The sequence below is a fragment of the Rhipicephalus microplus genome, chromosome 3, assembly GCF_043290135.1.
Source record: "Rhipicephalus microplus isolate Deutch F79 chromosome 3, USDA_Rmic, whole genome shotgun sequence".
NCBI lineage: Eukaryota > Metazoa > Arthropoda > Arachnida > Ixodida > Ixodidae > Rhipicephalus > Rhipicephalus microplus.
In genome coordinates this window covers 60,461,803-60,522,003 of record NC_134702.1, presented here as the reverse complement: position 1 = coordinate 60,522,003, position 60,201 = coordinate 60,461,803, and the positions used below count along the sequence as shown (strand labels likewise).

Genomic DNA, 60,201 nt, shown 5'->3' with positions numbered 1-60,201 from the left:
AAGTGTTACGTCGTTGAGAAATCCGCTTGCTGCAAGGAATCGTGCCTAAACGCTGTATTTTTGTTAGCTGCAGCACTACCCTAAAAAGAAAGGCGGCTGCTTATGCATGGTCAGAAGTTTGGTTGCGCCCCGAACGCTCCACAATGCCATACTGCTGCATACCACGCTTCAAATCATGGAGCGGCCGGAAAGAAACCGGAATATCTTTTCACGAAATTCGGAGCGACCAAGAACTTCGCGAAAAGTGGCTTAAGGTAATCTCGAGAGACAACTGGACCCCGAACAGCACATCTTGCTATTCTACCGTTTGCAGCCGACACTTCGTCCCATCCGACTTTAAAGAGGGGTGCACGACGCGAAGACTAAAAAAAGGCTCTGTGCCCAGCGTCTTCCACGAGTACCCGTCGTATTTGCAACCTTGAAAACAAACCTAGAGAAGCGATGCGACCCTCAGGAAGCGTGCTGCGGCTGTATTAACTGACGAGCCAGCAAGAAAAAAAAAAGCAGTCGGTGGTGGCGCACCACATGTGTTTACGGACTTACGAGATGATCAGTCGGGCACTTCGGACGCCCTACTTGTTGAAGAAGTGCCCAACTCCAGCAGCAGGACTGATCAATGTTTCGTCCCGAGAACGGCGCAGGTGGATAGAGCAGTGCAAGTAGCCTCACGCATTTCGTTGCCAACCATCGAAAGACGGAAGTGGAAGCGTAAGGAACGCGAACTGAGGGCGCATGTTGAAAGGCTCAAAGGAACTGCTGAAAAATATAAAAGGAAGCTTCAGAAACTTAAAGAAAACTGCTATGTCCCAGCGTTTTTGCAGGTTGTCGAGCAGGCAAGTGAAAATGAGTTGGCTGCCTCAATACTGCTGGAGCAGGTCAAAAATTTTCAGAAGGTGAAACTGACGTGGCCCGAAGTTACAGTCCGCCACGCAGTGGTCTTTCGTAACCTCTCAGCGATGGCATACGAACACATAAGGAGCTCAGGGCTACTCCGCCTACCCTGCCACGCTGGAGCGCTTTCTAGGTTCGTCACGCAATGAAGTAGGCGTCACAGACTTGATTAAGCAGAGGCTGTCAGCTGAGCTCGCTTCACACACGAGTGCTCAGTCACAGGCGTGCTCGCTCATTGTGGACGAAATGAGGGTCAAGCAGCGCTTACTCTATCTCAAGCAGAGAGATGCCTTCGTTGGCGAAGTAGACTACGGCGACTGCTTGCCGCAGAAGCAACCGGGCAAGCCAGATGAGCCAGTTCTTGCAAACTCGCTGCTTTGCTTCATTTTAAGTGGCTTGTCAACGAGATATAAGATTCCCGTAGCCTATTTTTTTACTAGAAACTGAACCGGTGAAAACCTTCACCAGATCATGATGAACGTACTCAAAGAAGTTGAGAGTATAGGCTTTAGAATCGTGCGGATCGTTACCGACAACCATCGGATTAACGTGAAGGCGTTCCAACTGCTATGGGGGGGGGGGGGGGGGTAACCTCAAGCACTGCATACCACATCCGACAAATCAAGATGGCAAACTTTTGCTCGCTTTCGATCAGTGTCATTTAATTAAAAACGTACGGTCACAGTTTCTCTCACGCGATATCGGAAAGGATGGCGAAATAACCGCCCAGTACCTGAAAGACCTCTACAAAATGCAACAGCGCAGTATTGTCAAGCCAGTGCGGTTCTTGACAAGAAAGCGCATATTGTAACGCACTCTTCAATGAACTCTTTTAATACGCTAACGTACGCTGGGCGAACTTGTGCCTGAGAATAATAGCACAACTAGATTGTCTCGAGGATTCCCTTCTGCCTGTTCTTCTACGTTCGTCTTTTTCCCCAACACGGTTCGCGCGCAGCTGGGTCCCACAGGCTTGTGCGTCGCAAATCATCTAGAAGGCACAAGTATTTGCTAGCGTGCGTAATTTAAAGTCACCTTGTGTCATTGCCCCCCTTTTCAGAGTGCATCGTCCCGATGCTTGTGTCAAACTGGTCGCATGGCAGTCATTCACAAACCCTAGTTGGGGATGTCGTTAACGTCAAAGAACGTTGTATCTTCAGCGTTTCATTGCCTGTCGTGATATGGTTTCATCCTGACGACATGCACAGTTTCCGTGCGATGCCGCCGTCGGGATTGAATATCCTGTCCCTCTGGCATAACTTCGTAGTTGAGCGAGCCGACGCGACGGAGCACTCTGTACGGACCGAAATAGCGGCGAAGCAGTTTTTCTGACAGTCCACGTACTCGTACAGGAATCCACACCCATACTCTGTCTCCTGGTGCGTACTGGACGTCTCTTCTTCGCAGATTGTATCGATGCGTGTCGGTTTTCTGCTGTTGGAGAATGCGATATCATGCCAGCTGTCTGGCTTCTTCTGCTCTTTGTATGTAGTCGTGAACGTCATAGTAATTCTCGGGCGTCTCGTCAATAGGTAACATTGCATCTAAAGGTGTCGTTACCGTCCGGCCAAAAACAAGTTGGAATGGCGTCATCCGTGTTGTCTCTTGCATCGCAGTGTTATAGGCGAATGTTGCATAGGGTAATATTTTATCCCAAGTACGGTGTTCTATATCAACGTACATTGACAACATATCAGCCAGCGTTCTGTTCAGTCGTTCCGTAAGACCATTTGCTTGAGGATGATATGCCGTCGTTTTTCTATGACTGGTGTGCGTCAATTTCATGATACATTTCATCAGGTCGGCCGTAAATGCAGTCCCTCGGTCCGTGATCAACGCTTTTGGAGCTCCGTGCCGCAGTACTATGTTGGAGACGAAGAATTCGGCTACTTCAACGGCTGATCCTTTAACAAGAGTAGCTGTTTCGGCATATCTGGTTAAATAGTCGGTGGCAACTATTATCCACCGTTTTCCCGATGACGACGTAGGAAATGGGCCCAGTAAGTCCATTCCCACTTGTGTGAATGGGGCTTCTGGTGGTTCTATCGGTTGAAGGAGACCTGCTGGTTTTAGCGGTGGCGTCTTACGTCTTTGGCAGTCCCGGCAGGTTCTGACATAGTGTCGTACAGAGCTAAGCAACTTCGGCCAGTAGTATTTAGTGCGGATGCGTGCTAACGTTCTGCTTACTCCTAAGTGTCCAGCTGATGGATCGTCGTGGCAAGCCTCCAAAATCTCTGGTCGCAGAGGTGAAGGGACGACAAGCAGGAATGTCGCTGTATTGTTGTCAAAGTTCCTTTTATACAGGATGTTGTTTCGTAGGACAAACGCTGACAAGCCGCGGACAAATGTCGTGGAACATCGACAGACTGTCCTTGTAGGTACTTGATCAAGAGGAGTATCTCAGGGTCGGATCGCTGCTGAAGTGCCATCTCTGATGGTGTCACAGCTCCCAATAAAATAAAATCTTCACCATCCTCGGTGGAAGCAGAAGCAGCAGGTTGAATCGGAGCACGTGACAAGCAGTCCGCATCACTGTGCTTGCGACCGGACTTGTACACAAGCGTGATATCATACTCCTGTAATCGCAAGCTCCATCGTGCAAGCCGTCCACATGGGTCCTTGAGATTAGCCAGCCAGGATAGCGAATGATGGTCGCTTATAGCCCGAAAAGGCCTGCCATATAAATATGGTCGAAACTTGCTGATAGCCCATACCACGGCAAGGCATTCTTTCTCGGTCGCTGAGTAGTTCACCTCAGCTTTCGAAAGAGTGCGACTGGCATACGCAATGACTCGTTCTTGTCCGTTTTGCCATTGGATGAGCACGGCCCCAAGACCTAAATTGCTTGCATCTGTGTGGATATCGGTTTCCGCTTCCTCGTCAAAATGCGCCAGAACAGGATGGCTTTGAAGGCACTTTCGTAGTTCATTGAAGGCATCCTCTTGTTCGGCAAGCCATACGAAAGGCATTTCCTCTTTTGTCAGCCGTGTCAGTGGTTCAGCAATTCGTGAAAAATTTTTAACGAACCGTCGATAATAGGCGCAGAGACCTAAAAATCGCCTAACAGCCTTTTTGTCTGTTGGCTTCGGAAATCTTGCTACGGCCTCAGTTTTCGCACGGTCAGGGCGGACGCCTTCTGCACTGATGACGTGGCCGAGAAAAAGGAGCTCACGGAAGCCGAAATGACATTTCTGCGGTTTTATCGTCAAGTCCGCTGATTTGATCGCAGTGAGCACGGCCCGGAGCCTTTCCAAATGTTGCTCAAAGGTAGCAGAGAAAACTACAACATCGTCGAGATACACCAGACATGACTGCCATTTAAGACCACAGAGCACTGAGTCCATCATCCGTTGGAATGTGGCGGGTGCTGAACAAAGGCCAAAAGGGAGTACCTTGAACTCGTATAAACCGTCAGGTGTCACAAACGCTGTCTTTTCGCGATCTCTTTCGTCAACTTCTATCTGCCAATACCCACTTTTAAGATCCAATGAGGAAAAATACTTGGCATTTCGCAGCCTATCCAGAGTGTCATCAATTCTTGGCAGAGGATAAACATCCCGTTTGGTGACGGCATTCAGCTTCCAATAATCAACACAGAAACGTAAGGTTTGGTCTTTTTTCTTCACAAGAACAACAGGTGACGCCCATGCACTTGATGAAGGCTGGACTACATCGTTTTTGAGCATTTCTTTAACCTGATTACCAATAGCTTCTCTTTCTCTTGGTGACACCCGGTAGGGATGCTGGTGTATTGGCCTCACTGACTCGTCGACAATGATGCGATGTTTGGCGACAGGAGTGCGTCGAACCTTAGATGACAACGAGAAACATTCGGCGAATTCCCTTAAAAGACCCTCTATTTGCTCTTTTTCGCTCGGTAGTAGGCCTGTCTCGATGTCGATGGCTGCAAGGACAGACCCCACGTCTTCGAAATCAGAATCATTGGTTTCAAAAGTTCGCAGCTCCATAACTTGTACGAAATCATTCAGACTGGCGATGACGGTTCCTTTTGCAACATGCTGCACCTCATTTCCAAAGTTTGTGAGTAGAACGTTTGCACATCCGTCACGTAACTTAATAAGGCCTCGTGCCATGCAGATCCCTTTTTGGAGTAGTAAAGCAGTGTTGTTGTCAGCAAATCCTTCGAATTCACTGAATGCTTTGTTGTTTACTGCGACAGATATGCTCGATCTAGGCGGCACCATGACGCCATCATCTGCAATACAAAGGTCATATACGTTTTCTTCCGTTTCAAAGGTAGCAATCGCGTGCCTAGTCGAGAATGAGACGGAAGATTCTCGCAAGTTAATTACAGCGCCATTAGCTCGTAAGAAATCCATGCCGATAATCAAGTCTCTTGAGCATTCCGGCAGCACAATAAAACTGGCAACGTACGTGAAACCCCGTATTCCGATTCTTGCTGTGCATATTTCAGTAGGGTCGATGAGGTGCCCTCCTGCTGTGCGAACTTGTGGTCCCTTCCAAGGAGTCAGCACTTTCTTTAGTATTTTAGAAAGTCCGCTACTCATCACTGAATAATCTGCGCCGGTATCTACCAGTCCGATGACTTCATAGCCGTCAACGAACACACGTAAATCGGAAGCAACGTCACTATCGAAGCACCGGTTTCTGAATCGGTCGTCGTTGATAGTCAGCACTGGAGGTTTTTCTGCATTAGCGTCGACAGTGGCCTTGCCTCCACAGGTCGCTGACTCTAGTTTTCCCTACGTGGGCTTGGGGAACGAGACCTTGGGGAGCTTGCTGAAGGTCGGGGGCTAGGCGATCTGTACCTCCCCGTTGTCGTTGCCCGAGGTCGGTGTCGTTGGAAGCCACTTGAGGTTTGACGACCTGACAGGTATTCTTCAATTTCGAAGGGACGTTCACCATTTCGTGGTCGAGGTGCATTAACAGGAAAACCACGTAGTCCTGCCTGGCGGTAGTGGCACGTTCGGTAGAGATGACCAGGCTCCCCACAGTGGTAACACAGCGGTATCCTGTCGGGGGTGCGCCAGACATCGCTCTTTCTTAGTCTCCTCTCTGGCGTTGGCTGCAGGGTGCTCGGCGGCATCGGGTACTGCATAGGTGTAGCCGCCGTGACGTCCGCACGTCCTGGAGGTCCTCGTAGTAGGACATCAGCATACGTCATTCTCGTCTGCTGTTGTAGTGGCGGCCCTGGCTGTGCGTTGCTCGAAGGTTCGCGTACCACCTGCCTGACCTCCTCACGGATCACATCGGCCAGAGACGAAATCATTGGAGTGTTCTGGTCAAGACGCTGCCTCTGCAGCTCTTCTCGCACAACAGACCGCACCAGCTCGCGTAGTGCTTCCATGCCGTTACCGAAGGCTGGTGGCAACATGTCCAAGGAAGTGACGATCGCATCCCGGTTGTATAACCTTGCTCGCTGTTGTAGCGTCCTTTCCATTGTAGTAGCCTCGGAACGAAACTCGGCGACGGTGCGCGGCGGGCTTCGAATTAGTCCGGCAAAGAGTTCTTGCTTCACGCCTCGCATCAGATGGCGCAGCTTCCTGTCTTCGCTCATATTTGAATCCGCTCGGTGGAATAAGCGAGACATGTCTTCCACATACATGGCGACAGTTTCGTTATTGCGCTGATTTCTTGTCTGGAGCGCAGCTTCAGCTCTCTCTTTGCGGTCTGTGTTCGGGAAAGCAGCGAGCAGCTCCCGTCGAAAATCATTCCATGACCGGAAGGTGGCTTCGTGGTTTTCATACCACGTTCGTGCGCTATCTTCCAGTGCGAAGTAGACACTTCCAAGTTTGCGATCTTCCCCATATCCGTTAGCCTTTGCGACACGTTCAAAGTGCTCAAGCCAGTCCTCTGCGTCCTCGTAGCTTTCGCCGTGGAAAGGCTTTGGTAGCATTGGCTGGTTTACTACAATGTTGGCTGGAGTGACCTGAGCTGTCATGTCAGTTGCGTACCCGTTCACAGCCGTTGATGTTCCAAGCGAAGTCGATAAAGGTGAAAATTCAGGACCCTCACAACGTAGACGTCGACTGCAGCGCTGATGAACAGGCGTCAGCTCGTTGGGTCGAAATCGCTGTGGTTCTGGACTGTGCTTCCGTCACTCGAGAGGGGCTTGGCATCATACCCAGCACCTCCACCAGATTTGTAACGCACTCTTCAATGAACTCTTTTAATACGCTAACGTACGCTGGGCGAACTTGTGTCTGAGAATAATAGCACAGCTAGATTGTCTCGAGGATTCCCTTCTGCCTCTTCTTCTACGTTCGTCTTTTTCCCCAACACGGTTCGCGCGCAGCTGGGTCCCACAGGCTTGTGCGTCGCAAATCATCTAGAAGGCACAAGTATTTGCTAGCGTGCGTAATTTAAAGTCACCTTGTGTCAATATATCCGACTAGCATGGAAAAAATGAACGTCAGGAGGGCAGTGCAAGTCGTTTCGCCACCTGTGACCGCGGCCCTGAAGCTCTTGAAAGAGTGGGCAGGTCATACATGTGACGCAAGCTTCGCCCACGTTGGTCCAACCGTTGTATTCATGGACACCATGTACTGGTGGTTCAACCTCATGGACGTAAGCAACTGCACCCAGCATGTCCACCAGAACAACCCGGACTGCAAGCAGTACCAATCCGAAGACGACGAACGGCTAGGTTGGCTTGAAACATCATTTCTTGACTACCTGGCCGAAATCAAGCGGCAGAGCCCGGCTAAGAATTTTCTGACCAAGGAAACGTACGAGGGCTTGCTGATAACAACCATCTCAAACGTGGAGTGCGTTCGGTACCTTCTCACGGCCACACGCTTCCGTTTCGTTCTGACTAGGAAGATGTCCTCTGACCCAATAGAGGCCTTCTTTGGGTGGTTGAGGAAATCTGCAGGCTCGAACGACCAGACAGACGTGAGGGTAGTTTCGTCTGGGATTGAGAAAGCACTGAAGACTGGCATAGCCTGCACGTCCAGCAGCAGCAACGTGATTACTGCAGACAGCAGCAGCTGCTCCTCATCAGCACTCATACTGCGATCGGCAAGAGCAGCGCAGAATGACGGTGAAGCATTTCCAGCAGAGGCAACCACGACCCTCGAGGAGAGTCTCGACAGGGGGAAGACGTTGCTTCCAACGCCAGATGTTGCTGCACTAGCAATGGTTGGTGGCTATATTGCAAGAAGAGTACACGAAACCATTTCCTGTGATGAATGCTTCACTCTGGTGACTAAATCAAACACCTCTGCGCCATCGGGTGCCTTAATTAGGCACCAGGACAGAGGTAGACTCCTCTATCTGTCAACTGAGATCGTAATGGTTCTCCATTCTCTAAAGAATTACGCGGAAGTTTTCCTCGCAAGAGCAAGAAATATGAACCAGCCACTGAAGGCTGCCGTTGACAAAGCCGCTGAAATACTATAAAAACGTGACAAACTCAAGTGCTCGACCCCGGGACACCATGAAAAACTTTTGGAGGTTGCGTTCGTGAAGTTTATCCGCCCACTTTTTCTGAACTTCGCGACGAGTGTGACCGACAAACACGTCTTGGCAAAAGATTTTCATGTCAAACAGTTGTCTCGAAAAGTGCTCAATCTTTGAGTGCGAAATCAAATAAAAAAGCTCGAATTGCATTCTGCATACAGCGCTTGTGTTAAAAATTTTATGTGTGCACACTTCTTAACGTATACGCATAATCCAATGCAATGTAGACGGTTTCTAGACCGTCATAAACGCAAGCGTGCATAGGCCGCGTCGTCTGCTGTTATTATGGGATTGGTGCGGCTTCTGGCGGCAAGCGCCAAAACTATGAGGGACGGATGGCGCGTATGTATTTAGCGCCAATGCGCGGGCACAAAAGTTATATAGGAGGCTATGGCTAGAGTGTACTAGAAGTGTAGTACGGCCACAGGGTCACGTGGTCTCAAGTGAACGACTGTGCACAGTTTTGCACGGCCGAAACTACATCTCATGCGCTTTTTACCAAAAGACATTTGGTTGTGTCTGACTATTGAAGCGTGATCTGTTCGGTCGCATTGCACCTGGTTACAGTGTACTAGAAGGGGGCAGTGGAGTGAACGAGGCGGCCGCACCGCATCTCGGCTGATTCTCCGGTGGGTGACAGTAGCGGCGGCGCTGTTGTCCCATGGTACTGAAGATCTCGGCAGCGTCTGCATTGAAAGCGTGCACACCGATGCTTACGAAAGCCTGTAATTGCCTATTTTTAGCGCGCTTAAAGCGTTTCTGAGCCTTTATCAGTGGACGCACCTGCTATGCGCCATGGTGCAGAGTGAATATGCAGGCACGCCGAAATTGCGCCGATCCATTCACTGTTTCGAGAGTCTGCCACCCCACACACAAGAAAAAAAGATGTCAATAGAAATTTGCACGGATCTGCCTAGCTTCTCACTCAAGCAGCGTTTTGAGCTGCGTTACATCATAAGTGACTACTGGTAAACTACAAAGAGAGGAGAAATATCAAAACCACGGTTAAATCATACGCTTATTTTGCCGGCAGGCTCTACGATATCTAGAGCACAGTGTTCCTCATATGAGCCTACATGCACTCCATTGTTTCATGGGAAACCCGAGTATAATTAACGTTGTTACAGCATTTATATTGGTGACGACTCAGTTTTATCGTGCCAGTTTTGCGGAAGATAATAATTATTGATTTTTGGAATGCTTATTACACATAGAACATATTAAAATATATTAAAAACAACAGATAGACATATTATAAAGTGCTAATTGTATATATAGCCCGTCTGTTAATCTGCGTAAATTCATGGTAACCAGTTCTGATTTTGTATTGTCAGCCTAAATTCTGCTGCTTTCCCAATATTCTATTGGCGTAACGCCTTTGGAAGCCAGCAAATTTATGACGATGTTTTGTAATATAAATGTAGTTCTATTAAGAGTCAAAAGTGTTGGCAGGCAACGATGCATCTTATTTTGAGAAATTTAACTTGTATATGTACACAGTAAACACACACACACACACACACACACACACACTCACACACACACACACACACACACACACACACACACACACACACACACTCTCACACACACACACACACACACACACACACACACACACACACACACACACACACACACACACACACACACACACACACACACACACACACATATATATATACACAAGTACACACATTTCAGTCATATGACCCCATTACCAATATCCATGCAATGCCTCTTAGCACAGCTTTTATTTTTAGGCGGTGCATTGCTCGTCCAACTACATTAAACTTACTAGTTTTAAGACGTCATACTGTCGAAATGGTGAAATTTACAGTGCGCATTTGTACAGAGACTCGTTATATGCAACTTCGCCGACTGTAAACGTTGGGCGCAATGCTAGCACCCCCAATTTTTATTTATTTTTTTTTAGAGTAGGGGTGCAGCCGAACGACAAACTTTGGCAATTGGTGGTCGCTGGGAATGCGTGTAAATAGTTTAATATACCCTAAACAGTTAAATTACCAAAAGATTTGGTAGTGTAGGGGGTTCAGGTTCCCTTCCCCTCCCTTCTCTACTTACGGCCTCCTGGTTCTGCGTGCGTTCGAAACGGTACTTTTTTTTTAAAATCTCACATCTTTCTGAGCACAGCTAACCTCCAATAAATCGGCTCAGTTATTCTGAATATTGTAGACGCCTAACCAAAGAAGAAAGAGTTAAGACAGAAAAAATCAGTATAAGACACGCCCTTTCTGAATTATTTTCGATCTCTCACGAGGGCTTTTCCGGAGCTCAAATTCAGTAGATTGGCGTGTTATACGTCAAGGACTATGGCATCATGTGCTAGGTGTGAATGATGGGCAGGTACAAAGAAATCTGCATCAAGAAAGCGCGACGGAGGAGCCGAAGCGCATAGCAGTTCCTGCACGCGGCGCGCGGCTCTTTCAGTACTATTCGACTGCAGCGCCGCCGCTACGAGCAACGCAGAAGGGATCAGGCGGCGAGGCGTGGTCACGCCACTCAGCACTTCTACACTGGTAGAAGTGTTGAGTGAGAGTGTTGAGTGCCAGGTTTAGAAGTGAGAACACTTCTAAACCTGGTAAAACTTAAGGCTGCCATGTAAGCTGATTTCAATGCCGTAGGAACGCTAATTTCAAATGAAAATAATGAACAGAATTTTGGGCAAGTTGGTAGTTAATGTGTTCAGTACGACTGCGCAACAAAAAAATGAATAAAAAGAGACTAACAACAACGAAGGGGCACCAACTTAAAGATAAAATGTTTATCGCACTCATGTATAACTTCACAGGTAGATAGCAACGGAGATTTGAAAATCCCCGCTTATTTACTGGCATGTAGGCTACAGCAATGAAAACCAGTCGGTTAACAAGTGTTAACAGTTCTACATGATCAGTGCAGAAAAAAATTTTATATAATTGTACCCCACGAACCATTTATGCACTATTGAATATGCAGGCCTTTCTGAACTGCAGCTAGTGCAACTGTTTTTGTCTCTTACAAGGTCACTGCTCATGCAAAGCAGGAAACTCTGTGAAACATTGCAATTTCACATTCTAATCAAAACTAGAATAAAGAAAATACAACGAGTGAACCAAGAAATAGGGTGATACATCGGCAACAGTGCCTTAAAACTATGCACTTTTCATATTTATTTAAAAGTGAAGGGATATTAACTAGTAATTGCATTTGGTGATTGGCATGCCTTTTCGGGACAAGCCATCTGTCTTGGTTACAGGTGCGTTGGTCACGAAACTGCCATTGTAGTCCTGACAGTAGTTTTAGAAAGAACTTTATAAAGAAAAAAAAATGACTAAGGAAAGGGGTAATGTTGTTTGGAGATATGGAACGTTGGCTATAATCGAAGTGCCTGTTTCTGAAGAATAAGAAGTTTATGTACGTTAGTTTTTATAGTAATGCCCCACAAAAGCATGCAGTAGTTAATGTGCGACAAAAATAGTGCTGATCTAATTTCATCTTTTCTGGAAAGAGATGGCAACATTGTGACAAGGCACCTGTTGCTGATCCAAGAATTTCGGCATGTTAACATGGGGTGGTTCAATTGAGTACAGTATTGAAACGACACCAAGTACCTTATGCTAGCTAAATATCTCAATTGGTACATTATCAAGTGCTAGTTCATCACATGAAGGTACCTGTCTGACACTGGTCCAAAATAAGATTGCTTTTGATTTTTTTTAGTTTTGAAGCAAGATAGAAAGGAGTTCATTCACCTTCCAAATGACCTCCCCAACCACTGAACCAGAGATGAACAGGCTGCTATTCACGTACAGAACCATTGTTGCCTTGTCCTGCGTGTATATCATGCAGTTAATGTAGATGTCGAGCAGAAGGGGGCCTAAGGTGCTACCTGTTAGGACACCTCACCCTATTTCCCTGTAAGATGGAATTCCTAATGAAATAATTGGAAGCGCAAACCAACGGGACACAAGAGAAAAGAACCAACTAGCCCGCCTGTCAATCCTTCTGCAGGAGGAAATTCCACTTCTTACGATCATGCACTGCCTATGATCAAGCAGAGAATGAGCTTACCCGCATACTCCTGCACAATCTGCCGTTATCTTTGAATGTTAAAATAAGACAGGTCAGTGGACTGCTTCTTGCGTGGAGGTGGAGGTTGTCGTAATTTCTGGAGCTCCCCCTACGGCGTCTCTGATAATCATATGGTGTTTTGGGATGTTAAACCCCACATATCAGTCAATCTAATAATGCTACTAGTGTGTACATCAATATCCTATTCTCACATAACTCTTGGCTCTTTCTTGCAAATATTTTGTTTACATGTAATGTATTATGTTCATTTCTGCAGAACTGGCATCCACAACATGTACCAGCTCACATCCACCGATGTGAAGCAGTCGTGGAGGAAACTAAAGGGGAAGAGCATATATAAAGCGAGAAAAGTAAAGGAGCTGTGCCGTGTACAGTCAACACGAAGAATCCAACTGGACCCTACAAAACTAGCTGCAATCCGACAGCGGCTGATTGCATCTGCTCCACAAAGTGCTTTGGCGGGGCATATGAAGGGACACTGTCTCCAAAGCTCGAACACAGAAGAAGGTGCCGAGAATATATTGAATGGCATCACATGCCGTGAACCTCAACATTTAATACAGCAAATTACTTCAAGCCAACATGTACAGCAATTTGAAGAGCTGCGATTTCATGAAGTCGCCTTTAGAGACTTCGACAAGTCAAACTATAGAGCCTCTAAGAAGCATATGAGCCCTGTGCTTCTAAAATTTCATGAAGAAATGGCAGCTGTAAGCTCAGAAGGAGCAGCGACTATCTGCACACAGACTGCAGATCATAACAGCACTCAGTGGCAAAGGGAGGGAACGCTCCGAATTACAAGCAGCAAATGCCACACATAAACAGGTTTCTGCCATCACCAGAACCCAACTGCCAAGAGAAGATAATCAAGCTCCTGACCCAGAACTTTGGAGGGAATGATGCCACAAGATATGGAAAGACTTGTGAGCAACCAGCCATTTAAGAATAAAAATTGAACACTGGTGAGAAAGTGTTCGATATGGGCCTTGTTATAAACCCAATACTTCCATGACTCGGATTCAGCCCAGATGGAATTGTTTTTCGTCATGGAAAGCCGTCTGTATTGCTTGAAATCAAAAGATCAGAAAAAAGTGTCATACATTTCGTGTGACGGCAAAAATTATTCGTTGAGACCCACTCATTCCTATTATTCACAAGTAGAATTAGGACTATTTCTTCTCGACTTGGAAGAAGCACACCTTATTGTGTACAGCCAGGTGCAATCACTGGTGATTGTTGTGAAAAGGCGGCTGTCATTTATTGACAGTTTGGTTCAGCGACTACAGTATGTTTATTTTGTGCACTATTTGCCAGAGTTCGTCAAGTTTACCGCATAGGAGGTCATCATTAACATTTGTACTTCTTGCTCGCGCACCTCCTTCATCAAGGAAAGGACGCTGCGGTGTCAGGAGGGAGACTTCGCACAACCGACTTTGAGGAACGCTATTGCTCCAGCGCTTTTGCCCACCTGAGGCAATAGGCATGCCTTGGTGGAATGCATCTCTTGTGTCTATGTGTACGCCACAAAAGTAATTCTTTGGCAGTTGACATTGAACCAGCGAAGAGCACGATCATCGGTGTCATGAACCTCGCATGGACTGTTCCACACAACAGATAATCTGCTGCAACACTAGACCCTCGTCATCTAAGCTGGCAAGACCATCAGCACCACTTTCGTCAACTCCCCTACAAGCATGATGAGCAAGCATGGTCCACCCAGAACTTCCAAATGTAACTATTTTGTTAACTTTTTTTTAATTGTAACTAGCTTCAAGTATCCTTGTAGTAATGCACATTGTGATGCACAAGAAACTCCAAAGCAAGAGCATGATCTTTCTCATAATTTTTGTTCGTCTATCTCGTGGAGTTTATTAGCATATCACAATGTCTGTGCAGTTTTTAAAAACTAATCTTCATTCAGTGTATATTGTCACGTGATTACAGAATGACCACAACGTCTGTTCACAGGAGCAGCACTGGACTTCGAGCCGAACTGAACGTTAGAGCACGAGCACACCAACCGTCCTGTTCTTCTTTCACACCATGGCACATACTCGCATTGGCATGGCTAAACCTCGTTCCATGCCTGTGGCATTACTCCCCCCCCCCCTTCGAAAAAAAAAGTACCACCCCGATGACCAATGCCGATTGAAAGTTAAAGTAATCGCGTACGTGCACAAAGACGCATGATGAAGCAGTGTCAGGTGGCTCGGGGGTAGTGTGGCTTCATCCGTGACACATGAACAATGTCGGCCTGCTGAGAACATCGAGATCGCTTAGCTGTGTCTTCAAGCAGAATTTCGTAGTTGACATCTGTGAGATTCCGTAGTACTCTATAAAGACCGAAGTAGCGGGGAAGTAGCTTTTCCTAGCGGCCCCTTTGGCGAACGGGGATCCATAGCCAGACCAGATCACCGGGTTGGTAAATAACATGGTGATGACGGGAGTTGTACCTCTGCGAGTCGATTCGTTGTTGTTTTCGGATCCGCTCGAGTGCAAGCTGGCGGGCCGCGTCGGCAAGCCGGATAAAGCCGTTCGCATCAGTAGGAATACCGGTCATGTCAGGCAAGAGCATGGCATCAAGCATCGTAATTGCTTCTTGGCCGTGAAGCAACCGGAAAGAAGTGAAACACGTAGTTTCTTGAACCGCAGTGTTGTAAGCGAATGTTACGTATGGCAAAATTGCATCCCAGTTTTTGTAGTCGCGATCGACGTACATAGATAGCATGTCAGCGAGCGTCTTGTTTAATCTCTCCGTCAGACCATTGGTTTGTGGATGGTATGCGGTCGTTTTGCGATGAGCTGTTCCACTAAGTCTCCTGACGTCTTGCATCAATTGGGCTGTAAAGGCTGTTCCACGGTCAGTGATAAGAACTGTTGGCGCTCCATGACGGAGGACGATGTTGTTGATGAAAAAATATGCGATCTCATTGGCGGTGCCTTGTTGTAGGGCTTTCATTTCGCAGTACCTGGTTAAATAGTCAGTAGCGACTACAATCCAGCGGTTGCCATCATGTGACTTCGGGAAGGGCCCAAGCAAGTCCATGCCGATTCGTTCAAACGGTGGTGATGGGGGTGCAACAGGCAGCAATAAACCAGCAGGGCGCACAGGTGGGGCTTTACGTTTTAACGTGATGCTTGACATCCTGGGTGAGCTTTGGCCAGTAGTTGCGAGTCCGTTTCCAGGCAAGGGTACGTGCGAATCCTAGGTGGCCGGACGAAGGCTCGTCGTAGCAGGCAGACGAAATGTCAGCACGTAGCCCTGGTGGAACGACGAGGAGGTATTCAGTTGCATAAGATTCGAAGTTCTTTTTGTAGACGATGTCGTTGCGGAGACAAAATGACCCTGAACGTGCGAATGCCGATGGTGGACTCGAGCTGTGAACTTGAAGGTACAGTCGCCGACCGATTTTCCGGACTCCAAAAATTCGGACTTGTTGGATATTCCGGACTTCATAAATGCACCGTCAGGGATCCCATAGAGCTAATGCATTGTTTCGACCGATTTTTCGGGCGCATTTGCCCCTGAAATTTCGATTTTTCGGACTAAATCGCTCGTTTTGTGCCACGCCCCAAGCCATTGTGAACGCCGCCATGTTGGATTTTCCGTCGGCTTGGCTAAGCTTGGTCTTCAGATGCCTTTCCTGCCTCCGAGATTGGAATGCTCACGCCATATTTTAAGTTTCGGAGGCCGTGTTTGCTTTTTAAAAGACGCGGTGATGGATGCAGTTTTTTCGTCTTCGGTCAGCACTATCGTCATCACATCGCACGGGGAGGAGGCGAAAGAAGGATTCTTTTATTGTCGTTGCTGCTTTTTTCAGTCGCCATTCTGCACGTGTTGTGTCGCGTAGCGTTGAGACGTGTGCTTCGCAGCGGCTATCTGCGGCATCGAATTTTGTGTTCTCGGTGCCATGGCTCCGCTATCTGTGCCATCGCGGGAGCCAGGTGGTGTGAAGAAGCGTGGGAAGTATACGACCCTGACGATGGAAAAGAAAGCTAATAGAGAGTGGACGTTCGCAGCTAGATGTCGCCGGATAACGGTCGACGCCGGATGGTGGTCGGCGGCGGAGATCGCCAACGCGGTGACAATTTTGTCGAGCGTTTACGGCGACGATGTCACCTTGGCGCAAATACGGGCAAACCAAATTGCCTTAAAGCGTAGTTTGAGGCAAGGCAGCATCAAGGACTTTTTTAAACCTGCCTGATGCAATAAACTTCAAATTTTTGGCGAAAACGAATTTTTCGGACTGTTCGATTTTTCGTACTTTTTTTCGGTCCCCGCCAGGTCCGAAAAATCGGTCGGCGACTGTATTTGATAAGTTGTCGGATCTCTGAATCATTCCACTGTTGTTGGGCCAAGTCAGATTCACTGACTGCACAAAGAAAATGGCCATCGGTATCATCGTCACTCGATGTCGTCGCGAGGGGTGCGCGCGAAAGGCAATCAGCATCAGTGTGCCTGCGGCCCGACTTGTAGACGACTGTATTCTCAAACTCTTCAAGGCGTAAGCTCCACCTCGCAAGGCGCCGTGAAGGGTCCTTGAGATTGGCCAGCCAACAGAGGGCATGATGGTCCGTAACTACTCTGAATGGACGGCCATACATATACGGTCCGAACTTTGTTATCGCCCAAATAACAGTAAGACATTCCTTCTCCGTGGTTAAGTAGTTAGTTTCTGCAGATGACAGAATGCAACTAGCATAAGCGATGGGATGTTCAGCGCCGTCTTGCCACTGGACGAGCACTGCACCAAGACCGATGTTGCTTGCGTCAGTGTGAAGTTCGGTGGCGGCATCTTCATCAAAGTGCCCTAGTAAGGGTTCACTCTGAAGCACTGCTGAAGCTTGGAAAAAGTGGCTCTCTGCTCTGGACCCCACACAAAAGGAGTATCCTCCTTTGTTAAACGGGTAAGGGGTTCAGCGATGTTGGCAAAGCTCTGGGCAAAGCGCCTGTAGTAGGCGCAGAGAGCCAAAAACCGGCGCAAGTCCCGTTTGTTCGAAGAAGGAGGAAATGCAGCAACGGCCATGGTCTTTTCTGGGTCTGGTCTAATGCCATCGTGACTGATTAGGTGGCCGAGGAACTTTTGTTCTTCATAGCCGAAATGACACTTCTACGGTTTTAGCGATAGGCCTGTGAATCGAATAGCGACGAAGACGGACTGAAGTCGTTGTAAATATTGCTCAAATGTTTTGGAAAAAACAACGACATCGTCTAAATACACGAGGCAGGATTCCAACTTCAGACCGGACAGGACGGTGTCCATCATCCTTTGGAACGTTGCCGGTGCAGAGCACAATTCAAATGGTAACACTTTGAATTCGTAGAGTCCACCGGGAGTTATGAATGCTGTTTTTTCCCTGTCGCGTTCATCGACCTCGATCTGCCAGTAGCCGCTGCGAAAATCCATTGAGGAAAAATATCGGGCATGTCAAAGTCGATCCAGTGAATCATCTATGCTTGGGAGAGGGTAGACGTCTCTTTTCGTCACTTTGTTGAGCTTCCGGTAATCGACGCAAAATCGAAGAGTGCCGTCTTTCTTTTTAACAAATACGACGGGTGACGCCCATGGACTGTTCGAGGGTTGGATGACGTCGTCGTCGAGAATCTGTTTCACTTGAAAATGTATTGCCTCTTGTTTTTTTTGCAACACGCAGTAGGCATGCTGTCATAGAGGCCGTTCGGTAGGGTCCGTTATAATGCTTCACGGTTGGGGTCTGCTTGATTTTGGAGGTGGACGCAAAGCAGTCACTATACGTACGTAAAATCATGCGTATCTGCTGCTGCTGCGCAGAGGATAGCTGGCGATTCACATCAACTGTACTGGCTAATGCAGTGTTACCTTCAGCAGCAGTGTAAATCGGAACGACAGTGGAACATTCTTCGTCATCAATGGCTTCAAAGTTCGCGATCGCTGTTCGCTTTGCCAAGTGTTGGTACTGGCCGCCGAAATTCGTGATCAGAAGCTGAGTCCTCCGATGTTTCAGTTGGACGATAGCACGCGCGACACAAATCTGCCGAGCCAAGAGCACCGAGAGGTTAGTTTCCGCGATGCCACTACTCTTGCTGTGACAGTCGCTCCGCGATGCCACTACTCAGTTGTGACAGTATGTTGGTAACACAGTTACCAACATACTGGCTCGCAGCGGAAGTGCGATGATGTCGTCAGCAATTCAAAGCGTTGTGGTCGGCGCAACTGCATCCTTTCGTAGGGCTTTATGGTCGTTAGATAACATTATGAGCAGGTCGTGAAGGTTAATAATGACTCCATGCTCGCGGAGAAAATCCATTCCAAGAATCAGGTTTTGGGAGCATTCGCGCAATACAATGAAGGAAACAATGTACGTCGTCTCACGAATTCGGAGGCGGGCAGTGCACATTCCTAGCGGTGTCAATAGGTGACCTCCCGCAGTCCGGAGGTTGGTTCCATGTCCACAAGGTGTCGTTACCTTTCTTAGCTGTGCAGCAAGGTCAGCACTTATAAGAAAATAATCGGCACCCGTATCTATCAGAGCTGTCAGCGGGTGGTTGTCGACAAGGACAGAGATACGAGCAGAGACACGTTTGTCGTCGATGGCACACGTCGATGAAAGAATGTCGTCGGATGTCGGCAGGCAGATCAGGGAGGGTCTTGTAATTGTCGATCAACAGCGGCCTCACCCCCAGAGGTCGCTGTTTTTAGTTTCCCGGCGCGGGCTTGTGGATCTAGGCGATCTTCCTGCAAGGACGTCCGCAAAGGTCGATTGTTGGCCAGGTGACGTAGAACGCCGTGGAGACGGTGAGCGGGATTGGTGACGCGGAAGGGTTGAGGATCGTCGGCTTGCCAAGTATTCGGCGATAACACTAGGCCGCTCACCATCTCTGGGTCGACGAGCATCCGGACGAAAGCCAGGAAGACCCATGTGCCTGTAGGCACACTCACGGTAGATGTGACCTGGTTCACCACAGTGATAACATAGAAGTCGGTTGTCGGGAGCACGTCATACACTGGATTTCTGTGTAAGGGGTGGGTTGCCGTACTGCGGTGGTCCTGAGTAGAATGACGGCGCCGTCTGCAGGGTGGACGGATGGGACGGATAGCCAACAGCGGGTGCAGGAGTACGTAGTGCTTCCACGTACGTCAATAGCGGAGCTTCGGCTCGACGCGGGGCCGTCAAGGGTTAAACTTCAGCTGCACGCAGAGTCATCATGGGGTGCACCAGCTGCCGGACCTCTTCGCGAACGACATCCGTTAGAGCAGAAACATGGGGCGGAGAAGGCACCACGTGCAGCTTTTGCAGCTCCTCGCGCACAATACTGCGCACGAGCTCCGTTAGGTCTTTTACAGTCGTGACGTCAGGTGTTGGCAGGGCCGACGACACTGACGAAAGACTGCCAGGACGCTCATACTGGTATGAACGCTGCCTTAGCAATCTCTCCATTGTCGTGGCTTCGCAGAGGAAATCATCTACAGAGCTGGGAGGGTTCCGCACTAGTCCCGCGAACAGCTGCTCCTTCACTCCCCGCATTAGGAGGCGCACCTTCTTCTCTTCCGTCATTGAAGAGTCGGATCGCCTGAACAGCCGCGTCATGTCCTCAACGAACATGGCAACACTCTCGTTCGGACGCTGGTTTCGGGAATTGAGGAGCTGTTCCGCTTGCTCCTTTCGGTCAGAGCTTCAGAAGGTATTTCGCAACTGGTTGCAAAACTCTGGCCAGGTTGTCATAGTGGCTTCATGGTTTTCGAACCAAGTGCGCGCAGAGTCCTCGAGATAAAAGTAGACATACCGAAGCTTTCGCTGCTCGTTCCACTCGTTGACGCTACCGCAACGGTTGTAGTCGTCAAGCCAGTCGTCGACGTCCTCGTAAGGGTCACCGTGGAACGGCTTCGGAGTTCGTGGGACGTTAAGGAACCATGAAGGAGGCAGCATTGATGTTTCTTGGGTTTGCGTTCCCGCACTAGCCATAGTAATGCCAAGTTGTGGAAATAGTCCGAATTCAGGAGGTAGGCCTAATTGTCGCCTGCTACGCCGTAGGTCGGCTGGTTCTTCCGAGTCGCGACTAGTGTCGGGACCTTGCTGCTGATTGCAGTGCATACAACACTACCCCGCACCTCCACCAGAAAATGTCACGTGATTACAGAATGACCACAACGTCTGTTCACAGGAGCAGCAGTGGACGTTGAGCCGAACCGAAGGTTAGAGCACGAGCACACCAACCGTCCTCTTCTTCTTTCACACCATGGCACATACTCGCATTGGCATGGCTAAACCTCGTTCCATGCCTGTGGCAATATTATTATTGCTGGAGAGCACCCAACTAGACTGATTGGTGTTAGTGCTGTGTATGTCGTTATTTATCTGTCCATACACTACTGTTTGTCCTCGTCTTGACTTCGTATAATTTCTTGTGCTGTTCTTTTTTTGTTTCACATACATGTCTTCCTCTTAGCTGACTTTCTTATCTCTAGCCATTGCACTCTTTTGATTAAATACTTGTTTGTTATTTCCACTAAATATCCCTGTCTGCTCAATGAGTCCATCAGTCAATTTGAGCAATCCCGCATGATTCGACTGGCTATGGAAAATTTTAAGTGCACCACTTCAAGGCCTCTTGGACGTCACAAGCCTAAGCGTGAAGTGGAAGCCACTACTAGCAATGAATGCCACAAAGTATTTTCATGTTATAGAAATACTACTGCGAAATGGCGAGCGAGCCCCCCCACCCCCTACAATGAAGAATAATCCGACCAGATTTGCAGAGGGGCACTTGCTCGGTCCCGAACCAAAATTCGAGATGGCGATGGGAAAGTTGATAAAGATATAAAAGGCCCATCAGTGTTTCTATGGAAATACTTCATTTATTTACAGCAATGAAATTTTATGAACAAAATATACATTCAGTGTGCTCATTTTAGAGGTACTTTTTACACTAGCAATGCTTGTGTTGAAAAAAAAAAGTGGCCGCACTTGCTCGGTCGTTGGTGCTTATTTTAAATGGTATCTTGAAGAAGGGAGGGGGCTCGCTCAGCATTTTACAGTATTATATAGGGAGAACCAATGACTATTCACTCAAATAGCTATGTTTTAACCTGCTTTTGTGCTACCACAGTTACACAACGTGGCACGCATAGCATAAACAAGGAGGGAGAAAAGTGTGGGGGTCTGTGAAGGGAGTTTATATAAAGGACATGACCATGTAATGATAAGGCAAGCAAAGAAATGGTGTTACGATGTCGATAGCGCCCGGCACTTTTGCCCAAGTCTGTGGGATTGACACATGAAGGGGACATAGTGTGGCCCAAAAATACACTCAATTTTCCTCAACTTAATTATACAAATAACACACACAGGAGACTAAAATATTTAGAATCAACTAGGTTCCCCTGAACTAATTATTAACACATTCTAGTGTGGCCAAGTTGCACGTGCGTCTCTAAACTCCTCTCGTCTTTCTCGGTAACTACCAACTAAACTGATGCTGTGTCAGCAACCTGCGACGACTATTTGTTGCTCTTACATCCAACCGTTGCTCACCACGTCCGTCGATCCTAGCGTCTCCACTAGTGGAAAAGCAGCTCTGCAAATGAGGCAAGATGCACAGCCGTCGGTAATGGGACTCATGCCGGCAGGTACTCAAGGCATGTCGCAGGCCACTCTTGTCCACGCGCTGTTGGCAATGCAGACGAGTGTCCGCAAGCTCGCGCTTGTTCAAGGTTGGGGGCATGACGCTGACCTGTCCCAGCCGCTCGTTGCACCGTCAGCCAACTGGACAACTGAAGCATGAAGACAGCATCTTGCCATGGTGGGAACTCTGGCAGCTTTCGAAGCATTGTAGTGCTCGGGCAGGACCCAGGCTGCCCGAGCACTACAATCTGCCGTCTTGGCCAACATTCTTTTCTGCACCCACCTGCCTTCCAAATCTTTTGTTTGTTTGTTTGTTTGTTTGTATCCTCTAATCCATGGCTTGTACCCACTCTGGGGGATTGGCCATGAGAACATATAGTCTCATATGGATGATAACTGCATTATTGCTTACAACGAAAAAAAAAAACGGGGGGGGGGGGGGGTTGTATAGTGAATTGTTCAAAAAAAAAAGAAAGAAACCAAACATTTAGATTGTGAGAAAAAAGAATCAACAACAAAGAACAACAAAGTAGACAATAATAGCTACAACTGGTTTTGCCAAACACGATTAATTTGGTATGTTACGGATTTATCCAGAATTGAAAATTACTTTCCGACCCTTTTTTTTTTGAGTATCTGTTAACGTGGGCTTTATGTTGAAAAACGTTTAGAGTCTTGAATAAAATTACACACCGCATCGAATGCATCTCTGTGGCAATATCCCAAAACAGAGGCACCAAAACTTAGAACATTTTCTGTGGTTAAATTTAAACCTAGCTTCGCAAATGGAATATCTAAAAGTCGTTTCCTAATTAATGCATAGTTACGACATGAGCCAAAATAATGTTCAATAGTTTTTGATTCTTCGCAGAACGGACAAAGGGGGGAAAGTGTCAGACCAGCTCTATGTAAATAAAAATTTAATGGGGGGACGCGGCACCGGAATCTGGAGATTATAATTTCAAGTTTTTTTGACGGACTCCACTGGGCTTTCCATGGAAATTTGAGGTGCTGATAATCTGTCCATTGTGTGATATTTTCTAAACTATCTGTAAAAATAGCGAATTTTCTACATCTAACCCCTGATAAGTATTCTAACTCGGGAAGTACTGAAATTACTGGTCCATCGAGTGATGCTCGTGCCAAAGCATCTGCCAATTCATTTAATTGTAATCCGTAGTGACCTGGGACCCACACTAATTTGAGGAGTTTTAAATGCGCCGGTGCTAATGTGTGGAGCGCTGCTAGGGCACGAGATTGTTCAGAGGTTGTCAGAGCTGCACACACCGAAAGTGAGTCTGTTAGGATGATTGCACTGGTCTCGGTCGTAGGAATTTTACGAAGAGCTAAAATAATAGCTAGCTCGGCTTCAAATATAGGAGTGAAATCTGGAAGCCTTACTGAAAAAGACCAGCCGAGGAAATCAGACGCAATTCCTATGCCTGCCTTTTCATTGTTGACAGAAGCATCTGTAGCTATTACATTTTTTGTTTCTGCATTTACCAAGTAATCGTTTAATATAGTGGTTAAAAATCTAAGAGATTGCAACTTGGCCTGTGGGGGGAAGATTTCATCGTACTCTATTCTAATGTTGATGGTTGAGGAATTTGTTTCAATTACTGTGCTATTGTCTGCATTTATGCAATCCAGTTTCTTTTTAACGAAAATTATCTGAGGGGTATGATATCGAGGCCAATGTGCAAGAAAGAAAGAGTCACGGTCGCTGATAAATGCGTACTCTGATCTTCGCGCCGGTAAACTGTAGAACTTTAAGAAGGTCTGAACCGTTAGAATGCGGAATCGACAGAGAAGTGTTGGCAATCGCGCTTCTTGATACAATATATTATTCGCCACGAACCTGGGAAGTCCCAGGCATATTCGCAGGGCTTCTCGCTCTAACATTACTAGCGGTTTAATTTTATAACCAGCGGCCCCCGAAAATAATACACACCCAAATTCCAATATTGGTCGCACATACATTTTATATATCATTAACATTGTGTGCCTGCACAGCCCGTATTTTCTTCATGATGATACGGGGCGCGAAAAAAACGACACACAACAGAGAAGAAGTACACAGACGACGCGCTTCTTCTCTGTTGTGTGTCGTTTTTTCGCGCCCCGTATCATCATGAACCAGCACCAACTCGCCCAACTTTTCACTTTACCGTATTTTCTGTTGCTTAACCTGCGTAATAAACCTAACGCCCGTTGTGCCTTTGCTGTTATATATTCAATGTGTGGGCTCCAATTTAGCTTTTCATTATAAATCATTCCTAAGTACTTGACTGAATGAACTTGTGGAATAGGTTCCCGATTATACAATACAGAAATTGAAACTGTATCTGCTATATGAAACACCAAGAGCGCACTTTTACTGATGTTCAATGACAATGAAATGGATTGCAACCAAATTTCTAGTGTATTAATATATCTTTGCAGTTTTTGATGTAGTGAGTAAATGTCGCTCTCTGCAGCCAAGAACACGATATCATCTGCATAAATGTAGACACTGACATCCTGAGCAATTGGAATAGAGCTCATCAGTATATTGAATAATGCTGGAGATAGGACGGACCCTTGGGGAACACCACGTTTCTGTTTGAATTTATGCGAACAACAGCCATCCTTCACGCAATACAATTCCCTTGATTTTAGAAATTCTGCTATCCACTCAGTAATATACTGAGGAAACTTTAGACTCTGCAAGGTGGTCAGTAGAATAGAGTGCTCGACACTGTCGTACGCTTTAGCTATGTCTAGAGTTACTAATGCGGCGTACTGTTTCCTTTTACGAGCAAGCTGTATTCAACTCTCTAAATCTGCATGGGCGCACCAAATTGAGCATTCACAACGAAAACCAATTTGATTTGGCTTCAATATGACCTTATTCATCATCCAGGAGTTTATTCGGCCCTTTAGAACCCTCTCTATGAGTTTCACCATGTTCGAAGTTAGCGAGATGGGTCTGATATTTTCTATGGTAAAACCTAATCCTTGCTTTTTTATTAATGGGATTACCTTAGCTATTTTCCAGTCATACGGTATCCAGGCATTTTTTAAAGAGTAGTTTATAAGATTGAGGACGTCGCCAGGGGATAGCTTGAATAAAATTTTAATCATAGGAACTGTGATTCCATCTGCACCAGGAGCTGACAATGGTAGATCTCGAATGACTTTTGATGCTTCAGACAGCGTTACGTTTTCGAAGTCAGTGCTTATGCTAGACTTTTGCCAGTTGAAAGCCATAATAGAAGAAAATCTAATTTCTAGACCTCTGCCAATTGACTCTAAAGAGTTCTTCGTTTCTTCCAATGATAGCTTTTCATAATCAGTATTTAATGTAAACAGCAGGATTTTGCGAGATCGCATATATTGAAATAAAGCTTTCTTATTTTTGGATTTCAAGAGAAAATTGAAATGTCTTTTATCATATTCTTCTTTAGCTTGGACCACCGTGTGTTTAAATACAGCGGCAAGAAATTTATAATCTGACCAGTTCTTAGGGGATTGATTATGTATTAGCTTCTTCCAAGCTGCCTGTCTTCGTCTGTGATCTCGTGAACAGTTGGAATTCCACCAGCGGCTATAGGGTACTCTATTCGCCGATTTAACAGCAAATTCAGCATTTTTGTATGCCCTTTTCATTACTGCGCTTATTTTCATAGCTTTAGTGTCATCTCCATCCTGAGAAGGAGCATCTAAATCAGTTTTTAGGTCGTGTTGAAATTTTGCATAATTTATATAGGTTCGGGCATGGAAGCATGATGGTTTGACGGGGCAAGCGATCTCGAACAGTCCCCGTGCTTGCACAGGGCCTCTCTGCCCCAGCGGTCGTTGACCACGACAGTAGAACGCACGGGACTTTCGTTGTAGAGCCAGGCCAGGAAAGAGGTGCTGTTCCAGTAAGCGTCGGACGCTTCCCAGTCGCCGTCAGACCAAACAATCTCTGGATGGTACCTGTAAATGGGAAAGCTTTCATAATAATGTGTTTGCTGAGAGCTCAAGGAAACTTAACGCTATGTCACTGCGTACAGGTCTGTAAACTAAGTTTTATGTAATGCATGCCTTCAAGTATAGTTGGGAAGGGATCATCAACGCCACAATTCATTGTAGTGAAGGAGTGACGTACCCACTACGTAGCCTCAACTATACAACAGCGCACTGTGTTGATTCTCTGCGGCGGCGGCGGCAGCGGCTGCTCGTGCTGCTGCTGATGATGATGATGATGATCAAATATGCCTGAACGTGTTGTAAAGCGCGTGTCTTTCAATCGTCTACTTGCGAAATCCACATGACGCCTGGAGCAATTCTACGCTGCTGTCACTCAGCAATTTAAGCGAAAACAAAAGAAGATCAGAGAAAATCATGACACAGCGCAAAATAGAGTAGAGGGCACACGCAAACAGACGCCTTTGGTCCTACAGACACCCTTACCAGGGCGGCTTCATATGTACCGCCATTGTTTTCTCTGGGTTGTTGCTATTATGCATTGCCCCAATATCGCGCGAGTGTGAGGTCACTTGGATGTTAGTGCATAATCTGCGAAGGTATTGGCGAGTGAGTATAAGCCATGTTAACCCGTATACGCCGCCCTACAAAGAACAAAACCTTCAAGAATGCAGTTCTCGGGGCACTCACCTTTCCACAATCTCCACGAGTTCCGGAAGGGTCTTAGCAGGTGGAAACATAGCAGTCGAAAAGTTGGACGCCTTGTCAGCCAAGTACAGTGGGTGGAACCAGTCCATCAATGAGTGGTACAGCCCGAACCGCATTCCTCCACAGCTCCTTACGGCCTTGGCCAGAGCCCCCACCAGGTCCCGGTGCGGCCCAACGTCCAGGGCGTTCCAGTTCCATGACACGTTCGAGGGCCAAAGCGTGAATCCCTCGTGATGCTTGCTTGTGAGCACCACGTACTTCGCCCCAGACCTAAACGAGAAGCGTTCATCTTGCTACAGGGATTGTAGCGGCAAGGCCCACGTTCAACTGAAAGCTGTTCGAACGCTGCTACCCCGTGCGCTAAACACGAGAAAGCCACAGTTTCCCAACTGGTATTTGTTAATTATGGTAAGTTTTCGGCGTGCACAGAACAAAGACGTATGAAAAGAATACATACAAGCGCTTGTATGTTTTCCTACTTTACATGTTTGTTGTGTGCGTCCTGAAAACTTTCCATAACGAACAACATTTCGTTTAAATTTGGTAAAGCGTGATTTGGAGCGTATCTGTTCGGAATAGCCGCGCATGCGGTTGGAGAGAAGTGGGGTGTGGTAGTAAGAATAAAAAAAAGAAAATTAGCCCCACACATTAAGTCAGTCTGATCTGTGCGGTCACATTTTAAAGAGTGCAGGGTCCATGCAGGTTTGACAAAATAATGGCAGCCGAGGACTTCTCAGGTTGGATTTCAAAAACTTATCACTTCTATTCTTTTACCGCCGGTGAGTTGGGGACCAACAAACTGCCGTTGTGAGCAAGATACCGTCGACCTATTTTCATTCTTGCATTCATTGCGAAGCTTGTTCGCATTCGGCCTCGAACACTTCGAAGAGGGGGGGGGGGGGGGGGAGGAGTGGGTATACTTTACATTTGGTAGTGCGTTATAGTTATACCATCGTAGACCCTACTCCCTGCAAGACATAACTATCGGCAGCGTGAGGCCACGTATTAAAATGCCTTAATGTCATCAGTCGATTGCAATGGTTACCCGTGCGGTCACCTTTCACCGTGACTGTGTCACCGATCCTAGTTTCTGCTCGCGATAAGAGCTTACTGTAAGTACGAGGTAATTAGGATGTCGAAAGAAGCGAATCCCTAATGCTGATACTGCACACGCAATTTACCTAGTATATCTGAAGCTGCATAAACCCCCTGCTTAATTTTCACACAAACGTGTTTTTGTTGGGGCTCATCACGGCTTCGCTGACGTATTTCTGTCATGGATATGACGTAGAAAAATATATATTAACACATCGCAAAAAAACATTGGCCCCCTATGTGCATGTCCGACTGCAAATGTCATCCAAAAACGATATTTTTGCGCCTCGCGCGAAAAAAAAAAAAACATCCAATGAATGTGATTCTGAAGGCGCTGCGAGAGACATGAGCGCCATCTTGCAGTAATCTCGGAAAGAGAAGAATTTTCGAGGTCATATTGTGTTGAGTTCAAGGTAGATGGCAACACCATATTGATTTAGCAATGCGTAGGAAGTTAGTTTTTTCGTGCATAGCGTCTCATTGTCAGCGCAGTGTAATAAATTATTCTGTTTTAAGAATTGCTAATTTATGCCTTTTCTAGTATAAATAAAGAAGCCACAGAGCACTGACGCGTTGATATTGTGCCGCAGATGCACGTAATATCCCGCTTTTTATTTGACTATCGCACAAGTACGAACTCCTAAACATGAGCTATATTGGTGGGCACTGCGCATGTGGTCGGACTGAAGCCGTTTCGCCTGACAAACAGACATATAAACAGACAGACAGACAGACCAAAATTTCTGCGTTGAAGTATTCCGAGAAAAGTTATCGTCTTTAAAAAACTAGAAGAAAATGTTCCGTAGCGGAGCATTGAACACGGGGCCTCTCACTTTGCCGCGCGCAACTCAGCCACTATGCCATGAATTGTACTTTGAGGATCATGCTAACGGCAAGCCATTTATGTACACCATATACCCATGGGCGTTCCTCAGAGCTCCACAACCTTGCCGCGTTTTCGTCATCAATAACAAGATGACGCAATTAACGGCCTCGTGTTGGGTGCCTCTCGCGTTTCTTTGAACATGCGCCTCCGCGGACTGCGCGCGCGCTTATCAGATTGGACTCGTGATTCAAGACAGCACGAAGGTCACTGCGCTCACTGCCATAGCTGCCTTTAACGAAAAGCACACGCTGCTCACATACGATGGAGTAAAAATTGTGAAAGTTGTTCGCGCTCGTCCTGTGTATTCTTGCAAGTTCGTTTCATGCGCCCTTCCTTTCCGTTCGAGAAGCCTGCTTTAAGTGTCGAGCTGAGACAGTTGTTCGCGCCCGCGCTGTGTTTGCCTATCTCGCGCGTGCCCTCTGCATAAAGTGTACGCCGTAAGTTATGAACTGCTTGCCATTCTTCGCATGAAAATTCAATTCGTTGCTGTATTGATTCATTCATTCATCCTTGTGCTGAAAAATAGAAAAATGAATGCTCAACCAACTCGTTGATAACACATTTCACTTTAGTGTTACACTGATTCCTAAAAATAGGGTTGGGGCATGTTGTTTTTGTATTGTGTCCATCCACCATATCCTTCAGTCTCTCTAAAGGGCAACACAGGAATTTTGTTTTCCGGTTTGATACTATTTTGCTATAATATAAGTGCTGTTTGGTATATGATTGATATGTAGGGTTTAACGTCCCAAAACCACCATATGATTATAAGAGACACCGTGATGAAGGGCTCTGGAAATTTAGACCACCTGGGGTTTTTTAACGTGCACTCAAATCTGAGCACACGGGATTACAGCACTTTCGCCTCGATCGAAAATGCAGCCACCGCAGCCGCAATTCAATCCCGCGACCTGCGGGTCAGCAGCCGGGTACCTTAGCCACTATACCACAACGGCGGGGTGCTGGTTTGAATACTCTGATGAATTATGCCAAACTGTATGGCCTCAAGTCATATGTATTTTTCCTAAAGATAATGTTTACATATTTTAGCGAATTCCCGTATCTTGCCTTCGAATCCCAGTCATGCTGTATTTGTGATGTTGTATATTGCATCTTACCTCCGTGAGCAGGCAGTCATACGCAGATCACGTAATTCGATCGAGCTCACCACTTTATACTATGTGCGAACCAATTTTCTGCAATGAGTGTAAAAAGTGCGTAATGAGTTACGACACACTCACTTCGCAAAAATATCGGCCCAACGTTCGGGGTCGAAGAACTCGGCCGTGAACTGCGGAGCGAAGTCCTGGTACTTAAATCCCGGCTTGTAGTTGCGCCTCATGAAATCCACGAGCGGCGGATCTTCGAAATGCCAGTTGTTCCAGAACCACTCGCTCCCGAAGCTGGGCACCGAGAACACGCCCCAGTGGACGAACACGCCGATCTTCGCATCGTCGAACCACGAAGGCAGCGGGCGAGTGTCCAGCGACGACCAGTCGGGGCTGTAGCGACGATCCGAGGTCAATCGCGCTAACGCCCGCACATTTACAAGAATAAGCAGGCACGCCGTCGCCAGCGGCGCCATTTTCGCTATACAGCAGTGGGCCCACGTGATATACGACCGTAGTAGTTGGTACCGTATCTTTACGGCCGTGGTTCTTGCCTCCACCTCGAGAATCAAATAGCTCCAGCTTGAGTGCCCTTGGCCTCAAGACGGTAAAATACAGCTGGGCCTCTGCCAACCACGTTTCGTCTAAAAGTTATCCTGCACATCGATCAAGCAAAGATGTGACGTACTTCTAAGTTTATATATACACTCACAACCGTAGTTCAAACTGTTTGAAAAGAGCACCATAGGCGAGTGTTCGCAACATGTTAAGTGCAGCGGTGCTACCAGGCGTCCATGTAAGTTCACAAATCATACGTCGACCTATCTCTCTATAGCAGCGCACGCCTTCTCCATTGTTCTAGATCTTGTGCCTGCCTTGTCCAGCATCATTCGATGGGGCTGCAACCGGTGAAATATAGCTCCAGCCATAGTCTTTATGTCTTACGTATTAAGATGGCAGGATTGCGTCATACACGTCAACAACGTTGCAGACGAGCGCTTTTGTGAGATACTCACTTCGTGTACTGCGTTTTGTTCATCTATGTTTTATTTACCGATGACAGCGACCTTTCTTTTTTCTAAACGCTTAATAGAGGTTATTCTGCTAAGTTAGCTCACGCTCACTGGTGATAAATAGCACGAACATGGGTAGTTATAATTAAATAACTTCTGTGGTTGTTATCACGCCTCTCACGCATAAGCTGGACTATTTGAAGAGCGGGACAACGCATGAAACACTATGTCGGAAGCGATGTTAGATAATTGAAAAACTTGGCTAATTGCATTAAAACACTTACTTTATGGTGAAAACGAGCAACTAGATGTAGTGTGCTTGTTCCCTTCTTCGAGCTGCCATTTTCCCAAACATATGGTGAACTGTAGCAGGATTCAGTAAAGTCTATAACTGATCTTAGTGCATCACTTTCTAGGCCCGCGCTATTCCAGCGATGGTGCCAGAGCACATTAAATGACGCAGCACAGTGTTTCAAGATTACGAATAAGAATGTTTACTGGTGCAGAATGACTGAAAGAACACACGGAGATGCAGGGCTTCAAAATGAGCATTCAGCCGGAAATACTATCATCTTTTTCTTAACGTCACTTTGCGCAAAAAATTACTATAATATTGATATTTCTGACAGCTGGTTGGCGGACATGTTCTTATGTTCCGAGTAAAACGTCTATCGCCAACTAGGAATATATAAATGGACAACTTCAAGGTACTTAACCTTCGTTGCATAGCAGTAAAGAATCACACAATTTATCGTGGACTTGATGCAGTTCCAGAAGGATTTAGGTTAGAAATAATTAAACCACTAGTTGAAAAGCATAATTATCTTAGCTCATGTAAACCACCTACTTGAATTCTGTTGAACACACGTATGTGGAAAGGGATGCTTGGAATCATGCAACAATGTCCGTCTTTTTCTGTTCGCTCAAAATTCACTCCCAAAACAGCAAAACTGTCTTTCTTCTATGAAATGAACGCCTCAAGCTGAAGATACTATACCATGTACCATCCTCGCGGATAATTGTGTTAGAAATATAATGCCTATCCTTAATAAGATTAAATGGCTGATCACAAGACAACAAGCGTTGTCTTGCGATCAGGCTGCACATTTGTTGTTATGGAGCTGCTATCCAGTTGGTTTCAACAATTTATATCTTATCTTCAGCACATAACAAATGACGCCACCGCAAGGCTGGCTGGGTCACATGTGACGCGTGAGAACTTGCTAGCAAACAAAGTTATGCATCGTTTCTTTCATGAGTAATGGTAGATGAGGTCCTCGACTTCAAATCAGAGGGGTTTGAAAAAAATTAAAGGTGGCCTTTTTCCGAAAAATATTTCCAGACATTGGTGTTTTTGGTAAATGATTTACGTTTCACTCCCATAGGAAGTAAAATTATGCGCGATAACACCGCGAAATTTACTTAAAGAGAAAGCGAAAGTGTCGAAGTTAATATGTACCGAGCTTCACTACACTCAGTTGTTCCCAGGAATAAATTAACGAAATGGAAGTTCTTTGCAGGGTTTGTAGTATTGTGATTTTTTCCTGAAACTTCTACGATAATAACACACTCATAAGATCCTATATATCAAATGTTTTTTGAAGGGTGTATATACTGTGGCCGAGAAGTGCGCCTTTGTTTTCCGTAGGTGCGATGAATGTTCAAACGTTTTATTTTTTTTTGGGTGGGGGGGGGGGGCAAAGTCCATGTATGTTTTCTTTTTCGGGCAACAATTTTTTTTCCCTTTATTCACAAAACCAACATTGAAACCATTGAACCATTGTTCAGGCTCCAATGCTGAGGTCTACAGTAAATTCATATTGAAAATCGGGAATGCTGACCACTGACCACGACTTCGTGTTCGATCTTATCTGGAGACACCAAAGAGCTGTTGGAGCGATAAAAGCGAGCGACAACAGACGCCCGTGGTGTTATTTGCTCGGTTCTTGGAAACTTCGGAGCAAGACCGGCCTTCAGCGATAGCTTTTTTGCTTCATACAATGCAGCTTGATCAATTAATACGTGGGCTCTAACGTCTAAAAACCACCATATGTTTACGAGAGACGCCGTAGTGAAGGGCTCAGGAAGTTTCGACCACCTGGGGTGCTTTAAGGGGCCCGTAAACCAACCAGACGTTGAAATTCAGTTGTTGTGGGGAAATTGTGCACGAGTGTACGACGAACACGGAGCCATAAAAATTTTTCGATACGGTGCAGTAATAGTGGAGTTAGACGCTTTTGATTATTGAAATCGTGACGACCACTCCTTTCGCTCTCTCCTGTGCTTCTACTCCACTGGTATCCTCTCCCACGCCGCTTTGCCCTGTCACCGAGCACCCCTCCCATGCCCCTACCAATCTCTCGTGGCATACGTCATCGCTGACGCGCTGCTTGAAAGGCCGTATACTTCCGGTTGCCGCGACTCCGGTCATCGACTCCGTCAGTTGCGTGCTTGTTAGCGAACCATGGCTGCCGTAATTGTGCCGGTATGGAACCTGCATTGCATACACGCCTTCGAAAAATTGATAACGAGATGGACCCGTACGGGGACACGACGTGCCCCGCACGTGTTACACGCACGCGGGCAACACGACAAACAACAACAAGCAGCGCGGTAAGCTGCTTGCAGGCTGATCAGAAGCCGTAGGCTCTGAGGGTGGCGATTTGGGCTTAACATCGAAGACCACACAGCATTGTTGAAAGTTAGCGCTGTGTTGTCTTGGATGTGCCTTCTCTTGTCCGTGTCCTTTGTCTGCGCCACCATACATTTTCCTTAGGCTCTTGCTTGACAGCATATTTGCCTCGGCGCGCAAGAGATGTGGCACGGCGCGTCACGCGGAGGCCCGAAAAACCCGGAAAGGAAGAGGGATTGTTTGTTGGAATTTGTGGTTTGCCGGTGGCTCGTATAGCGCTGCCACGTGCAGAATCGTTGATCGCAACGGCATTCTGCACACGATGCGCGCGTTTGCTTGAAATGCTTGAAAAAACATTGGAGATGGCGCTTTAAGGTGCACGGGTCATTTAACGTGCACCCAAATCTGAGCACAAGAACCTACGGCGTTTTCTCCTCCGTCGAAAATGCACCCACGGCAGCCGGGATTCGATCCCGCGACCTGCAGGTCAAAAGCCGACTACCTTAGCCACTTGACCACCGCTGCGGGGCATACAATGTAACTTACAAAACCGAACAGTTGTACCAGCTGGTTGTTTCTTTAGGCAATACATATTTATAAATTAAAAAAAAAGGGGCCTCGTATCTGCATGTTACACTGCAAATGTCGTCTAAAGACGATAGTCTTGCGTCTGGAGAGAGTGAACAAAACACTTATTTGATGTTCTGCGCAAGAAAATTGGTGAATGGTATTCCGGAGGCGCTGCGTTTGAGTGCCTCGAGCGTGAAGCAGAGGCGAACGAGCGCATCAAGTCACGTCACACGTGAGACATGAGCGCTCTCTGGCAGTTCTCTTGGAAAACGAAGCGCGCGGCGTGCGGGCCCGTCTCGGAGCCGATAAGGTGTAGAACGTAAGGCGACGGGTAGGTGCCACTACCATCTCGTCTTAGCAAAGCGTTGGAAACGCCTTTTCGTGCAAACGTCGCATGGTCAGCGCAGCGTGATAAACGCTACGGCGCTTAGAATTCATTATGTATTCCTTTTTTAGTGAAAATACACACAAACAGAATATTGACGGGTTGTTCGGGTGCCCCAGATCTGCGCAATATTTGTTTTTCATTAACAATCACGCAAGTATGAATGCTGAACCTTCAGCAATATTGGTGGGCGCTGCGGATGGTGTCGGCCGTATGGGGTATCATTTGGTGCCGTTCGGGGTGTCGTTAAGGGTAGACAAATAGACAGACCAAAATTTTTGCGTTGAAGGTCCCCAAGAAAGACTATCGTCTTTAAGACCTCTGACAATCAATTTCGCAAATGAACTTTACGCTCAGGCGGAAAAACTTGACCACTGCTTGAGAAGCATTGAAACGAACAATTGAGGAAAACTCACAAAATTTTGAATTATCCTGAAGGTATTTCTTTGTATGGGAAAGCTGTAGCACGTGAAAATTTATGGCAAGCTTTTTTAATCTCAAGAAAAAAAAAGATGCACGTTATTTGTATTTTAATAATAAAAATCAAGGTTCTCGATCCGGACGCACTGTAAATGCGCCATGTGTTACATTGTACGAGGAGCTCACGTGAGGAACAATAAGAAAAGGTATACGTTGCAGCGAAATATGTCCAAGAGAAACGCTACCTCACCCAAGTACCCCTAGTACCACTTATTGTTTGCGGTTTGCGGTTACGTATATATACGTACTTGAAAAGTTGGGAAGAAAGCCAGCAAAATAAGGCGTGTCATTTTTGTTAGTGAAAGAAAGTATAGGGAAAGCTGTTGTTAATATTACTTTGCGGACCCGCCACGGGGATCTAGCGGAAGGTACTCGGCTGCTGACCCACAGGTCGCTGGTTCGTATCCCGGCTGCGGCGGCTGCATTTCCGATGGAGGCGGAAATGTTGTAGGCCCGTGTGCTCAGATTTGGGTGCACGTTAAAGAACCCCAGGTGGTTGAAATTTCCGGAGCCACTACGGCGTTTCTCATAATCATGGTGGTTTTGGGACGTTAAACCCCACATATCAATCAATATTACTTTGCGACGGTAGTAGCTACCCCCTACAACTTGGTTGTTGGAATATAAAATTTTCAAATTCAAGAAGCAAAAGCAATATATATATATATATATATATATATATATATATATATATATATATATATATATATATATATATATATATATATATATATATATATATATATATATATATATATATATATATTCCAGTAGATCCTGATGAAGGCCAGACTCTAGGCCGAAACGTCGAAATAAACCACGTTGTGACTGCTCACGGAGGATCTACTGGACTATATGCCACGCTATGGCCACTCAACCACCATGCCTGCCTATATATATATATATATATATATATATATATATATATATATATATATATATATATATATATATATATATATATATATATATATATATATATATATATATATATATATATATATATATATACTCTTTTGCGGGGTTGACGAAAAAATTTATTTATAAACTGATAGATAGATAGATAGATAGATAGATAGATAGATAGATAGATAGATAGATAGATAAAATATAGGGCATGAGAGCAGCGCCTGTCATCGGCACGACGGGACTCCAAGGCTGAAAAGGCTTGAAACCTTTTGTGTCTTGAAGGTAAGAAGGCAACCACGTCCGAGATTTTTTTTTTTTTTCATGAAGGTTAGCAAACAAAGCACGTCCGAGATTTCCTACCTAGAAGGACCGAAAAAGGTCGAGCGCGCCGAATGAGGCAGGCGCCCGGATGTCATCAAAATCGTATTTCTGTTGAAGGGTTGCAACCAAACCCATCAGTTTGCGTACATTATGGTAGTCGCGAAGCTTTGATGTGAAGTATAATTGTCAAGTGGCGAAAATAAGGTGTGTGCGAATATCAATACGTCAACCTCGTATTGAGTAATGAATAAACGCAACTTCCAATATAATCAAGTATTTTGGAATACGATTGCACATAGTAGCTTTAACGAGTATCGCTGAAAGAGTTTCACCAAGCTGCTCGGCGAGTGGGGGGGTGCGGCGGCATGATTTATGTGGTTATGAAGGGGCACCGTAGTGATGGAATGTTCCGAAAGTTTTGACCATCTGTTGTCACTTAGCGTGTCACTGACGTCAGACCAACCGTTCACCCTAACACAGATGCTTAGAACTTTCTCGCTCTCATAGTTCAATCTTCTAAGCATGCCATCTGAAGGAGAAAACGAAATAACAAGTGGTCGGCCTGGAGCTCGTTTCAGGCGTTTCATTGCAGGTTAACTACGTTTAATATGCTTCGCCACTTTTTTACAGCTCGAAATATCGTTTATTCGCAGTTTTTTCGTCTTTTTTTTTTTAGAATAAGTTCGGCACTCAACGTGCTGAGCCTCACATACATTGCCACGATTTGAGGATTTTAGAACACTGATTCAGCATCTGTGAATGTGCAAAAGTGAGAGGGAAGGCAAATAACAGTACATTTTTATTGGTGCATTATATTTACCACGAGGTCGTTATTAAGGTGGCGGCCCACGCTGGCGGCGGCAACCGCTCCGCATTTTACACATTGCTTGCGGACGCACTGTGCTTGCGTTGCTGCGCTTGACGAATAAATATGAATTGTGTTAATTCAGAATGCTTATAATCTCCACTTTCCAATGACGTCTGGTCGAAATGCCTGCAGGTGGGAAGCGTGACCGGATAGAAATGAAAATGGCGTGAGTAACACAAGGCATTTTCGTTGTACAAGCATTCGTTGTGCTGCGAGTACGGCGAGGCTGTTCAACATAACAAAGCAAAATTTGCTGTGTGTTCAGGCGCTACTCAAGGTGTCTATGTAGAGATACTGAATATTCATTTATTCTTATTCTATTTACGCTCCAATAAAAAAAGGGGCTAAAATTGAAAGTTTGCGTGGGAATACCTTTCTTTTGAAAGCAGAGCCATATTATTTAGTGGTTCTGTAGACTACATTACGTTTAGTTCCCATGCGAAGGTTATTTGGGGTGTGACAAAAAGTACGAAGTATTATTGTGTGAAATCGGCAGTTCATGGCTGTACTTGGTCACGCATTACCAACGAAGCGACAAAACTATACAAGGTGATACTCTGACTTCCTATAAAACGAAGCAGCAGGTCCCTTTCTAGAATTACATGAAGAGAAAATTCTTGTGTTTTTATTAGGAGACCTACAAGGCAGCAGTGAATTTAGGTAATTTTACTGCTGCCCTGTTCCATAGAAACTGCTTTTTTTCCTCCTTTTATATGCTAATTACCAACGTCTATTGCGTATTAGTAGTTGCATACTGTGTCTTATATCTACTTGTGCTTACTAACATGACAACCCAGTGCTTGAAAAAAATATTTTCAAGAAATCATAAATCTCACAGGCGTTTTTTGGAAGTAGCGCTATCTATGAAATAAAAAGTCATGCTCCTTTATGTGCACGAGTTCGAGCGTTCACCAAACGTGGCGCCACTGAACATTTAAAAAGCTACTATAGCAAGAATTGGTTATTTATCCAGGCTTCATAGTTTGTTTCACTGGGTAAGTATAGTGGCCGCGCGTCAGAAACACCAATCGTAAAAGGAGGAGGGCTTAGTTATATAACCTTTCTACTCGAACCGCGTCAACAACTGGGGCGGTCTCATCTAGATTTAATGTATATGCTACCTTTAGGCAGCAGAGTTGCGCATACCATCCCTTTACGCTGCTCACGCCGCTATTCAGCGAGCGCTGCCAAGTGGAGCAAAGTGACGTCAAATGTTCAAATTCACGCGGCAAAGCCAACTTTACGAGCACGATGGCGCGGCGCCCGCGCGTTCTCTACCCGCGCCGACGTCAGTCTGATTGTGACTGCCGTTAGGGGGCTCATCTTGGTTGAACAGAGCACACGACTCGACGACGAAGTAAAAGGACACTACAGGTGCTCACTCGTAACTAACATTTATTTGGAAAAGAACAGCGGATATATAGGTAAAGTTCAACTTGGCAGAAAATGCAAAAAAAACAAAAAAACAAAACTGCAATACATCCCAACACGCCGCAAGCAAGGCAAAAAAAAAAATATACATTGGTATCATCTTTTGCAGGTGCTGGAAAGATAGCTAAACTCTGCGTCACTCAGCGCAATTCAAGGCTCACTGACACACTCATCGTTTTTGCTTCGGATGTAGAAGGATTCAATCACTTCTCTTGCTAACTGATTTTTTTTATGAGGCGATAGTATCATAGTGCCGTTGAAGAAGGGTACGCAGCCGCATTCGTGACATTGAGTGGCGATGGAGCATGGTTTTGACTCTGATAATGGGCGTTCCTTTTCCCGAAAGCGAACGTTGATAAATCTCCCGCTTTGGCCACGATAAGTGGCCAAAGCTATGCCACTGAAGGTAATACGTGCGTCAGAATATTTTCAGCGCTAAAGGTTAGCCATGCATCATAATAAAAGAAGTAATGTGCTCGAGTCTTAATACCAAAACCAGCCCTTCTTTTCATATTATTGCTCAAGTGTGTGGCGTGCGCTGATGAACAGACGTAACTTCTGGTCTCTTTGTCATCCCCTTCTCCACCTCCTGCGTAGCTTTCAACGCACTCATTGAGAAGAAAGGGCTTAGAGCGTGCGAAAAATCCCTGTATCTGCACTCACGATTTCTAAAAACATTTGTTGCGGCACTTTATTCGTGAGGCGATCAACTCATTTAATGAAGCTACTGGGCAGGGCCTATTTGGGGACTATTTTTTCCATCAGAGGCTGCAGGCCTCGGCGATGACCTGGTTTCTTGTTTATAATCGCACGTACCACGGCAGCTGGATCAGCAAAAAGTCTCCGGTTGTTGCTGGCGTCCTGAGTGACCAAGTTGGGTGCCCTCCATTAGCCCTGATGCCATGCCACGGACAGCCGAGCACGTCCGGCGACGGGGCTATGACCTAAGCGCAGGGGCCACCACTGCTCGCTGACCACCCGAGCAATGCCGGGTTGTCGTGCCACCGGCGGCATCGAGGTTAGGGCCACCTCGCCCCCGTCTCGTGAACCGCCAGGCGTGACAGACAGAAGATTCCGCATCGCCAGTCAGTCTGGAACAGTTTCTAAGACTGGAAACTGCTGCAAAAAGCGCTTACGTTTCAAAGGTACGATAGTCACAGCTACTGCGTTAATCGGAATGACTGAACAACGGAGACGCTGGCGAGTTTTTATAAAAGTGTACCTTTCTTTGCCACTTCCACGTGGTTTTTCGTACGTTCGTTTTCTTCTCTCTGAATAAGACAGAAGTTCAAGGGAATGAGGACGATTGGAGAGGTAAAAAGTCCTTGAACACGGGGGGCTGTCTCTAGAGCGGACGTTTCGACGAGTGTCTTCTGCATAGCAGCATCTGCCTATGCCTTAGCGCATTTGTGTGTGTGTGTGTGTGTTGTGTGTGTGCGTGTGGGCGTGCGTGCGTGCGTGCGTGCGTGTGTGTGTGTGTGTGTGTGTGTGTGTGTGTGTGTGTGTGTGTGTGTGTGTGTGTGCGTGCGTGCGTGCGTGTGTGTGTGTGTGTGTGTGTGTGTGTGTGTGTGTGTGTGTGTGTGTGTGTGTGTGTGTGTGTGTGTGTGTGTGTGTGTGTGTGTGTGTGTGTGTGTGTGTGTGTGTGTGTGTGTGTGTGTGTGTGTGTGTGTGTGTGTGTGTGTGTGTGTGTGTGTGTGTGTGTGTGTGTGTGTGTGTGTGTGTGTGTGTGTGTGTGTGTGTGTGTGTGTGTGTGTGTGTGTGTGTGTGTGTGTGTGTGTGTGTGTGTGTGTGTGTGTGTGTGTGTGTGTGTGTGTGTGTAGTTTCGTCCACTCTCACCCAACGAAAGTAAAAGGGTAGGAGAGGACAAGTGAGTTGGCGGCCTGTCCTTTCATTATTTCCTAGTTTTTGCGCTTGCCCGCTCCTCCTCTTCTGCTTTTATTTATTGGTAGAGAGTAGACAAAATACGCATACACACGCTAAGGCATGCAGTTGAAGCCTTGAAGACACTTGTTGAAGTTTCGGCTTCAGCGACACCCTTGTTCAAGGATTTTTCATCTCTCCTTTCTGGAATATTTGACCCCATCTCCAGCTCTTTGCTCTGCATGTGCAACACTTGTGAGCAGAGGTATCTTCCTGGACAAAAAAAAATCAATTCAAAAACAGGTATCGCAGAGAATTTAATACCTAGTATGCTGTCTAGGCCCACCATTTAGGTGTTTATTATAAACACTTGGTTTCACAAAGCAGATGACGTGTTTGTATGCCGAAAGCAATGTTACAGCATTTTCTTCCACGAAAACGGTAGACGGGCGGTCAATTCGTAGCGCTTATATATAACCGCAAAAAATATGTTTCGCTTTCAGTTCCATGCGTGCGTAGCCAGGTTGACGCACGTGCATGTGGCGATAAATACATGTGCTCTGATTGCAACACGTGTGTAAATATGAGGAGAGCTTGACATTGCGGTCGCGCATTTGTCAGCATTACGTTCAACGTCCACATGAACTCAAGAGCCCATTATTCCAGCGAGGTCAGCACGACGAGAACGTTGTGGACGCTGAGGTACACCTTGAATCTGAAACGGTTATTTTACAACATACTCCAGCATGCGAACAGCAGAAAGTCCAACACATATTTTCTTTCTCTCTCAAGTACATGCCTTTTTTGTTTCTGCCAACTGAAAGATAACCTCATGGTATCTTGCACTGAATAAGACAGAATGACCAAAGATTACTTTGAGACACGCAGCAGCTGCTACGACATTCTTTTCAAAGACCGCAGAACAGTTATATTCTGTAGATCGTATCGACGCATTGCTTTCAGAGAACGAGTAACACTACATCCAATTGCAATGTCTTTATTTGTGTATACGTTTATATGGCTCTTATCTGTCAGGACTAGAACAGTTCTTCTTGTTGGAAACATCATAAAAAGTGTCACGTGCTAATACGCGAGCTTTGTCGAAAACTTGTCATTCTTTAACGGCTTGCTCCTAATGACGTCAGTGCTCGAACTGATTGCACCGCAACTTTGGCCAGTTGGGTCGGACACCGTAAAATTGCACAATAAGAACAGAATGAAGCGAAACAAGCGTACTGCTGTTTTTCTTTTCTGTCACTGCTGCTCGTGTAACGGAACAGTGTCTAATGCATATGTGCTACCGTCAACTCAGCAATGCACAATTCTAATGTGTAGCGTTTCCTATTGCATCAGTGAAATGGAGGGCGGAGCACGACGAGTGTCTGCATGCACGATGAGTGGCTTCACTGCACGGCCGTTGAACAACTCGACTAGCGGCTCCGACGGAAGCGCTGGTTACAGTGCATAAGAAGGGGGCAGCGGAGTGAACGAGGCGGCCGCGCTGTATCTCAACTGATTCTCCGACGGGTGACAGTAGTGACGGCGCTAGAGTCGCGTGGCACTGAAGATCTCAAAAGCCTCTGCATTGGGAGCGCGCGCGAGTAGCTCGCGAAAGCGTGTATTTGCTTGTTTTTAGCACGTTTATTGCGTTTCAGGGCCGTTATCAGTGTATGCACACCTGCTAAGCACAATAGTGCACAAGTAAATATGCAGAGACATAGAAATTGCGTCGGGACATTCACTGCTTTAAGATCCTGCCGACAAAAAAGAAAAAGAAAGCATGTAGTACGCTGTGTTGAGGGCTGGCTGGTCCCGACAAAGCAGAAAATGAAGACGGCCGACGGACACGAACGCGGCCGGCGGGGACGCCGACCAGCCCGAACACGCGGGTTGGCGCGAAGCGCCGAAGAGAAGAACAACCGCACTCCACGGTTACTCAACGCACACTCATTTTATTTTACAGTCGCCTTGAAATCCTGGATGCCAGGGCGGCGCCCCCTGGCATCCTCACATGTCATTCCGAAACAGAAACCGACAACCCAGAACACAGCATAGTACAATCAGACTTTGCACGGATCTGCCTAGCTTTTCACTCAAGCAGCGCTTTGAGTGGTGCTACATTGTAAGTGGCTACTGGCGAGCTACAAAGAGGGAAGTATCAAAACCGCGAATAAATCATACGCTCGTTTTGTCGGCAGTTTCCATATCCAGAGCACTCTTCCTCATATAAGTCCACACGCCCTCGATTGTTTCTTGAGAAACCCAACTAAGTAATGTTGTCACCACATTTATATCGGTGACGACTTAGTTGTATCATCCCAGTTTTGCGAAAGATAGTCATTATTGCTTTCTGAAAGGCTTTCTTGTTTTAACCGCGTGCTTTCGTGCACACTTTGCTTCTTTTATGCAAGCTACAGGAGGCCGAGCCAGGGAGCCGAGCTGAAAGAACGCCTGTAACTCCTAGTCAAAAACTCTATATGCGATAGCGTTATCTTGAACATATTAAAAAGTGCCAGTTAAAAAGCATATTAAAACAGATTAAAAAGTGCCATACACAGCCCGTCTCTTATTCTGCGTAAATTCACTGTAACCAGTTCTCATTTTGTATCGACAACTTAAATTGTACTGCTTTCCTAATATTATAATGGCGTAACGCCTTTGCAAGTGAGAAAATTTATGACGATGTTTAGTATTATAGTTGTAATTCTTTTAATAAGTGTCAAAAGTGTAGGCAGGAGTTGGTGCATTTTGTTTTGAGAAATATAACCTGTATATGTACACAGTAAACCCAAAAACGTATATATATCCCCAAGTACACGCATTCAAGTGACACGTCGCCACCCCCTTAACAATATCCATGCAATGCTCCTTAGAACAGCAGCTATTTTTACGCCGTGCATTTTTTGTCTAACTACGTTAGAATTTAACTAGTTTTGAGACCTCATACTGTCGAAAAGGTAAAATTTACAGTGAGCATTTGTACAGAGACACGCTTTATTCAGCTTCGCCAACTGTAAACGTTCGGCGTAAGGCTACCCAGGATTTTTTTTTTTTTGAGTAGGAAGTGCAGCAGAACGACTAACTTTGGCAATTGGTGGTCGTTGTGAATACGTGTACACATTTTAGTATACCTTGAAAAGTTAAATTACGAAAACATTTCGTGGTGTAGGGCGTTCAGATTCCCTTCCTCGCCCCTCTACTTACGGCCTGCTGGTTCTGCGTGCGTTTGACACGGTATTTTTTTTTTCATCCCACAGCTTTCTGAGCGCAGCTAACTACCAGTAAATCGACTCAGTTATTCTTAATATTGTAGACGCCTGCTCAACGAAAAAAGGGCTGGCAGAAGAAATCAGAATAAGACACGCTCTTTCTAAATATTTTTCGATCTCTCACAAGGACTTTTATGGAGCTCAAATTCAGTAGATTGGCGTGTCATACTTCAAGGGTTATGACATCATGTGCTAGGCAGGAATGATGGGCAGGTACGAAGAAATCTGCATCGAAAAAGCGCACCGGAGTAGCCGAAGTGTGTAGCAGTTCCTGCGCGCGGCTCTTTTAGTACTACTCGACTGCAGCGCCGCCACTACGGGCAATGCGGAAGGCATCAGGTGGCGAGGCCATAGGTGTTCTGTGGCGAGGCGCGGTCACGCCACTCTACAATTCTAGTACGCTCTGCTGGCGCTCTGAAAAGTACGGCTAGAGCATAGCCTCCTCTATAACTTTGTGCCTGAGCGGTCGGTCCCTCAGCGCCGTCCCCCGATTCTCTCGTTTTGCGCCTCGGCGTTCCACCAGGAGCGCTCGCATCCCATAATAGCTTTCAGTTGAGGCTGTCAAGGTGGATGGACGTGTTTTTTGAGCGCTCCGGATCGACTGCGCAGATAAGTGTTTTTGCATGTTTTGAGCTTGTCTTTATAATTATAAGGCAGCGCTTGAAATCTTCGTAGTACTTATTTTATGGTACGGCTTTTTCGGGGGCCAGACACCAGGTATTTATTAGTTAGTGCGGGTGTGTGTGTTTGAATTTTTTTTGTTTTTTTGTTGTTGTTTTTTTTTGCCACCCCGTGGGGGAGGTGCGCGTACATTGAACACGCAAGTTTTTGTAGTAGAGCTTAGACTTTCCTTTTTTTTTCTTCGAAGTGCAGGGCTCGAGTTTAGTAATTATTGAGTATAGGGACAATTGGTGTAAGAAAGGTATGGTTAAAAAGACTGTAAAGTGTTCAGGATGTGGAGTGGGTTTGAAAGTGGACCCAAGCGTAGAACCGGATGGAGAAGAGGCTGACGCGAAGTGTAGGCAATGTGAGGTCGAGGAAAAAATGGAGAAAATGATGGTTGCCCAGAGTGAACTGCTGAGGAGAATCGCCGAGCTCGAGACTGCGGTGGCGACAGAGCAAGAGAAAACGAGGGCAATGGGAGAAAGACTGAAGTCCGCCGAGGAAGCGCTAGCGAAGCTGAACAAAGAAGCGACCTACCGAGAGAACAGTAGGGAACCGGCAACCAGAACGGTGGAGAAGGAAAAGCAAGCAAGTTTGGAAAAAACAGGTTTAGCCGGTTCAACTGTCGCAAGGCCCAGTTTCAGCAAGGTAGTGGTGGGGCAGGGAGGGAACAAAGCAGCCGGCGTCACAGGTGCAAGTAGCCCCCAGGTGCAGAACCCTCCAGCTGAAAAGTCACAGCATGTGATAATAGCCGGGGACTCGAATTTAAATCGATGCACAGAAGCCATCAAAGAGAGGGTAAGAGGTGACAAGAGGGTTGCGGTAGAACGTTCCCAGGACGCAAGCTGGAAGCAGTCATGAGGCAAGCGAGCGCAAAGCTCAAAACGACAGCTGATAGACGAAACCTCGTGATAATTTCAGGCGGTTTAAACGATGTCCTCAATGAAGATGCAGAAGGACTAGCAGCCACACTGGCGAAAGGCGTCGATGACATGCGCGCCACTTCTCCTAAGGTACAGCTAGTTATATGCACGATACCGGAGGTACCGGTGCGTGATAGCAACCTGCAAAGAGCGGTGGTCAACGCAAACCAAGAGATATGGCGGATGAGTCGAGAGAAAGGCTTTGAGGTGGTGGAAATAAACAGAGAGGTGCATAGGTGGGGGGGTTTTCAACGAGACAGAATTCACTTCGATGGGCGGCTAGGTCATGAGGTGGGTTGGCGACTTGCAGGACGCGCAGTAGCTTTTTTGGGGGGCCAGCGAGCCCTTCGGGGTGCAGGATAGCTAGTAACGAGGAAAACAACCAGGGAGACTCTTCGACAGGTGGTATGGACAGATACGATTCCAAAGTGGCACCAATATCTAAGATAGGTAGAGTCCGGGGCATAAATAGACGAAGCCACGAGCGCCGAGCCAATTCAGACATAGGGTATATTAACATGCAGGGTGGTAGGAACAGGCTGAAGTGGGAAGAGATAGAAGAACAGCTAAGGGAAGAGAGGCCGATGGTATACGGTTTTGTAGAAACACATCTCAGGGACATGGAACAACCTCCGAACAATCCGGACTACGCGTGGGAATATTGTAATAGAACAGAAGGCAGCAGAAAGGGGGGTGGTATTGGGGCATTCATTCATAAAAGTACAGACTGGCAAAGGGTCAAGCAGGAGTGCAAGGAACATTTATGGCTAAAAGGGAAAGTGGCAGGTCAAATGACACTCCTTGGTTTCGTGTACTTGTGGACGGGAGCAAAGGCCAGAGAGGAAAACCAGGCAATGGTAGAGTGTATATCAAAGGACATTCAGGAGTTAGGAAGAGAGTGCGAGATAATTATACTAGGAGACATGAATGCGCACATAGAAGATATAGATGGGTATACCGACCCGACAGGCAAAATGATCATGGATATGTGTGAAAGGCTTGATTTGATCATTTGCAACAGTACCGAGAAGTGTGAAGGGCAAATAACATGGGAGGTAGGAAGGCTTCAGTCGACGATAGATTATGCACTGATGTCACATAGGATGTATGATAAGCTCAGGGGAATGCACATAGATGAAGGTGGCTCCAGAAGTCTGGGTAGCGATCACAAACGTATCAAGCTAAGTTTTGGAAGAGCAGTGAAAGTGGGAAGGAGACAAGATGAGCAACTACAGGAAAATTTTTATACAGAAAGGCAAATTGAAATAGCCACTAAACAAATTGAGAAAGTAATCACGGAGGATAATAAGACAGTGTGGACATACACGAATCTAATTAGGCTCTTTGAGCTAGAGCTTGCTAAGACGCGTGACAAATCACCCCGGAAAAGAAGACACAAACCCAAAAGTTGGTGGGACGAGGAAGTTAAGAGAGCCATAGCAAAACGTCAGGAAGCCTCTAGGGAACACAGACATGCTAAGCAGCGGGGTGAACCGACAGATGATGTTGAAAGAAAATGGGCAACCTTTCTAAGCTGTAGAAGGGATGCATCCCTTCTGATCAATGAAAAGATTAGAAGGAAGGGAGCTCAGTGGCTGGCAGAAGTACATAAAAAAGATAGAAAGGCAGCTGCGAAATTTTGGAACCATCTAAACTCCCTAAGAAATGAGACGAGCCTAGAGCAGAGTTTTATAACTACAGCCCAAGGTGCTAGGCTAGAAGGGGACGAAGCTATTGAATATATAAGAACAAGGGTGAATATATAAGAACCCACAGGTCGCTGGTTCGTATCATCGCTGACGCGCTGCTTGAAAGGCCGTATACTTCCGGTTGCCGCGACTCCGGTCATCGACTCCGTCAGTTGCGTGCTTGTTAGCGAACCATGGCTGCCGTAATTGTGCCGGTATGGAACCTGCATTGCATACACGCCTTCGAAAAATTGATAACGAGATGGACCCGTACGGGGACACGACGTGCCCCGCACGTGTTACACGCACGCGGGCAACACGACAAACAACAACAAGCAGCGCGGTAAGCTGCTTGCAGGCTGATCAGAAGCCGTAGGCTCTGAGGGTGGCGATTTGGGCTTAACATCGAAGACCACACAGCATTGTTGAAAGTTAGCGCTGTGTTGTCTTGGATGTGCCTTCTCTTGTCCGTGTCCTTTGTCTGCGCCACCATACATTTTCCTTAGGCTCTTGCTTGACAGCATATTTGCCTCGGCGCGCAAGAGATGTGGCACGGCGCGTCACGCGGAGGCCCGAAAAACCCGGAAAGGAAGAGGGATTGTTTGTTGGAATTTGTGGTTTGCCGGTGGCTCGTATAGCGCTGCCACGTGCAGAATCGTTGATCGCAACGGCATTCTGCACACGATGCGCGCGTTTGCTTGAAATGCTTGAAAAAACATTGGAGATGGCGCTTTAAGGTGCACGGGTCATTTAACGTGCACTCAAATCTGAGCACAAGAACCTACGGCGTTTTCTCCTCCGTCGAAAATGCACCCACGGCAGCCGGGATTCGATCCCGCGACCTGCAGGTCAAAAGCCGACTACCTTAGCCACTTGACCACCGCTGCGGGGCATACAATGTAACTTACAAAACCGAACAGTTGTACCAGCTGGTTGTTTCTTTAGGCAATACATATTTATAAATTAAAAAAAAAGGGGCCTCGTATCTGCATGTTACACTGCAAATGTCGTCTAAAGACGATAGTCTTGCGTCTGGAGAGAGTGAACAAAACACTTATTTGATGTTCTGCGCAAGAAAATTGGTGAATGGTATTCCGGAGGCGCTGCGTTTGAGTGCCTCGAGCGTGAAGCGGAGGCGAACGAGCGCATCAAGTCACGTCACACGTGAGACATGAGCGCTATCTGGCAGTTCTCTTGGAAAACGAAGCGCGCGGCGTGCGGGCCCGTCTCGGAGCCGATAAGGTGTAGAACGTAAGGCGACGGGTAGGTGCCACTACCATCTCGTCTTAGCAAAGCGTTGGAAACGCCTTTTCGTGCAAACGTCGCATGGTCAGCGCAGCGTGATAAACGCTACGGCGCTTAGAATTCATTATGTATTCCTTTTTTAGTGAAAATACACACAAACAGAATATTGACGGGTTGTTCGGGTGCCCCAGATCTGCGCAATATTTGTTTTTCATTAACAATCACGCAAGTATGAATGCTGAACCTTCAGCAATATTGGTGGGCGCTGCGGATGGTGTCGGCCGTATGGGGTATCATTTGGTGCCGTTCGGGGTGTCGTTAAGGGTAGACAAATAGACAGACCAAAATTTTTGCGTTGAAGGTCCCCAAGAAAGACTATCGTCTTTAAGACCTCTGACAATCAATTTCGCAAATGAACTTTACGCTCAGGCGGAAAAACTTGACCACTGCTTGAGAAGCATTGAAACGAACAATTGAGGAAAACTCACAAAATTTTGAATTATCCTGAAGGTATTTCTTTGTATGGGAAAGCTGTAGCACGTGAAAATTTATGGCAAGCTTTTTTAATCTCAAGAAAAAAAAAAGATGCACGTTATTTGTATTTTAATAATAAAAATCAAGGTTCTCGATCCGGACGCACTGTAAATGCGCCATGTGTTACATTGTACGAGGAGCTCACGTGAGGAACAATAAGAAAAGGTATACGTTGCAGCGAAATATGTCCAAGAGAAACGCTACCTCACCCAAGTACCCCTAGTACCACTTATTGTTTGCGGTTTGCGGTTACGTATATATACGTACTTGAAAAGTTGGGAAGAAAGCCAGCAAAATAAGGCGTGTCATTTTTGTTAGTGAAAGAAAGTATAGGGAAAGCTGTTGTTAATATTACTTTGCGGACCCGCCACGGGGGTCTAGCGGAAGGTACTCGGCTGCTGACCCACAGGTTGCTGGTTCGTATCCCGGCTGCGGCGGCTGCATTTCCGATGGAGGCGGAAATGTTGTAGGCCCGTGTGCTCAGATTTGGGTGCACGTTAAAGAACCCCAGGTGGTCGAAATTTCCGGAGCCACTACGGCGTCTCTCATAATCATGGTGGTTTTGGGACGTTAAACCCCACATATCAATCAATATTACTTTGCGACGGTAGTAGCTACCCCCTACAACTTGGTTGTTGGAATATAAAATTTTCAAATTCAAGAAGCAAAAGCAATATATATATATATATATATATATATATATATATATATATATATATATATATATATATATATATATATATATATATTCCAGTAGATCCTGATGAAGGCCAGACTCTAGGCCGAAACGTCGAAATAAACCACGTTGTGACTGCTCACGGAGGATCTACTGGACTACATGCCACGCTATGGCCACTCAACCACCATGCCTGCCTATATATATATATATATATATATATATATATATATATATATATATATATATATATATATATATACTCTTTTGCGGGGTTGACGAAAAAATTTGTTTATAAACTGATAGATAGATAGATAGATAGATAGATAGATAGATAGATAGATAGATAGATAGATAGATAGATAGATAGATAGATAGATAGATAGATAGATAGATAGATAGATAGATAGATAGATAGATAAATTATAGGGCATGAGAGCAGCGCCTGTCATCGGCACGACGGGACTCCAAGGCTGAAAAGGCTTGAAACCTTTTGTGTCTTGAAGGTAAGAAGGCAACCACGTCCGAGATTTTTTTTTTTTTTCATGAAGGTTAGCAAACAAAGCACGTCCGAGATTTCCTACCTAGAAGGACCGAAAAAGGTCGAGCGCGCCGAATGAGGCAGGCGCCCGGATGTCATCAAAATCGTATTTCTGTTGAAGGGTTGCAACCAAACCCATCAGTTTGCGTACATTATGGTAGTCGCGAAGCTTTGATGTGAAGTATAATTGTCAAGTGGCGAAAATAAGGAGTGTGCGAATATCAATACGTCAACCTCGTATTGAGTAATGAATAAACGCAACTTCCAATATAATCAAGTATTTTGGAATACGATTGCACATAGTAGCTTTAACGAGTATCGCTGAAAGAGTTTCACCAAGCTGCTCGGCGAGTGGGGGGGTGCGGCGGCATGATTTATGTGGTTATGAAGGGGCACCGTAGTGATGGAATGTTCCGAAAGTTTTGACCATCTGTTGTCACTTAGCGTGTCACTGACGTCAGACCAACCGTTCACCCTAACACAGATGCTTAGAACTTTCTCGCTCTCATAGTTCAATCTTCTAAGCATGCCATCTGAAGGAGAAAACGAAATAACAAGTGGTCGGCCTGGAGCTCGTTTCAGGCGTTTCATTGCAGGTTAACTACGTTTAATATGCTTCGCCACTTTTTTACAGCTCGAAATATCGTTTATTCGCAGTTTTTTTTTTTGTCTTTTTTTTTAGAATAAGTTCGGCACTCAACGTGCTGAGCCTCACATACATTGCCACGATTTGAGGATTTTAGAACACTGATTCAGCATCTGTGAATGTGCAAAAGTGAGAGGGAAGGCAAATAACAGTACATTTTCATTGGTGCATTAAATTTACCACGAGGCCGTTATTAAGGTGGCGGCCCACGCTGGCGGCGGCAACCGCTCCGCATTTTACACATTGCTTGCGGACGCACTGTGCTTGCGTTGCTGCGCTTCACGAATAAATATGAATTGTGTTAATTCAGAATGCTTATAATCTCCACTTTCCAACGACGTCTGGTCGGAACGCCTGGTGGGAAGCGTCACTGGATAGAAATGAAAATGGCGTGAGTAACAAAAGGTATTTTCGTTGTACAAGCCTTCGTTGTACTGCGAGTACGGCAAGGCTGTTCAACATAACAAAGCAAAATTTACTGTGTGTTCAGGCGCTACTCAAGGTGTCTATGTAGAGATACTGAATATTAATTTATTCTTATTCTATTTACGCTCCAATAAAAAAAGGGGCTAAAATTGAAAGTTTGCGTGGGAATATCTTTCTTTTGAAAGCAGAGCCACATTATTTAGTGGTTCTGTAGACTACATTACGTTTAGTTCCCATGCGAAGGTTATTTGTGGTGTGACAAAAAGTACGAAGTATTATTGTGTGATATCGGCAGTTCATGGCTGTACTTGGTCACGCATTACCAATGAAGCGACAAAACTATACAAGCTGATACTCTGACTTCCTATAAAACGAAGCAGCAGGCCTCTTTCTAGAATTATATGAAGAGAAAATTCTTGTGTTTTTATTAGGAGACCTACAAGGCAGCAGTGAATTTAGGTAATTTTACTGCTGCCCTGTTCCATAGAAACTGCTTTTTCCCTCCTCTTATATGCTAATTACCAACGTCTATTGCGTATTAGTAGTTGCATACTGTGTCTTATATCTACTTGTGCTTACTAACATGACAACGCAGTGCTTGAAAAAAATATTTTCAAGAAATCATAAATCTCACAGGCGTTTTTTAGAAGTAGCGCTATCTATGAAATAAAAAGTCATGCTCCTTTATGTGTACGAGTTCGAGCGTTCGCCAAACGTGGCGCAACTAAACATTTAAAAAGCTGCTATTGCAAGAATTGGTTATTTATCCAGGCTTCAAAGTTTGCCTCACTGGGAAAGTCTAGTGGCCGCGTGTAACAAACACCAATCGTAAAAGGAGGAGGGCTTAGTTATATAACCTTTCTACTCGAACCACGTCAGCAAATGGGGTGGCCTCATCTAGATTTAGTGTATATGCCACCTTTAGGTAGCAGAGTTACGCATACCTTCCCTTTACGCTGCTCACGCCGCTATTCAGCGAGCGCTGCCAAGTGGAGCAAAGTGACGTCAAATGTTCAAATTCACGCGGCGAAGCCAACTTTACGAGCACGATGGCGCGGCGCCCGCGCGTTCTCTACCCGCGCCGACTTCAGTCTGATTGTGACTGCCGTTAGGGGGCTCATCTTGGTTGAACAGAGCACACGACTCGACGACGAAGTAAAAGGACACCACAGGTGCTCACTGGTAACTAACATTTATTTGGAAAAGAACAGCGGATATATAGGTAAAGTTCAACTTGGCAGAAAATGCAAAAAAAAACAAAAAAAAACAAAACTGCAATACATCCCAACACGCCGCAAGCAAGGCAAAAAAAAATATACATTGGTATCATCTTTTGCAGGTGCTGGAAAGATAGCTAAACTCTGCGTCACTCAGCGCAATTCAAGGCTCACTGACACACTCATCGTTTTTGCTTCGGATGTAGAAGGATTCGATCACTTCTCTTGCTAACTGATTTTTTTTATGAGGCGATAGTATCATAGTGCCGTTGAAGAAGGGTACGCAGCCGCATTCGTGACATTGAGTGGCGATGGAGCATGGTTTTGACTCTGATAATGGGCGTTCCTTTTCCCGAAAGCGAACGTTGATAAATCTCCCGCTTTGGCCACGATAAGTGGCCAAAGCTATGCCACTGAAGGTAATACGTGCGTCAGAATATTTTCAGCGCTAAAGGTTAGCCATGCATCATAATAAAAGAAGTAATGTGCTCGAGTCTTAATACCAAAACCAGCCCTTCTTTTCATATTATTGCTCAAGTGTGTGGCGTGCGCTGATGAACAGACGTAACTTCTGGTCTCTTTGTCATCCCCTTCTCCTCCTCCTGCGTAGCTTTCAACGCACTCATTGAGAAGAAAGGGCTTAGAGCGTGCGAAAAATCCCTGTATCTGCACTCACGATTTCTAAAAACATTTGTTGCGGCACTTTATTCGTGAGGCGATCAACTCATTTAATGAAGCTACTGGGCAGGACCTATTTGGGGACTATTTTTTCCATCAGAGGCTGCAGGCCTCGGCGATGACCTGGTTTCTTGTTTATAATCGCACGTACCACGGCAGCTGGATCAGCAAAAAGTCTCCGGTTGTTGCTGGCGTCCTGAGTGACCAAGTTGGGTGCCCTCCATTAGCCCTGATGCCATGCCACGGACAGCCGAGCACGTCCGGCGACGGGGCTATGACCTAAGCGCAGGGGCCACCACTGCTCGCTGACCACCCGAGCAATGCCGGGTTGTCGTGCCACCGGCGGCATCGAGGTTAGGGCCACCTCGCCCCCGTCTCGTGAACCGCCAGGCGTGACAGACAGAAGATTCCGCATCGCCAGTCAGTCTGGAACAGTTTCTAAGACTGGAAACTGCTGCAAAAAGCGCTTACGTTTCAAAGGTACGATAGTCACAGCTACTGCGTTAATCGGAATGACTGAACAACGGAGACGCTGGCGAGTTTTTATAAAAGTGTACCTTTCTTTGCCACTTCCACGTGGTTTTTCGTACGTTCGTTTTCTTCTCTCTGAATAAGGCAGAAGTTCAAGAGAAGGAGGACGATTGGAGAGGTAAAAAGTCCTTGAACACGGGGGGCTGTCTCTAGAGCGGACGTTTCGACGAGTGTCTTCTGCATAGCAGCATCTGCCTATGCCTTAGCGCATTTGTGTGTGCGTGTGTGTCTGTGTGTGTGTGTGCGTGTGTGTCTGTGTGTGTGTGTGCGTGTGTGTGCGTGCGTGCGTGCGTGTGTGTGCGTGCGTGTGTGTGTGTGTGTGTGTGTGTGTGTGTGTGTGTGTGTGTGTGTGTGTGTGTGTGTGTGTGTGTGTGTGTGTGTGTGTGTGTGTGTGTGTGTGTGTGTGTGTGTGTGTGTGTGTGTGTGTGTGTGTGTGTGTGTGTGTGTGTGTGTGTGTGTGTGTGTGTGTGTGTGTGTGTGTGTGTGTGTGTGTGTGTGTGTGTGTGTGTGTGTGTGTGTGTGTGTGTGTGTGTGTGTGTGTGTGTGTGTGGTTTCGTCCACTCTCACCCAACGAAAGTAAAAGGGTAGGAGAGGACAAGTGAGTTGGCGGCCTGTCCTTTCATTATTTCGATCCCACCCTAGTTTTTGCGCTTGCCCCCTCCTCCTCTTCTGCTTTTATTTATTGGTGGAGAGTAGACAAAACACGCATACACACGCTAAGGCATGCAGTTGAAGCCTTGAAGAAGACACTTGTTGAAGTTTCGGCTTCAGCGACACCCTTGTTCAAGGATTTTTCATCTCTCCTTTCTGGAATATTTGACCCCATCTCCAGTTCTTTGCTCTGCATGTGCAACACTTGTGAGCAGAGGTATCTTCCTGGACAAAAAAAAAATCAATTAAAATCAATTAAAAAACAGGTATTGCCGAGAATTTAATACCTAGTATGCTGTCTAGGCCCACCATTTAGGTGTTTATTATAAACACTTGGTTTCACAAAGCAGATGACGTGTTTGTATGCCGAAAGCAATGTTACAGCATTTTCTTCCACGAAAACGGTAGACGGGCGGTCAATTCGTGGCGCTTATATATAACCGCAAAGAATATGTTTCGCTTTCAGTTCCATGCGTGCGTAGCCAGGTTGACGCACGTGCATGTGGCGATAAATACATGTGCTCTGATTGCAACACGTGTGTAAATATGAGGAGAGCTTGACATTGCGGTCGCGCATTTGTCAGCATTACGTTCAACGTCCACATGAACTCAAGAGCCCATTATTCCAGCGAGGTCAGCAAGACGAGAACGTTGTGGACGCTGAGGTACACCTTGAATCTGAAACGGTTATTTTACAACATACTCCAGCATGCGAACAGCAGAAAGTCCAACACATATTTTCTTTCTCTCTCAAGTACATGCCTTTTTTGTTTCTGCCAACTGAAAGATAACCTCATGGTATCTTGCACTGAATAAGACAGAATGGCCAAAGATTACTTTGAGACACGCAGCAGCTGCTACGACATTCTTTTCAAAGACCGCAGAACAGTTATATTCTGTAGATCGTATTGACGCATTGCTTTCAGAGAACGAGTAACACTACATCCAATTGCAATGTCTTTATTTGTGTATACGTTTATATGGCTCTTATCTGTCAGGACTAGAACAGTTCTTCTTGTCGGAAACATCATAAAAAGTGTCACGTGCTAATACGTGAGCTTTGTCGAAAACTTGTCATTCTTTAACGGCTTGCTCTTAATGACGTCAGTGCTCGAACTGATTGCACCGCAACTTTGCCCAGTTGGGTCGGACACCGTAAAATTGCACAATAAGAACAGAATGAAGCGAAACAAGCGTACTGCTGTTTTTCTTTTCTGTCTCTGCTGCTCGTGTAACGGAACAGTGTCCAATGCATATGTGCTACCGTCAACTCAGCAATGCACAATTCTAATGTGTAGCGTTTCTTATTGCATCAGTGAAATGGAGGGCGGAGCACGACGAGTGGCTGCGCGCACGACGAGTGGCTTCACTGCACAGCCGTTCAACAACTCCACGGCTCCGACGGAAGCGCTGGTTACAGTGCATAAGAAGGGGGCAGCGGAGTGAACGAGGCGGCCGCGCTGTATTTCAACTAATTCTCCGGCGGGTGACAGTAGCGACGGCGCTAGAGTCGCGTGGCACTGAAGATCTCAAAAGCCTCTGCATTGGGAGCGCGCGCGAGTAGCCCGCGAAAGCGTGTATTTGCTTGTTTTTAGCGCGTTTATTGCGTTTTGGGGCTTTTATCAGTGTATGCACACCAGCTAAGCGCAATAGTACACAAGTAAATATGCAGACACATAGAAATTGCGTCGGGACATTCACTGCTTTAAGATCCTGCCGACAAAAAAGAAAAAGAAAGCATGTAGTACGCTGTGTTGAGGGCTGGCTGGTCCCGACAAAGCAGAAAATGAAGACGGCCGACGGACACGAACGCGGCCGGCGGGGACGCCGACCAGCCCGAACACGCGGGTTGGCGCGAAGCGCCGAAGAGAAGAAGAACAACCGCACTCCACGGTTACTCAACGCACACTCATTTTATTTTACAGTCGCCTTGAAATCCTGGATGCCAGGGCGGCGCCCCCTGGCATCCTCACATGTCATTCCGAAACAGAAACCGACAACCCAGAACACAGCATAGTACAATCAGACTTTGCACGGATCTGCCTAGCTTTTCACTCAAGCAGCGCTTTGAGTGGTGCTACATTGTAAGTGGCTACTGGCGAGCTACAAAGAGGGAAGTATCAAAACCGCGAATAAATCATACGCTCGTTTTGTCGGCAGTTTCCATATCCAGAGCACTCTTCCTCATATAAGTCCACACGCCCTCGATTGTTTCTTGAGAAACCCAACTAAGTAATGTTGTCACCACATTTATATCGGTGACGACTTAGTTGTATCATCCCAGTTTTGCGAAAGATAGTCATTATTGCTTTCTGAAAGGCTTTCTTGTTTTAACCGCGTGCTTTCGTGCACACTTTGCTTCTTTTATGCAAGCTACAGGAGGCCGAGCCAGGGAGCCGAGCTGAAAGAACGCCTGTAACTCCTAGTCAAAAACTCTATATGCGATAGCGTTATCTTGAACATATTAAAAAGTGCCAGTTAAAAAGCATATTAAAACAGATTAAAAAGTGCCATACACAGCCCGTCTCTTATTCTGCGTAAATTCACTGTAACCAGTTTCTCATTTTGTATCGACAACTTAAATTGTACTGCTTTCCTAATATTATAATGGCGTAACGCCTTTGCAAGCAAGTGAGAAAATTTATGACGATGTTTAGTATTATAGTTGTAATTCTTTTAATAAGTGTCAAAAGTGTAGGCAGGAGTTGGTGCATTTTGTTTTGAGAAATATAACCTGTATATGTACACAGTAAACCCAAAAACGTATATATATCCCCAAGTACACGCATTCAAGTGACACGTCACCACCCCCTTAACAATATCCATGCAATGCTCCTTAGAACAGCAGCTATTTTTACGCCGTGCATTTTTTGTCTAACTACGTTAGAATTTAACTAGTTTTGAGACCTCATACTGTCGAAAAGGTAAAATTTACAGTGAGCATTTGTACAGAGACACACTTTATTCAGCTTCGCCAACTGTAAACGTTCGGCGTAAGGCTACCCAGGATTTTTTTTTTTTGAGTAGGAAGTGCAGCAGAACGACTAAATTTGGCAATTGGTGGTCGTTGTGAATACGTGTAAACATTTTAGTATACCTTGAAAAGTTAAATTACGAAAACATTTCGTGGTGTAGGGCATTCAGATTCCCTTCCTCGCCCCTCTACTTACGGCCTCCTGGTTCTGCGTGCGTTTGACACGGTATTTTTTTTTTCATCTCACAGCTTTCTGAGCGCAGCTAACTACCAGTAAATCGACTCAGTTATTCTTAATATTGTAGACACCTGCTCAACGAAAAAAGGGCTGGCAGAAGAAATCAGAATAAGACACGCTATTTCTAAATATTTTTCGATCTCTCACAAGGACTTTTATGGAGGTCAAATTCAGTAGATTGGCGTGTCATACTTCAAGGGTTATGACATCATGTGCTAGACAGGAATGATGGGCAGGTACGAAGAAATCTGCATCGAGAAAGCGCACCGGAGTAGCCGAAGTGTGTAGCAGTTCCTGCGCGCGGCTCTTTCAGTACTACTCGACTGCAGCGCCGCCACTACGGGCAATGCGGAAGGCATCAGGTGGCGAGGCCATAGGTTTTCTGTGGCGAGGCGCGGTCACGCCACTCTACAATCCTAGTACGCTCTGCTGGCGCTCTGAAAAGTACGGCTAGAGCATAGCCTCCTCTATAACTTTGTGCCTGAGCGGTCGGTCCCTCAGCGCCGTCCCCCGATTCTCTCGTTTTGCGCCTCGGCGTTCCACCAGGAGCGCTCGCATCCCATAATAGCTGCCCATAATAGAAATGAGACGAGCCTAGAGCAGAGATTTATAACTACAGCCCAAGGTGCTAGGCTAGAAGGGGACGAAGCTATTGAATATATAAGAACAAAAGTGACAGAAAAATTTCAACAAAGAAGTACTTTATGCACCACAATAGACGAGGACGAATCAAGTGGTGCAATGGCTCCATTTTCACAACAAGAGTGGGAAAGGGCTGAGAAAAGGGTTCCTAGTAGTACATCAACAGGCCCAGATGGCATTCCAATTAGGCTGATAAAGACATTAGGTCCGAAGTCTAAGCAGGCTTTGAGAGAGGCAGTGAGCACAATACTAATCGATGGTGAAGTTCCCGATGTATGGAAACTTAGCAGGATGAGCATGATCTATAAAGGAAAGGGGGACAAAGCTGACATAAACAACTACCGTCATATAACAGTGACATCAGTGGTCTACAGGCTGGCGATGCAGATTATAAAGGAAAGACTGCAGGCGTGGATAGAGGATGAGGGGGTGCTGGGGGAACTGCAGAATGGGTTTCGGAAACACAGGAGGTTGGAAGACAATCTGTTCTCACTGACGCAGTGCATCGAAATAGCAGAAAAGGAACACAGGCCCCTGGGGCTAGCATTTTTGGATATCAAGGGAGCGTACGATAGCGTGGTTCAAGAGGAATTGTGGGGAATACTGGACACACTAGGCGTGGAACATGTAGTCACTAATCTTTTAAAGGGTATCTATAAAGGTAACAAGGTAGTTATAAAGTGGGAAAAGCAGGTATCCAAGCCTGCAGAGGTAAAACGGGGGCTTAGGCAGGGGCGCCCCCTGTCACCCTTATTATTCATGATGTACCTACAAGGATTAGAGGCAAAATTAGAGGGAAGTGGACTGGGCTTCAACCTCTCTATAGTCAATCAAGAAAAACTTATTGATCAGGCACTACCAGCATTAATGTACGCAGATGATATAGTGCTAATGGCCAACAACAAGGAAGATTTGCAGAGATTGATGGACATCTGCGGTAATGAGGGAGATAGGTTAGATTTTAGATTCAGTAAGGAAAAATCAGCAGTCATGATTTTCAATTACAACGAAGGTAGTGAGCTTAGAATACAGGAGGTCACGCTAGAGATAACAGATAAATACAAATATCTGGGCGTATGGATAAGCAATGGGACCGAGTATCTGAGGGAACACGAAATATACGTGACGACTAAAGGTAACAGGAATGCAGCAGTCATGAAAAATAGGGCACTGTGGAATTACAATAGGTATGATGTTGTGAGAGGAATATGGAAAGGGGTCATGGTTCCTGGGCTGACGTTCGGCAATGCGGTCTTGTGCATGAGATCAGAAGTTCAAGCAAGATTAGAAATTAAGCAACGTGGAATAGGTAGGCTTGCTTTAGGAGCTCACGGGAATACACCAAATCAGGGAGTACAAGGTGATATGGGATGGACATCATTTGAGGGCAGGGAAGCTAGCAGCAAGATAAAATTTGAGAAGCGATTGAGAGAAATGGGGGAAGAGCGTTGGGCTAGGAAGGTTTTCAGCTACTTGTACATGAAGAATGTCGATACAAAATGGAGAAAGCGAACCAGGAAGTTGACTGGTAAATACTTAAAAAACAGCAGGTGGCCAAACCAAAAAGAACTATCGGTTAAGAAGAAAGTGAAGGAAACAGAGACTGACATGTGGAGAATGGGCATGATAAAGAAGTCCGCACTAGAGATCTATCGAACGTTTAAGCAGGAAATTGCCAAGGAAAGGATCTATGATAATACTCGGGGTAGTTCTTTACTGTTTGAGGCCAGAACGGGAGTACTGCGAACCAAGACATATCGGGCCAAATACGAAGGGGTAGACACAGTATGCAGTGCGTGTGGAGAGGAAGAAGAAACTGCCGAACACTTGATAATGTTCTGTAAAGGGCTTCACCCTATAGTTCAGGATGATGGCGCAGAGTTTTTCAAAGCACTGGGGTTTAGGGACCGGGAGGGCAAAATAAACTTTAAGCGGGTAGACTTAACTAGAAGGAGGTTATCTGATTGGTGGCTAAAGTCAAGGCACGAGTGAAAATTAAACTCTTCACTGCAAAGTACGAATCCTCAAACTCTTTTTTTAAGGAAAAAAATATAGTTTTTGGTTCATTAGGTATTACGGCTTGGTGGCGCTAGCCACCGCCCGATCTAAAGGGTACAGCCATATCCATCCATCCATCCATCCATCCATCCATCCATCCAGCTCGCGCCGCGCTTGCTGCAGCAGCAGGCGCACACCGCTACGCCGCGGTTTTCCCGTCGCGCGCAAATTTGGTTTGCCGTGCTCGATGTAAAAACCTGCTTGGCCCATTGTGTTTTCTGCTTGCCCTTGATGTTTTTTTTTTTGGCACGATAGTCTCCCCCAAGAGCTTCGTTAAGTGCAGCGCTCGCTGAGACAGCCGTGGCCGTATCAAGTGCGCTTTTTCCCAACTTTTGGCCGATTCGGGTAAGT

At 46.1% G+C, this 60,201-nt stretch overlaps 1 protein-coding gene across 1 annotated transcript; it reads right to left on the bottom strand.

Annotated features, from left to right (window-relative positions):
• Positions 1-25,755: 25,755 nt before the first annotated feature.
• LOC142803172 (tissue alpha-L-fucosidase-like) lies at positions 25,756-30,388 on the bottom strand. The gene is made up of 3 exons (XM_075888269.1): positions 29,914-30,388; positions 26,674-26,961; positions 25,756-25,992 (listed from the first exon to the last, which is right to left on the bottom strand). Exons 1-3 carry the CDS (start codon positions 30,255-30,257, stop codon positions 25,773-25,775), a joined length of 852 nt encoding a protein of 283 aa, XP_075744384.1. The 5' UTR covers positions 30,258-30,388; the 3' UTR covers positions 25,756-25,772.
• Positions 30,389-60,201: the final 29,813 nt, after the last annotated feature.

Bases quoted from the DNA above. Each gene is read 5' to 3' on its own strand.
- LOC142803172 (XM_075888269.1), bottom strand. From the start codon at position 30,257: ATGGCGCCGCTGGCGACGGCGTGCCTGCTTATTCTTGTAAATGTGCGG. The intron at 26,962-29,913 runs GTGAGTGTGTCG...CTTCTCGTTTAG, and splicing joins TGGGCCGATATTTTTGCGAA to GTCTGGGGCGAAGTACGTGG. The intron at 25,993-26,673 runs GTGAGTGCCCCG...TCCCATTTACAG, and splicing joins CTCGTGGAGATTGTGGAAAG to GTACCATCCAGAGATTGTTT.